Source organism: Bombina bombina, chromosome 9 (assembly GCF_027579735.1).
Source record: "Bombina bombina isolate aBomBom1 chromosome 9, aBomBom1.pri, whole genome shotgun sequence".
In the NCBI taxonomy this organism is placed as follows: domain Eukaryota; kingdom Metazoa; phylum Chordata; class Amphibia; order Anura; family Bombinatoridae; genus Bombina; species Bombina bombina.
In genome coordinates, this window is record NC_069507.1 from 263339428 (window position 1) to 263411516 (window position 72089).

Below are 72089 nucleotides of genomic sequence, written 5' to 3' on the forward strand. Positions count from 1 at the left end.
GCAATAGATATATAACAATAGTAATATAAATAATAGCAGCAAGAGATATATAACAATATTCATATAAATAATAGCAGCAAGAGATATATAACAATATTCATATAAATAGTAGCAGCAAGAGATATATAACAATATTCATATAATAATAGCAGCAATAGATATATAACAATAGTAATATAAATAATAGCAGCAAGAGATATATAACAATATTCATATAAATAATAGCAGCAAGAGATATATAACAATATTCATATAAATAATAGCAGCAAGAGATATATGGCAATATTCATATAAATATTGGCAGCAAGAGATATATAACAATATTCATATAAATAATGACAGCAAGAGCTATATAACAATATTCATATAATAATGGCAGCAAGAGATATATAACAATAATCATATAAATAATAGCAACAAGAGATATAACAATAGTCATATAAATAATAGCAGCAAGAGATATATAACAATATTCATATAAATAATAGCAGCAAGAGATATATAACAATATTCATATAAATAATAGCAGCAAGAGATATATGACAATATTTATATAAATAATGGCAGCAAGAGATATATAACAATATTCATATAAATAATAGCAGCAAGAGATATATAACAATATTCATATAAATAATAGCAGCAAGAGATATATAACAATATTCATATAAATAATAGCAGCAAGAGATATATAACAATATGCATATAAATAATAGCAGCAATAGATATTCAACAATATTCATATAAATAATAGCAGCAAGAGATATATAACTATATTCATATAAATAATAGCAGCAAGAGATATATAACAATATTCATATAAATAATAGCAGCAAGAGATATATGACAATATTTATATAAATAATGGAAGCAAGAGATATATAACAATATTCATGTAAATAATAGCAGCAAGAGATATATAACAATATTCATATAAATAATAGCAGCAAGAGATATATAACAATATTCATATAAATAATAGCAGCAATAGATATTCAACAATATTCATATAAATAATAGCAGCAAGAGATATATAACTATAATCATATAAATAATAGCAGCAAGAGATATATAACAATATTCATATAAATAATAGCAGCAAGAGATATATAACAATATTCATATAAATAGTAGCAGCAAGAGATATATAACAATATTCATATAAATAATAGCAGCAAGAGATATATAACAATATTTACGGTATATAAATAATAGCAGCAAGAGATATATAACAATATTCATATAAATAATAGCAGCAAGAGATATATAACAATATTCATATAAATAATGGCAGTAAGATATATATAACAATAGTCATATAAATAATAGCAGCAAGAGATATATAACAATATTCATATAAATAATAGCAGCAAGAGATATATAACAATATTCATATAAATAATAGCAGCAAGAGATATATAACAATATTCATATAAATAGTAGCAGCAAGAGATATATAACAATATTCATATAAATAATAGCAGCAAGAGATATATAACAATATTCATATAAATAATGGCAGTAAGATATATATAACAATATTCATATAAATAATAGCAGCAAGAGATATATAACAATATTCATATAAATAATAGCAGCAAGAGATATATAACAATATTCATATAAATAATAGCAGCAAGAGATATATGGCAATATTCATATAAATATTGGCAGCAAGAGATATATAACAATATTCATATAAATAATGACAGCAAGAGCTATATAACAATATTCATATAATAATGGCAGCAAGAGATATATAACAAGTCATATAAATAATAGCAGCAAGAGATATATAACAATATTCATATAAATAATAGCAGCAAGAGATATATAACAATAGTCATATAAATAATAGCAGCAAGAGATATATAACAATAGTCATATAAATAATAGCAGCAAGAGATATATAACAATATTCATATAAATAATAGCAGCAAGAGATATATAACAATATTCATATAAATAATAGCAGCAAGAGCTATATAACAATATTCATATAAATAATAGCAGCAAGAGATATACCAGTATAACAATATTCATATAATAAATGGCAGCAAGAGATATATAACAATATTCATATAAATAATAGCAGAAAGAGATATATAACAATATTCATATAAATAATAGCAGCAAGAGATATATAACAATATTCATATAAATAATAGCAGCAAGAGATATATAACAATATTCATATAAATAGTAGCAGCAAGAGATATATAACAATATTCATATAATAATAGCAGCAATATATATATAACAATAGTAATATAAATAATAGCAGCAAGAGATATATAACAATATTCATATAAATAATAGCAGCAAGAGATATATAACAATATTCATATAAATAATAGCAGCAAGAGATATATGGCAATATTCATATAAATATTGGCAGCAAGAGATATATAACAATATTCATATAAATAATGACAGCAAGAGCTATATAACAATATTCATATAATAATGGCAGCAAGAGATATATAACAATAATCATATAAATAATAGCAACAAGAGATATAACAATAGTCATATAAATAATAGCAGCAAGAGATATATAACAATATTCATATAAATAATAGCAGCAAGAGATATATAACAATATTCATATAAATAATAGCAGCAAGAGATATATGACAATATTTATATAAATAATGGCAGCAAGAGATATATAACAATATTCATATAAATAATAGCAGCAAGAGATATATAACAATATTCATATAAATAATAGCAGCAAGAGATATATAACAATATTCATATAAATAATAGCAGCAATAGATATTCAACAATATTCATATAAATAATAGCAGCAAGAGATATATAACTATAATCATATAAATAATAGCAGCAAGAGATATATAACAATATTCATATAAATAGTAGCAGCAAGAGATATATAACAATATTCATATAAATAATAGCAGCAAGAGATATATGGCAATATTCATATAAATATTGGCAGCAAGAGATATATAACAATATTCATATAAATAATGACAGCAAGAGCTATATAACAATATTCATATAAATAGTAGCAGCAAGAGATATATAACAATAATCATATAAATAATAGCAACAAGAGATATAACAATAGTCATATAAATAATAGCAGCAAGAGATATATAACAATATTCATATAAATAATAGAAGCAAGAGCTATATAACAATAGTCATATAAATAATAGCAGCAAGAGATATATAACAATATTCATATAATTAATGGCAGCAAGATATATATAACAAGTCATATAAATAATAGCAGCAAGAGATATATAACAATATTCATATAATTAATGGCAGCAAGAGATATATAACAATATTCATATAAATAATAGCAGCAAGAGATATATAACAATATTCATATATAAACTGGGTTTCAATTTACAACAGTTTCGATTTACAACCATTCCTTCTGGAACCTAACCCCGCCGTAAACTGAGGGCTACCTGTATTCATATAAATAATAGCAGCAAGAGATATATAACAATATTCATATAAATAATGGCAGCAAGAGATATATAACAATATTCATATAAATAATAGCACAGAGATATATAACAATATTCATATAAATAATAGCAGCAAGAGATATATAACAATAGTCATATAAATAATATCAGCAGGAGATATATAACAATATTCATATAAATAATAGCAGCAAGAGATATATAACAATAGTCATATAAATAATAGCAGCAAAAGATATATAACAATAGTCATATAAATAATAGCAGCAAGAGATATATAACAATAGTCATATAAAAAATAGCAGCAAGAGATATATAACAATAGTCATATAAATAATAGCAGCAAGAGATATATAACAATATTTGTATAAATAATAGCAGCAAGAGATATATAACTATATTCATATAAATAATAGCAGCAAGAGATATATAACAATATTCATATAAATAATAGCAGCAAGAGATATATAACAATATGCATATAAATAATAGCAGCAAGAGATATATAACAATAGTCATATAAATAATAGCAGCAAGAGATATATATAACAATATTCATATAAATAATAGCAGCAAGAGATATATAACAATATTCATATAAATAATAGCAGCAAGAGATATATAACAATAGTAATATAAATAATTACATCAAGAGATATATAACAATATTCATATAAATAATAGCAGCAAGAGATATATAACAATATCCATATAAATATTGACAGCAAGAGATATATAACAATATTCATATAAATAATAGCAGCAAGAGATATATAACAATATTTATATAAATAATAGCAGCAAGAGATATATAACAATATTCATATAAATAATAACAGCATGAGATATATGGCAATATTCATATAAATAATAGCAGCAAGAGATATATATATAACAATATTCATATAAATAATAGCAGCAAGAGATATATAACAATAGTCATATAAATAATAGCAGCAAGAGATATATAACAATATGCATATAAATAATAGCAGCAAGAGATATATAACAATAGTCATATAAATAATAGCAGCAACAGATATATAACAATATTCATATAAATAATAGCAGCAAGAGATATATAACAATAGTCATATAAATAATAGCAGCAATAGATATATAACAATATTCATATAAATAATAGCAGCAAGAGATATATAACAATATTCATATAAATAATAGCAGCAAGAGATATATAACAATATTTATATAAATAATAGCAGCAAGAGATATATAACAATATTCATATAAATAATAGCAGCAAGAGATATATAACTATATTCATATAAATAATAGCAGCAAGAGATATATAACAATATTCATATAAATAATAGCAGCAAGAGATATATAACAATATTTATATAAATAATAGCAGCAAGAGATATATAACAATATTCATATAAATAATAACAGCAAGAGATATATGGCAATACTCATATAAATAATAGCAGCAAGAGATATATAACAATATTCATATAAATAATAGCAGCAAGAGATATATAACAATAGTCATATAAATAATAGCAGCAAGAGATATATAACAATAGTCATATAAATAATAGCAGCAAGAGATATATAACAATATTCATATAAATAATTGCAGCAAGAGATATATAACAATATTCATATAAATAATAGCAGCAAGAGATATATAACAATATCCATATAAATAATGACAGCAAGAAATATATAACAATAGTCATATAATTAATGGCAGCAAGAGATATATAACAATAGTCATATAAATAATAGCAGCAAAAGATATATAACAATAGTCATATAAATAATAGCAGCAAGAGATATATAACAATAGTCATATAAAAAATAGCAGCAAGAGATATATAACAATAGTCATATAAATAATAGCAGCAAGAGATATATAACAATATTTGTATAAATAATAGCAGCAAGAGATATATAACTATATTCATATAAATAATAGCAGCAAGAGATATATAACAATAGTCATATAAATAATAGCAGCAAGAGATATATAACAATAGTCATATAGATAATAGCAGCAAGAGATATATAACAATATTCATATAAATAATAGCAGCAAGAGATATATATATATAACAATATTCATATAAATAATAGCAGCAAGAGATATATGGCAATATTCATATAAATAATAGCAGCAAGAGATATATATATAACAATATTCATATAAATAATAGCAGCAAGAGATATATAACAATAGTCATATAAATAATAGCAGCAAGAGATATATAACAATAGTCATATAAATAATAGCAGCAAGAGATATATAACAATAGTCATATAAATAATAGCTGCAAGAGATATATAACAATTGTAATATAAATAATGGCAGCAAGAGATATATAACAATAGTCATATAAATAATAGCAGCAAGAGATATATATATATAACAATATTCATATAAATAATAGCAGCAAGAGATATATAACAATAGTCATATAAATAATAGCAGCAGGAGATATATAACAATATTCATATAAATAATAGCAGCAAGAGATATATAACAATAGTCATATAAATAATAGCAGCAAGAGATATATAACAATAGTAATATAAATAATGGCAGCAAGAGATATATAACAATAGTCATATAAATAATAGCAGCAAGAGATATATATATATATAACAATATTCATATAAATAATAGCAGCAAGAGATATATAACAATAGTCATATAAATAATATCAGCAGGAGATATATAACAATATTCATATAAATAATAGCAGCAAGAGATATATAACAATAGTCATATAAATAATAGCAGCAAGAGATATATAACAATAGTCATATAAATAATAGCAGCAAGAGATATATAACAATAGTCATATAAATAATAGCAGCAAGAGATATATAACAATATTCATTTAATTAATGGCAGCAAGAGGTATATAACAATATTCATATAAATAATGGCAGCAAGAGATATATAACAATATCCATATAAATAATAGCAGCAAGAGATATATAACAATATTCATATAAATAATAGCAGCAAGAGATATATAACAATATTTGTATAAATAATAGCAGCAAGAGATATATAACAATATTCATATAAATAATAGCAGCAAGAGATATAACAATAGTCATATAAATAATAGCAGCAAGAGATATAACAATATTCATATAAATAATAGCAGCAAGAGATATATAACAATATTCATATAAATAATGGCAGCAAGAGATATATAACAATAGTCATATAAATAATGGCAGCAAGAGATATATAACAATAGTCATATAAATAATAGCAGCAAGAGATATATAACAATATCCATATAAATAATAGCAGCAAGAGATATATAACAATATTCATATAAATAATAGCAGCAAGAGATATATAACAGTAGTCATATAAATAATAACAGCAAGAGATATATAACAATATGCATATAAATAATGACAGCAAGAGATATATAACAATAGTCATATAAATAATGGCAGCAAGAGATATATAACAATATTCATATAAATAATAGCAGCAAGAGATATATAACAATAGTCATATAAATAATAACAGCAAGAGATATATAACAATATGCATATAAATAATGACAGCAAGAGATATATAACAATAGTCATATAAATAATAGCAGCAAGAGATATAAAACAATAGTCATATAAATAATAGCAGCAAGAGATATATAACAATATTCATATAAATAATAGCAGCAAGAGATATATAACAATATTCATATAATTAATAGCAGCAAGAGATATATAGCAATAGTCATATAAATAATAGCAGCAAGAGATATATAACAATATTCATATAAATAATAGCAGCAAGAGATATATAACAATATTCATTTAAATAATAGCAGCAAGAGATATATAACAATATTCATATAATTAATAGCAGCAAGAGATATATAACAATAGTCATATAAATAATAGCAGCAAGAGATATATAACAATAGTCATATAATTAATAGCAGCAAGAGATATATAACAATAGTCATAAATAATAGCAGCAAGAGATATATAACAATATTCATATAAATAATAGCAGCAAGAGATATATATAACAATATTCATATAAATAATAGCAGCAAGAGATATATAACAATAGTCATATAAATAATAGCAGCAAGAGATATATAACAATATTCATATAAATAATAGCAGCAAGAGATATATAACAATAGTCATATAAATAATAGCAGCAATAGATATATAACAATAGTAATATAAATAATAGTAGCAAGAGATATATAACAATATTCATATAAATAATAGCAGCAAGAGATATATAACAATGGTCATATAAATAATAGCAGCAAGAGATATATAACAATATTCATATAAATAATAGCAGCAAGAGATATATAACAATAGTCATATAAATAATAGCAGCAAGAGATATATAACAATAGTCATATAAATAATAGCAACAAGAGATATATAACAATATTCATATACATAATAGCAGCAAGAGATATATAACAATATTCATATAAATAATAGCAACAAGAGATATAACAATATTCATATAAATAATAGCAGCAAAAGATATATAACAATATTCATATAAATAATAGCAGCAAGAGATATATAACAATATTCATATAAATAATAGCAGCAAGAGATATATAACAAGTCATATAAATAACAGCAGCAAGAGATATATAACAATATTCATATAAATAATAGCAGCAAGAGATATATAACAATATTTATATAAATAATAGCAGCAAGAGATATATAACAATATTCATATATATAATAGCAGCAAGAGATATATAACAATATTCATATAAATAATGGCAGCAAGAGATATATAACAATAGTCATATAAATAATAGCAGCAAGAGATATATAACAATATTCATATAAATAATAGCAACAAGAGATATAACAATATTCATATAAATAATAGCAGCAAGAGATATATAACAATATTTATATAAATAATAGCAGCAAGAGATATATAACAATATTCATATAAATAATAACAGCAATAGATATATAACAATAGTCATATAAATAATAGCAGTAAGAGATATATAACAATAGTCATATAAATAATAGCAGCAAGAGATATATAACAATAGTCATATAAATAATAGCAGCAAGAGATATATAACAATAGTCATATAAATAATAGCAGCAAGAGATATATAACAATAGTCATATAAATAATAGCAGCAAGAGATATATAACAATAGTCATATAAATAATAGCAGCAAGAGATATATAACAATAGTCATATAAATAATGGCAGCAAGAGATATATAACAATATTTGTATAAATAATAGCAGCAAGAGCTATATAACAATATTCATATAAATAATAGCAGCAAGAGATATATAACAATATTCATATAAATAATCGCAGCAAGAGATATATAACAATAGTCATATAAATAATGGCAGCAAGAGATATATAACAATATTCATATAAATAATAGCAGCAAGAGATATATATATAACAATATTCATATAAATTATAGCAGCAAGAGATATATATAACAATAGTCATATAAATAATGGCAGCAAGAGATATATAACAATATGCATATAAATAATAGCAGCAAGAGATATATAACAATATTCATATAAATAATGGCAGCAAGAGATATATAACAATAATCAAATAAATAATGGCAGCAAGAGATATATAACAATATGCATATAAATAATAGCAGCAAGAGATATATAACAATATTCATATAAATAATGGCAGCAAGAGATATATAAGAATAATCATATAAATAATGGCAGCAAGAGATATATAACAATATCCATATAAATAATAGCAGCAAGAGATATATAACAATATCCATATAAATAATGGCAGCAAGAGATATATAACAATAGTCATATAAATAATAGCAGCAAGAGATATATAACAATATTCATATAAATAATAGCAGCAAGAGATATATAACAATAGTCATATAAATAATGGCAACAAGAGATATATAACAATATTCATATATATAATAGCAGCAAGAGATATATAACAATATTCATATAAATAATGGCAGCAAGAGATATATAACAATAGTCATATAAATAATAGCAGCAAGAGATATATAACAATATTCATATAAATAATAGCAGCAAGAGATATATAACAATAGTCATAGAAATAATGGCAACAAGAGATATATAACAATATTCATATAAATAATAGCAGCAAGAGATATATAACAATATTCATATAAATAATAGCAACAAGAGATATAACAATATTCATATAAATAATAGCAGCAAGAGATATATAACAATATTCATATAAATAATAGCAGCAAGAGATATATAACAATATTCATATAAATAATAACAGCAAGAGATATATAACAATAGTCATATAAATAATAGCAGCAATAGATATATAACAATAGTCATATAAATAATAGCAGCAAGAGATATATAATAATAGTCATATAAATAATAGCAGCAAGAGATATATAACAATAGTCATATAAATAATAGCAGCAAGAGATATATAACAATAGTCATATAAATAATAGCAGCAAGAGATATATAACAATAGTCATATAAATAATAGCAGCAAGAGATATATAACAATAGTCATATAAATAATAGCAGCAAGAGATATATAACAATAGTCATATAAATAATGGCAGCAAGAGATATATAACAATATTTGTATAAATAATAGCAGCAAGAGCTATATTACAATATTCATATAAATAATAACAGCAAGAGATATATAACAATATTCATATAAATAATAGCAGCAAGAGATATATAACAATAGTCATATAAATAATGGCAGCAAGAGATATATAACAATATTCATATAAATAATAGCAGCAAGAGATATATATATAACAATATTCATATAAATTATAGCAGCAAGAGATATATATAACAATAGTCATATAAATAATGGCAGCAAGAGATATATAACAATATGCATATAAATAATAGCAGCAAGAGATATATAACAATATTCATATAAATAATGGCAGCAAGAGATATATAACAATAATCATATAAATAATGGCAGCAAGAGATATATAACAATATGCATATAAATAATAGCAGCAAGAGATATATAACAATATTCATATAAATAATGGCAGCAAGAGATATATAACAATAATCATATAAATAATGGCAGCAAGAGATATATAACAATATCCATATAAATAATAGCAGCAAGAGATATATAACAATATCCATATAAATAATGGCAGCAAGAGATATATAACAATAGTCATATAAATAATAGCAGCAAGAGATATATAGCAATAGTCATATAAATAATAGCAGCAAGAGATATAACAATATTCATATAAATAATAGCAGCAAGAGATATATAACAATAGTCATATAAATAATAGCAGCAAGAGATATATAACAATATGCATATAAATAATAGCAGCAAGAGATATATAACAATATGCATATAAATAATAGCAGCAAGAGATATATAACAATATCCATATAAATAATAGCAGCAAGAGATATATAACAATATTTATATAAATAATAGCAGCAAGAGATATATAACAATAGTCATATAAATAATAGCAGCAAGAGATATATAGCAATAGTCATATAAATAATAGCAGCAAGAGATATAACAATATTCATATAAATAATAGCAGCAAGAGATATATAACAATAGTCATATAAATAATAGCAGCAAGAGATATATAACAATATGCATATAAATAATAGCAGCAAGAGATATATAACAATATCCATATAAATAATAGCAGCAAGAGATATATAACAATAGTCATATAAATAATAGCAGCAAGAGATATATAACAATATTCATATAAATAATAGCAGCAAGAGATATATAACAATAGTCATATAAATAATAGCAGCAAGAGATATATAACAATATTCATATAAATAATAGCAGCAAGAGATATATAACAATAGTCATATAAATAATAGCAGCAAGAGATATATAACAATAGTCATATAAATAATAGCAGCAATAGATATATAACAATATTCATATAAATAATAGCAGCAAGAGATATATAACAATATTCATATAAATAATGGTTCTATGATTTACTATTTCTTTTTATGTTAGCACTTATGTAAATAACATCAGATATATGGCACTTGTAAAACAACAATACAAATCTAAACCTTAAAAATATAAAGGCTGAACTTTTTCTTTCAGATTCAGGTAGAGCATGTGAATTTAAGCTTAACTTTCCAATGTATTTTTACTATCAAATTTCTTACAGCTAGATTACGAGTTTTTGTCGGTAAGGCTGTGCGGGGCTAACGAGCAGTTTCAGCTCACCGCTCACCTACAGACAACGTTGGTATTACGTTTTTTTTTAAACCCGGCGTTAGCCACAAAAAAGTGAGCATAGAGCAAAATTTAGCTCCACATCTCACCTCAATACCAGCGCTGTTTACGGTAGCGGTGAGCTGGCAAAACGTGCTCGTGCACAATTTCCCCATAGGAATCAATGGGGCAGATTCGGCAGAAAAAAAACCTAACACCTGGTTATTGTACTTATTTTAGCTAGGTAGCTATTAAATAGTTAATAACTATTTAATAACTATTGTACCTAGTTAAAATAAATACAAACTTGCCTGTAAAATAAAAATAAAACCTAAGATAGATACAATGTAACTATTACTTATATTGTAGCTAGCTTAGGGTTTATTTTATAGGTAAGTATTTAGTTTTAAATAGGAATAATTTAGTTAATTGTAGTAATTTGATTTAGATTATTTTAAATTATATTTAAGTTAGGGGGGGTGTTAGGGTTAGGGTTAGACTTAGGTTTAGGGGTAATACATTTAATATAGTTTTGGCGACGTTGGGGGTGGCAGATTAGGGGTTAATAAATGTAAGTAGGTGTCGGCAATGTTAGGGACGGCAGATTAGGGGTTAATAACATTTAACTAGTGTTTGCGAGGCGGGAGTGCAGCGGTTTAGGGGTTAATATATTTATTGAAGTGGCGGCGATGTCGGGTCGGCAGATTAGGGGTTAAAAAATGTATTTAAGTTTTTTGCGATGTGGGGGGGGGCTCGGTTTATGTGTTAATAGGTAGTTTATGGGTGTTAGTGTACTTGTTAGCACTTTAGTTAAGAGCTTTATGTTCCGGCGTTAGCCCATAAAACTCTTAACTACTGACTTTTAAATGCGCTAGGAGTCTTGACAGGAGAGGCTGTACCGCTCACTTTTTCCAAGACTCGTAATACCGGCGTTAGGAAAATCCCATTAAAAAGATAGGATACGCAATTTACGTAAGTCGATTTGCGGTATGCTCGAGTCGCGGAAAAAAAAGTGAGCGGTACACCTGTACCTGCCAGACTCGTAATACCAGCGGGCGTTAAAAAGCAGCGTTGGGACCTCTCAACGCTGCTTTTTAACCCTAACGCAAGACTCATAATCTAGGCGTTAGTTTTCTTGGTATATTTTGTTAAAAAAGCAGGTAGGTATGCTCAGGATAATGCATGTGCCTGTGGCACTATGTCAGCAGTTTTGCAAGAATGTTATACTTTGGCATTAGATGACAGCACTTATCATGTATTTTTCAAGACGCGCACACTACCTATCTAGATATCTCTTCAATAAAGAATATCATGAGAATGAAGAAAATTTTATTAAAATTAAAATGTCTAAATCATGAAAGAAAATGTTTGAGTTTATGTCCCTTAAATACACAGTATATTTGTGTTGTGTTTGTAAAGATGCCAGTTTAGTCTAGTTATACAGATGTATTATTGTTAACATAGGCCAATGCCTCAATTCCTCCTGTATTTGTTTGTCAGATTGTATCTTACAAGTATTGTATCATGGTATCAACTGTACCCATGGACATTGCTATGAAGTTTGTTAGCACTTTATAAATAAAGAATAATAATAATAATAATAATAATAATAATAATAATAATATGTCAAATTATCAATATGTAATTGAAGATGTTATTAATAATCACCTAGATTATGAGTTTTGCGTTACGGTTTTAACGCTGAAAAAAATGGCGATTTCAGCGTAAAAAACGTAACGCAGCCATTACGAGTCTTGTCGGTATAGCTATACCGCAAGCATTTTAGCCTGTAATGCAACTATACCGCACTCAAAAAAATGACGTTTTTGCGTGGTATTTCCATAGCGCCGGTATTACAAGTTGTGCGGTGAGGCTAAAATGCTTGCGTTCCAGCCTATACCGACATGATCCGTTCCGCTATCTGAGACCAGTAGTTAAGAGTTTTGCGCAACAAAACTGTTACACAAAACTCACAACTAAAATGTTACAAAGTACACTAACACCCATAAACTACCTATTAACCCTTAAACCGCCACCCTCCTGCATCACAAACACTATAATAAAGTTATTAACCCCTAATCTGCCGCTCCCAACATCGCTGACACTAATAAAAGTTATTAACCCCTATTCCTCCGCTCTCCGACATCGCCACCACTAAATAAAATTATTAACCCTACACCTCTAGCCTTCCACATCACCACCACTAAATAAACCTATTAACCCCTAAACCGCCAGCCCCCCTTACATTGCAAAAAACGAAATTAAACTATTAACCCCGAAACCTAACAACCCCCTTCAGCTACATAGATGACGTGTTCCTCCTGTGGAGGGGTACTTCACAGGATTTGCAGTCTTTTGTCAAATCTTTGAATAATGACATATTTAATCTTAAATTTACCCTAACCTTTGATTCGCTCGCAATTAATTTCTTGGATCTAACAGTTACAGTGTATGATGGCACTTTGAGAACAAAGATATACCGAAAGCTGACATCGACCAATAGTGTATTGAGAGCTGACAGCTTCCATCCTAAACACCAAATTAGGGGTATACCTATTTCTCAATTTTATAGGGCACGTAGAAACTGTACATCCAGAGAGGATTTTGCGAGTGAATCGAGAGAATTGACGAGACGATTCATCGATAGAGGCTATCCTAAGAAATTGATAAGTCAAGCTTATCAACGCCAATATGGGCACACGCAAGAGGATAGCATCTTCAATTCCTCAGACAAAAATAACCAAAAAACTGTCCATACCAATATACAGAAAGGTAAAATAAGATACATATCCGGATTTAATGATAAATGGGAGGATATACATAAAATTATGAAACGCTATTGGCATATACTCAAAAGTGATTCTAAACTTAACCGAGTTTTAACCTCCCAACCTCTCATGACTTCACGTAGGGCACCATACCTACGTGATAATCTGGTACATAGTCATTTTATTAGACCTAGAACTGAGTCAAATTGGCTTAGCCAATCAAGTATGGAGCCTGGTTGTTATCCCTGCAAACGATGCAAGGCTTGCAATTATATAGAGAAAATACGATTTTTTTCTGATAATAAAGGCAAGGTCTACAAGATTAGATCTAAAATCACTTGTCGAACTAAAGGTTTGGTGTATCTGGCCAGTGTAGTTGCCCCCTATATTATGTGGGCAAAACCACAAGGGCCCTCCGTGATAGGACCCTTGAGCACATCAGAGATATTGAGCAGGAAAAGGATACATCTAGTATAGCCAAACACTTTATGGAGTATCATAATTCCTTACCACGTGACTTTAGAATAATAGGGATTGACAGGGTTAATTTGGGATCTCGTGGTGGCAATATGGATAGAGTATTGCTACAACGTGAGAGTAAGTGGATTTTTAATCTAGGAACTCTTACTCCAAATGGCCTGAATGAGGAAAATAATTTGGGTCATTTTCTGTAATTTAAATTTATAGTATAAGTAAGAATACTTGTGCTATAATATCCAATATGTATAACTTAAAGGATCTTATAGTAGTTTCGAGTATGACAATTGCTGTCACTATAAGTCAGCCTCTCTTTACAATTATATGCACCGATATGTAATATAAAATTTAATAATTTTGTAAATGATTAACTTGTGCACCATGATTATTTAGTATTAACAGTTAACTGTTACTATTGAGTGGAACCTATATTCACAGGCTGGAAATCGGGAGGCAGTTAAACAATTGCGCTGCCTTTAAAAAGGACGTTAATACGTGCTAGTAACATACAAGCCCGGAAGAAGCCAATCAGAAGGTGAAACATACGTCGGCTAACTTTTTGGAGGAACGCAAGCACGCATTCGATGCAGAGGGTGTAAGCGCCAACTAAGATTACCCTGTGGTTTTGAGCCCTTGGATCTGCGGTGTGAGCGTGTAGAAGGAGGTGTGTCGGGACGCAGACACGGGATCCCTCCGTGGTGTATTAGCACTGGGAACGCCAGGTGTGTTACCGCGTAGAGGTAGAGCTCCTTCCAGGATCACGTCCACCAAGTTTTTGCAAGTTTGCTACAAAATCATCCACGGTTGTGTTTGCAGCGACCGGAATACGTTGGCATCAGCCACTGTTGTGGATTACATATATATTTTTTGCTGGAAGGTTTATTGCGGGACTCACAGGACTGACAACGTCTGAACTTTACGATGAGTATCACCTGTTCTTTTTCAGCAATTCTGCATTAATATTTAGTTTGCTTTCTCTATTATGTATCCTTAGGGGATTGTTTTGGTGCAAATGAACCATATTTGATAGCGATATTTGCTATACCTTTTATTTGTTATCTTTGTAATATCTATTTGATGCATAAAGCAATATTTTGTATATTTTTATGCATTAGATCTATCTATGAAATAGCTATATGGTGCATATCTGTTATATGTGATATACTTGTTCATTATTGATGTAATAGCTATGTATACTGTGCACAGTAATAGGGTTATTGTGCAATATGCGCAATTTTCTCAGTAAACAAATTATTTGACTAAGAGTGCTGTTATAAGGTATCTTTTTTCCTTTCATTTATTTTTACTAACAACCCCCTAACTTTAAATTAAAATCCCTATCTTAAAATAAATAAAAACTTACTTGTGAAATTAATTTGAATAGCCAATAGAATTTCAGTAGCTCACATCCTTTTGGCTAATTTAAACCGCCAATAGGATTTCAGTAGCTCTCATCCTATTGGCTGATTTGAATTTAAAAAAATCAAATCAGCCAATAGCAATGCAAGGGAAGCTATTTTGAAAAGGCTCCATTGCATTGAAGATTCAGTGTACGGCGGCGGCGACCATATGAAGAGGACGCTCCGCGATGGATGTCTTGAAGGATGGACCCGCTCCACGCCGCCGGGATGAAGATAGAAGACGCCGCCGGAATGAAAATAGAAGATGCCGCCTGGTTGAAGATAGAAGACGCCACCTGGATGGATGAATACCTCGCCGCCTGGATGAAGACTTCTCGCCGCCTAGATGTCCGGACTTAGTGTTAGTTTTTTTTTTTTACTTTTTTTGGGTGGGTTTTTTTTTTTTAGATTATGGTTTGGGCTTTTTTAAAAGAGCTAAATTACCTTTTAAGGGCAATGCAAAAGAGCTAAATTCCCTTTTCAGGGCAATGGAAAAGAGCTGAATGCTCTTTTAAGGGCAATGCCCATACAAATGCCCTTTTCAGGGCAATGGGAAACTTAGTTTTTTTTTTATTTTGGGGGGTTGGTTGGGTTGTGGGTTTTACTGTTGGGGGTCTTTGTATTTTTTTCAGGTAAAAGAGCTGATTTCTTTAGGGCAATGCCCTACAAAGGCCCTTTTAAGGGCTATTGGTAGTTTATTGTAGGCTAGGTTTTTTTTATTTTTGGGGGGCTTTTTTATTTTTATAAGGCTATTAGATTAGGTGTAATTGGTGTTATTTTGTATAATTTTGTTTGTTATTTTGTGTAATTTTGTGTTTTTTATTTTTTGTAATTTTAGACTTAAATTGTTTTAGTTTTTAGTAGTGTTAGCTGTTTTTTGATGTGTAATTTAGTTTTTTTAATTGATAGTTATTTTAATTTTAGTAGAATAGTTATGTTAGGTTAATTGTTAGTTGAAACTTAGTAAGTTTTTATTTATTTTAAGATAGGGATAATGTAATTTTAATATAAAGTTATGGGATGATAAGTTTAGGGGTTAATAGTTTAATTTATTTTTTTGCAATGTGGGGGGCTGGCAGTTTAAGGGCTAATAGGTTTATTTAGTGTCGGTGATGTGGGAGGCCAGAGGTTTAGGGGTTAATAGCTTTATTATAGTGTCGGCGATGTTGGGGTGCGGGGGAATAGGGGTTAATAACTTTATTATAGTGGTGGCGATGTCGGGGAGCTGCGGAATAAGGGTTAATAATGTTTATTAGTGGCGGCGATGTTGGGCGTGGCAGATTAGGGGTGTTTAGACTTGGGGTTTATGTTAGGGTGTTAGGTTTAAACTTAACTAAAACTATAAGTATAATGTATTATTTAATAGAAACAATTTGTATATACTCTATTGTGGAATGAGTGATGCATATATGCCAAAAAATAATTATATAATAATTTTTAATAAGATGTGCTGCTTTTATGGTTTCACAATTTTTATTAAGGTTTTGTTATAGAATTAATATAACATAAAAGCAACATTTACAATATTTTTTGAATATAAGTCTGATATTCAAGTAGTAGTAGAGTTTCTACTTCACATAAAGAACCTGTAAAGTGAGATAAATATCTTTCAAACTAAAATTTGTGTTTCTAATATTTTTTTAGGTATCTCTCCATTCTGATGAGACGTCTTAGATCATCTCACCTGAGCGGCAACTTTAGATCATCTCACCTGAGTGGTGAGCTTTAGGTCATCTCACCTGAGCAGAGAGCTTTAGATCATCTCACCTGAGCAGTGAGCTTTAGACCATATCACCAGAGCAGAGAGCATTAGATCATCTCACCTGAGCAGAGAGCTTTAGATCATCTCACCTGAGCAGTGAGCTTTAGACCATATCACCAGAGCAGAGAGCATTAGATCATCTCACCTGAGCAGAGAGCTTTAGATCATCTCACCTGAGCAGTGAGCTTTAGACCATTTCGCTTGAGCAGTGAGCTTTAGACCATCTTGCCTGAGCAGAGAGCTTTAGATCATCTTGCCTGAGCAGTGAGCTTTAGATCATCTCACCTGAGCAGAGAGCTTTAGATCATCTTACCTGAGCAGAGAGCTTTAGATCATCTCGCCTGAGCAGTGAGCTTTAGACCATCTCACCTGAGCAGTGAGCTTTAGATTATCTCACATGAGAAGTGAACTTTAGATCATCTCGCCTGAGCAGTGAGCTTTAGATCATCTCACCTGAGCAGAGAGCTTTAGATTATCTCACATGAGCAGTGAGCTTTAGATCATCTCGCCTGAGAAGTGAGCTTTAGATCATCTCAACTTGAGCAGTGAGCTTTAGATTATCTCACCTGAGCAGTGAGCTTTAGATCATTTCACCTGAGCAGTGAGCTTAAGATCATCTCACCTGAGCAGTGAGCTTTAGACCATATCGCCTGAGCACAGAGCTTTGGATCTTCTTGCCTGAGCAGAGAGCTTTAGATCATCTCACCTGAGCAGTGAGCTTTAGACCATTTTACCTGAGCAGTGAGCTTTAGATTATCTCACTTTAGCAGTGAGCTTTAGACCATCTCACCTGAGCAGAGAGCTTTAGATTATCTCACCTGAGCAGAGAGCTTTAGATAATTTTACCTGAGCAGAGAGCTTTAGATCATCTCGCCTAAACACAGAGCTTTGGATCTTCTCACCTGAGCAGAGAGCTTTAGATTATCTCACTTGAGCAGTGAGCTTTAGACCATCTCGCCTAAACACAGAGCTTTGGATCTTCTCACCTGAGCAGAGAGTTTTAGATTATCTCACTTGAGCAGTGAGCTTTAGACCATCTCACCTGAGCAGAGAGCTTTAGATTATCTCACCTGAGCAGAGAGCTTTAGATAATTTTACCTGAGCAGAGAGCTTTAGATCATCTCCCCTGAGCAGAGAGATTTATATCATCTCACCTGAGCAGAGAGATTTAGATCATCTCACCTGAGCATAGAGCTTTAGATCATCTCACCTGAGCAGTAAACTTTAGATCATCTCACCTGAGCAGAGAGCTTTAGATCATCTCACCTGAGCAGTGAGCTTTAGACCATCTCGTCTGAGCAGTGAGCTTTAGACCATCTCGCCTGAGCAGAGAGCTTTTGCATATCAGACTCCATATCTGTCCTACACAGAAAACCAGATTATGTACAATGATATTAGTAAATCAACTCAATGTGAGCGGATTCACAATCCAAGGAATTACTGATGCTTACGATCTCCAGTTACCTTTGTTTTTCCTGTTCCTTCACATGTACCTCATTATTATATTTGGGAACATCACAATTTTTGCTGCCATCTCATATGATTCTTATCTCCATACTCCCATGTATATATTCTTAATGAATTTATCAGTAAATGACATCTCATTAACCTCAACAGTTCTGCCTACAATGTTATATAATCTCTTTACACACCACAAAGGCATATCATTTGCAGGCTGCATGACTCAGATGTACATTTATTCCTCCTTCATTTGCACTGAAGCCGTCCTTTTGGCAGCCATGGCGTATGATCGCTATGTGGCCATCTGTCACCCTCTTCATTATGTTTTTCTAATGAGCTGGAAACGGTGTGTTCATTTTATTGTTGCCACATGGACCATTGGTTTTGCAGTCATTATAGGATATCCTGTTCTTATATCTGAGTTACCCTTTTGTGCTTCACATCTTATTAACCATGTTTTCTGTGACTTGAGCCCATTGATGAAGTTATCATGTGGTTCTCCATTTAATGTTGAGCTTTTGACCTATATTGAAGGGATATTAGTGGGTTTTACTTGCTTTTTATTTATATTGATCTCTTACATTTTTATTATATATTCCATTTTAAAAATCCAGTCTTCTGAAGGGAGGAAAAAAACATTCTCTACCTGTGGCTCACACCTCACCTGTGTCTCTATCTATTACGGATCAATCATTTGTCTGCACATGAGACCCTCAGCAAACTATTCACCTAACATGGACAGATATTTCTCACTTATCAATATTATCCTGGTTCCTATGTTAAATCCTGTCATTTATAGTTTTAAAAATCAGGAGGTTATAAGTGCTTTAATGAAACTAAAAAAAATGAGTGTGTGAATATCACTTCATATGTATATTACTTTATGTATATATGTCTCAAATCATTTTGTTATGAATATCATGGCCTGTGTGTACATGACTGAGCCCTGAAATAATTGTGGAATAGTTGTGGCCTTGAAATAGTTGTGGAATAGTTTTGGCCTTGAAATAGTTGTGGCCATTGTAGAAGAGTGGTGCTTACTGCGGAGCTATGGACTGATCAGTTGGATTACAACTGGTGAACTTGAAGCTCACAAAGAATACTTTGTTTGGGAGTCTGAGACAGGACTTTAGGAGAGGTGTTGGCTGTATGGATACATTTTAGTTTGAACCGGCCCTTTAAACAGTGTGTTTTTTAATATAATAGATCTTCTCTTTTGAACAGCCAGTTTGTTTGCTGTACCTTAAACTTCAGGTTATTATTCTTGTATTGGGTATATTGTTCATTAGACATGTTATTAATGCCTCTACGGTTTTCACACCAAAAAGCTTTCTACTTTGGGTAGTGTGGGGCTAAGTTTTATACCACCTGTCACCTGTCACCTGTCACCTAATCTTCTTTGCCACACTCGTGTCATATTTCTATGGAGCATAATGTACAATTGTATGAATCAATAGAACAATCATAGGTACATCCATAGATTACATTTTTGCTCTACTCGCTCTAACCACTATTTTTCGGTACTGCTGTTCTGTACTATTTTTAAATTTTGGAAATAAAGATACAGTTTTATTTACAGCGGTGGTGTTTGTCCTCACTTACTACATCCATAGATTATCTCAAAATTATCTGCTTCAGAAATTAACAGGGAATTCTCGTCAATATGGGCGGGAGAGGTTCTGCACCACTAAAATAACTGACCACATAAATTAATACAATGAAAATAAATTAAATATACATTTATGATTGAACTTTTATATTTTGTAATTTAAAAGTCTATAACGGCACTATGTGGCTGAGATAAGTAGGGTAGTAGAGGAGAGGGAGGGAAGAACCAAGGGGCATATGTATCAAGCTCTGTATGGAGCTTGTTGCCCCGTGTTTCTGGCGATCCTGCAGGCTCGCCAGAAACAGCAGTTATGAAGCAGCAGTCACAAAGACCGCTGCTCCATAACCTGTCCGCCTGCTCTGAGCAGGTGGACAGACATCGCCGGAAATCATCCCGATCGAGTACGATCGGGTTGATTGACACCCCCCTGCTGGCGGCTGATTGGCTGCGAGTCTGCAGGGGGTGGCATTGCACCAGCAGCTCTTGTGAGCTGCTGGTGCAATGCTGAATACGACGAGCGTATTGCTCGCCGTATTCAGCGATGTCTGTCGGACCTGATCCGCTCTGTCGGATCAGGTCCGTCAGACATTGATAACTAGAGGCCCAAGAGTCAATGATAGTGGGCTCAACGTGGCCAATAAAAAATGTGATGCAAATAAAAAGGATATCGTGTATCAACAACGTGCAAAATTCACCAGACCACAGTATCTCAAAAATAAAAAATGAACAAATTATTGTGCAGTCTTGTGACAATTAATAAATGTTAATACAATGTGTCAAATTTCTACTCACATAAACTTGAGCTATCTTAAGCTCAAGTATCGTGCAATCCTGATTCACAAAGCTGTCAGGCTCAGCTCACTCAGTGTTGGTGGAATCGAAATCTGTAATTGTGTCTCCACAAATAAAGAACAAGAATATAGGGGCCGATTTATCAAGCTCTGTATGGAGCTTGATGCCCCTGGTTCTGTGTGAGCCCTCAGGCTCACCGGAAACAGAAGTTATGAAGCAGCGGTTAAAGATCGCAGCTCCATAACTTGTCTGCTACTCTGAGGCGCGGACATAAATCAACCCAATCGAATACAATCAGGTTGATTAACACCTCCTGCCAGTGGCTGAATGGCCGCAAATCTGCAGGGGGCGGCATTGCACAAGTAGTTCCCAAGAACTGCTGATGCAATGATAAATGCCGACAGCGTATGCATATATACAAAATATATAAAATAATTTAGACCATTAAACTTAATCTTTTATGAGATATAGAATACATTATCATAATTGGAAATAATGGAATATGTATAGATACAAAGCATTAAGACAACATATGTTAATACTTATTCTGTAAGAAAATGGCATAATTTGAACCCCATATTTAGGCCAAAAGGAATCAGAGTATTAAACTCAAAAATCCACTTTGTTTCTGACTTTGGAAGTTCCTTATCCTTATCTATACCTTTCCAATGATTATCTATTTTCCTAATAACCATAAAAAGTTATCCAATGGGATCTTTAACATAAGCCCTGAGTCTAAACACCCCTAATCTGCCGCCCCCGACATCGCCACCACCTACCTACACTTATTAACCCCTAATCTGCCCCCCCTGACACTGTCGCCAGCTACCTACACTTATTAACCCCTAATCTGCCGTCCCCAATGTCTCCGCCACACACCAACACCTATTAACCCCTAATATGCTGCCCCCAATGTCGTCGCCACCTACATAAATTTAATAACCCCTAATCTGCCGCCCCCAATGTCGTCGCCACCTACATAAATTTAATAACCTCTAATCTGCCGCCCCCAACGTCGCCGCCACTATACTAAAGTTATAAACTCCTAAACCTAACCCTAAGTCTAACCCTAACACCCACTAACTTTAATATAATTAAAATAAATCTAAAAAAAATTACTATCATTAACTAAATAATTCCTATTTAAAACTAAATACTTACCTATAAAATAAACTAGCTACAATATAACTAATAGTTACATTGTATGTATCTATCTTAGGTTTTATTTTTATTTCACAGGAAAGTTTGTATTTATTTTAACTAGGTAGACTAGTTAGTAAATAGTTATTAACTATTTACTAACTACCTAGCTAAAATAAATACAAATGTACCTGTAAAATAAAACCTAACGTGGGTTACACTAACACCTAACCTTACACTACAATTAAATACATTACATTAATTAAATACAATTAACTAAATTACAAAAAAACAAACACTAAATTACACAAAATAAAAAAGAAATTATCAAATATTTAAACTAATTACACCTAATCTAATAGCCCTATAAAATAAAAAGCCCCCCCCCCCAAATAAAAAACCCCTAGCCTACAATAAACTACCAATATCCCTTAAAAGGGCCTTTTGCGGGGCATTGCCCCAAAGAAATCAGCTCTTTTACCTGTAAAAAAAAATACAAACAACCCCCCAACAGTAAAACCCACCAGCCACACAACCAACCCCCCCAAATAAAATCATATCTAAAAAAACCTAAGCTCCCTATTGCCCTGAAAAGGGCATTTGGAGGGGCATTGCCCTTAAAAGGGCATTTAGCTCTTTTTCCGCCCAAACCCTAAGCTAAAAATAAAACCCACCCAAAAAAACCTTAAAAAAACCTAACACTAACCCCCGAAGAGCCACTTACAGTTTTTGAAGACTGGACATCCATCCTCAACGAAGCGGCAGAAGTTCTCATCAAAGCCGGCAGATGTCTTTATCCAAGCGGACCGAAGTCTTCATCCAGAAGGCATCTTCTATCCTTATCTATCCAGTGTGGAGCGGCTCCATCTTCAAGACATCCGGCGCGGAGCATCCTCTTCAATCAACGTCTCTTCCAGAATGAAGGTTCCTTTAAATGACGTCATCCAAGATGGCGTCTCTTGAATTCCGATTGGCTGATGGGGCATTTTGGTGGCCCCACGTGTCCATGCAACCCCAGATTCGATATGCCTGAAGATCCCAAACTCTCCTATACCTGCAAAAGGGATAGGATAGAGCACTGAAGGGACTTTGGAACCCAGATAAGAGGCAAATAGTAACCATAATTACCTAATTATGACTCTCAATAGTCTGAGTTGTGCCATTATTCATAGAGGCCTATTTATCAAGCCGTCAACTGTGCTGCATTCGCCGGCACCAATATGCTCGCCTGACATCGCCTAACATTGTTGCCGCGGACCTGAATACGCTCTCCATATTTAACAAAAAAGCTGTCAAAAAGCTGCGCACCAGTATGGGGCGATGAGCAGCAGTTGTTGTTAACTAACAGTCATCGATCTCGCTGCTTTTTGCCTTTTTCCCAGCTTTATATGAGATACCACCTATATGATGTTTTAATAGAATTCGCAATAAGATCTGCGCTTATCAAGCCTTTACTAGTTGCAGAAAAAAATCTGTGTCCATTCGTCTCTCTCAAACCTCACACCCAAGTCTCGTTCCCAGTTTTCGTGAAGTGTCAGTTTTGTGGCGTTCTTGGCCTCCTGTATAGTTGAGTAGAGTTGTGTAATCAATTTTATATTTCTACCCGGTGTTGCGGTAAGTCATTCTACAGTAGTGTATGGTAGTGTTGCGCTATTCTGACTGTGTCTGGTTATGGCATTATATATCTGAAGGTACAAGAACCAGTGTAAGGTATCTGGTTGTAGCTTATCTCGTAGTTGGGTGTATGTCATAATTTTCTGTCTGTCTAAAAAGTCTGCCACTCTATACAGTCCCTTGTTTTCCCATTTACTTATCAATCTTTGAAAGTCCAAGGGAAGCAAAGCCTCCACCAGCATTATCAAAGTGTGCTTGGGTATTGGTTTTAGGGATGATGTAAGAGATCTCCATAATTGTCTGGAATCCTCTGTAACCTTTAGATTATATAGTAGTTTATTTGTCTTGGTCGTGGTGCCCCATATGATATCTGCAGGTTTCTGTACTCCTGCTATATCTGCCTCAATTGTGGTCCAGGTTATCCCTTGGCAATTTTTGCCTAGTCACGTAATTTGTGCCAACCTAGCCGCTTGATAGTAATCTAGTAAATTGGGCATTCCTACCCCTCCTATCTGTTTATGTTGTTTTAAAATTTGGGAGGCTATTCTAGTTGTCTTGGCTCCTTGCAGGAATTTAATTAGGTCAGACTGTAGATCTCCTATCTCCTTTTGTGAGACTTTTATCAGTAGTGCACTAAACAGATATAATACTCTTGGTAAGATGTTCATCTTTATAATCGATAATCTACCATACCAGGAGAAACATCCCTTTCTCCACTTCCCTATATCCTTCCTTATAGTTTTAAAAATTGCTGCGTAGTTTGCCCTGTAAAAACCCTCCAGTGTATCTGTTATACTAACTCCCAGGTATTTAATGGAGTGCTTAGCCCAAGTGAAGTCAAAATGAGCTTCTATCAGTTTTTGGGTATGCTGTGGCAACGACATTGGGAGAGCCTCACATTTATCTGGATTAATTTTGAATTATGAGACTCTTGAGAAGTCCTCTAATATTTGATATAGATTAGGAAGGGACTGCAGGGGTTTTGTCAGTGTGAGCAAAATGTCATCTGCAAATAGTGTTGCTTTGTATTCCCCCTTGCTTAGTTTAACCCTGGAAATGTCTTTTGAGATTCTAATACAAGCCGCTAAAGGTTCTATACAGAGGGTGAACAGAAGTGACGATAATGGACAGCCCTGACGGGTTCTATTTAAAATTTTAATAGGTTTGGATTGGTATCCTGCTGCTCTAATTGCTGCCGTCGGGACTGAGTATACATTCTTAATAGCTTTCATGAAATTCCCTTTGAATCCCATGTGAGTGAGGGTTTCAAACATATATTTCCAGTTAACCATATCGAACGCCTTCTCCGCGTCCAAGGATAGGAGCAGAGAAGGCGTTCTTGTTCCCACCAAGTATTCCACCAGAGACACTATGCATCTTACATTATCCAGAGCTTCCCTCTCTTTTATAAATCCTATCTGGTCAGGATGTATCAAAGAGGGTAAATATTGTTTGAGTCTATTTGCCAGGATTTTGGTAAATATCTTTAAATCTTGGTTAATCAGTGAGATCGGACTATAGTTTTGATAGTTTCTGGGATTCTTCCCTGGTTTGGGAATAACCACTATTTTGGCTTGCAGTATCTCTGGCGGAATCGGGACACCCATGATGTCGTTACAGAATTTGTGTAAGTGTAGGATCAAGTTTGTTTTAAATAGCTTATAGTTTTCTTCCAGAAACCCATCAGGTCTGCCTGCCTTGCCTACTTTAAGGTCCTTTATCGCCAGAGTAATCTCTTTTATAGTGATCTCTGCATTTAGAGCCTCAGCTTCTATATTATCTAATTTCGGCAGGTCAGCCTTCCGTAGGAGTTGACATGTGAGTGTTTCTGTCTGAGGGGAATGCTGTACTTTTTTCCCATCATATAAAAGTTCATAGTATTGTGCAAAGCAGTCCGTGATTTTCTGTGGGTGAGATGTCAAAGTGCCATCTAGTTGTTGAATTAGTGGTATAGCTAGGTTTTTGGTCCTTTCTCTCAGTTTATGGGCTAGGAATCTGTCCGGCTTGTTTGCATATATAAAGTACTGGGCTTTTAATTTATGAATAGCTCTGAGGGAGTTCTTGTTTAGAATCTTAGCTAGGGTTTGTCTTTTAAGCATTAATGTGTCAAAAGTCGTTTGTGATAGTGTAATTTGGTGTTTCTTTTCAAGTGCTTCTATTTCATTTTGAAGTGTGTCTATCTTAGCTTTGACCTTTTTCATATGTAATTATTTTTCCTTTATGAGCATTCCCCTTATATAGGGTTTATGAGTGGCCCAAGTAATCGTCGGGCTTATCGCTGGGTCTGTATTTATCTTCCAATATTCCGTCATATTATGTAGTGTTTTGTTATGTATGTCTGGCTGTTTTAATGGTGTCGAATCATACGTCTATGATCTCTGCCTATATATATTAACTAAGCCCTTTAACTGTATCTGAATGATGGAGTGGTCCGACCATACACATGTGTGAATGGTGGAGTTACATAACTTGGGAAGTAAGAGTTGGCTAATACATATGTAATCCAGCTTGATGTAAATTTTATGCGCTGGTGAATAATAAGTGTGGTCTGTAGTCTGGCCATATAATTTTGTCCAGGTATCTATGACATTGTGGGTCTCTAGGATTCCCTTAATAGTTTTGGAGATAGTTATGTCTCATTTGCTTGTTTGTAAGTTTAAGGGGTGCATCTACCCTATGTGTTCTCAAATTAATATTGAAGTCTCCCGCAAGTACGATTCATGTTTGCGACCACTGAGTCAATAAATGTGATAAGTGATGAAAGAAGTCATGTTGCTGTTCATTGGGGGCATATATATTCCACAGTGTAATCTGTGTGTTCTGCATAGTCTCTCTTACTATAAGATATCTGCCATCCCGGTCCCCTATCACTTTCTCTTTTGTGAAGTTGATTGAGTTATGTACGAGTATTGATACCCCTCTTTTTTTATCAGTAGAGGCATCTGCGGAATCTGGCAGCTGCGGAATCTGTCGGTGCTCTACAAATAACCGATAATAATGAAAGTGTTGGGTAAAATGTCTAATCCAGTATCTCTGGATTTTTTGATGTGTAAAGTGGGTTTCCTGAAGGAATATGATGTTAGCTTTTAAATTGTTATATTGGGTAATTGCAGTTCTCCTTTTGCTATCTGTGTTCAAGCCTCTCACGTTATGTAATATTATCCTTAACTTAGACGTCATTTATTGTTACCCTTCTCTCCCCCCGCCTGTATCTGTATGACATCTCTGACCTTAAACCCGGTTTTCAATTCAGCTCTTTCATATTCGGCTCTGTTATGTAGAAACTTTCCTCTCCACTGCTCGACGGTACATAGAACAAAATAAAACAACCTTAAAATAAACAATATCAAATAACTGCAGAATATAACAACATTTTTTTCCAGTTACATACTTGCATAGTCATACCCAACAATATGGGTGTGTAGTCTCATTAGATGTATTGTTATTAATAAACTTAAACTGGTGAAAGTGGGTACAGTTAATATGATCTATACATAGACTATGTGTATGGAAAGTAAGTGAGTTAGCTAAGTGTAGCATGGGTTATGTGTACAATCCATCTTACTATTTTCATGTAGATACGACGTATAATTAAGTGATGAGCAACTTTTTCAGTTGTATTACCACTAAAAAGTCTTTAGGAGAGTCATTCCCATATAATGATATTCATCTGTCGTGTGTTTCTATCAGCGACAGGTGACTGTTTGTAGGGATAGAGGAGAAAAAAGGGAAGAAGTAGCCCTCGGTATTTGTCGAGTGAGTTCTTCAGGATTTTTGTTTCTTCTTGGGTACTTTTGACCACCGCACTGTTTGTGCTGATCCTCTTTGTTGCTGGGGTGGCTATCTCCTGTGATCTTGCTGTATTTCAGGCAAATCTGGACACTCCAGTCTAAGGTGTTGTCATACTTCTGGGATGTCTTGTCTCTCCTTAATTGTAGTTGTTCTACCTTCATGATGTAGTAGTTTCAGGCATCCTCTAGGCCGAGTGTACAGCAGTCTCCATTACCACCATTATTAATGCGTCTGTGGTCTCATTCTTAACATTGTTCTGTTGTGAGAGAGATCCTGACCTGATGTAAAGTTGGTCTATGTGCTGTTGTGAGCTATATACCGACTTTCTGCCAAAGCTACACCCGGAACTCACAGCTCAATCTTCCGTCGCTATGTTTGTCCAGGCTCCGCCCCCAGGTTGGAATATTTAAAGGGACATGTAACTAAACATTTTTCTTTTATGATTCAGATAGAGATTATAATTTTAAAAATGTTTCCAATTTATTTCTTTTATCAAATTTGCTTCATTCTCATGTTACAAACCTAACATTTCTGGATTTATTTATTTTTCACAAAAAATAACAAACAAATTACCAAAAATAAAAAAAGTTATGCCTATTCTAAAACCTCACTTAAAGGGACACTATTAAGTCAAAATTAAACTCTCATGATTCAGAAAGAGCATGCAATTTTAATAAACGTTCTAATTTACTCCTGTTATCAATTTTTCTCTTTGTACTCTTGGTAGCTTTATTTGAAAAGCAGGAATGTAAGCTTAAAAGATGGCCCATTTTTGGTTCAGATCCTGGGTTGCACTTGCTTATTGGTGGTTAAATGTAGCCACCAATCACAAGCGCTAGCCAGGGTGCTGGACCAAAACTGGGCCGGATCCTTAGCTTACATTCCTACTTTTTCAAATAAAGATACCAAAAGAACAAAGAAAAATTAATAATAGTAGTAAATTAGAAAGTTGCTTAAAATTGGATAATTGCATGCTCTATCTGAATCATGAAATAAAAAAAATTGGGTTTACTATCCCTTTATAAAAAAAATCACCCTCAATCTCTAAATAATAAAAAGAAGAGAACTCATATTGAAACCTATGACCCATACAGACTCACAATGGAGTCAGAAGTCTTAGCCCTTTTGCAGTGGTTATCTCGTAAGATGGAGATTCATCACACATCCCTTAGGATGAGCTGAATCGAGGGACAAACTCACCTTTTTCGGCCCAATCCTGGTTTAAACAAGTCTCCCGGTCGTGTTAGATGAGAGCCAGAAGGGAGATCATATCGATGGCCTAAAGGAGACTACCTGTACGATCATGCCACCAGACACAGACGAATGGGCCTCGCTAAATATTGCCTCAGTGGACATGGCATCATGCACGCATTCTGGCATTGGGATACTGCTGGCAGGAGAGAGGCTGGTTCTGGGCACCCCGGAGATGCGGCCGGTCGAAGGGGGGTCTGGAATAAAATGTGAGCTGAGGTGCCTGGTGAGCCCGCTACTGAGATCCACACATGCCTTACTGGGACATTCTAAAATCTTCCAGCTCCGAAATACAGACTTCACCCTTAAAGCCACTAACCATCCTTGGAAAAACTTATGTACGGCAGGCATTTTGGTGGCCCCACGTGTCCATGCAACCCCAGATTCGATATGCCTGAAGATCCCAAACTCTCCTATACCTGCAAAAGGGATAGGATAGAGCACTGAAGGGACTTTGGAACCCAGATAAGAGGCAAATAGTAACTATAATTACCTAATTATGACTCTCAATAGTCTGAGTTGTGCCATTATTCATAGAGGCCTATTTATCAAGCTGTCAACTGTGCTGCATTTGCCGGCACCAATACGCTCGCCTGACATCGCCTAACATCATTGCCGCGGACCTGAATACGCTCTCCATATTTAACAAAAAAGCTGTCAAAAAGCTGCGCACCAAGTACGGGGCGATGAGCAGCGGACTGTTGTTAACTAACAGTCATCGATCCCGCTGCTTTTTGCCTTTTTCCCAGCTTTATTTGTATACTGTCACTAAGCACCGCCAGTATACTAAACTGTTTAACCCCTATCCCGCCGCTCCCGGAGCCCACCGCCACTCTAATAAAGTTATTAACCCCTATTCTGCCGCTCGTGGAGCCCACCCCCACCTACATTATGTTATTAACCCCTAATCTGCTGCCCCCTACACCGCCGACACCTACATTATGTTATTAACCCCTATCCCGCCACTCCCGGAGCCCACCACAACTAAATAAAGTTATTAACCCCTAAACCGCCAGCACCCCACATCGCCATAAACTAAAGTTACCTATTAGCCCTTAAACCTAACAACCCGCTAACTTTATATTAAATATTAACTCATCCCTATCTTATAATAAATGTAAACTTACCTTTAAAATTACATTAAACTATATTACATTGATAATTATTCTACCCTAACTTTTATACTAAAATTACAATAAACTATATTAAATTAATAATTATTCTACCCTAACTTTTATACTAAAATTACAATAAACTACATTAAATTAATCATTATTCTACCCTAACTTTTATACTAAAATCACATTAAACTACAAATTAAATTAACTATAGTATATATTTAAACACCTAACCCTACTCAAATAATTAAAATCTACACTAAAAAATTACTAAGTTACAAAAAACTAACAAACACTAAGTTACAAAAAATAAAAAAGAAATTATCAAAGATTTAAACTAATTACACCTAATCTAGGGGCCCTATGAAAATAAAAAAGCCCCCCCCCCAATAAAAAAAACCCTAATCTACAATAAACTACAAATTGCCCTTAAAAGGGCCTTTTGCGGGGCATTGCCCCAAAGAAATCATCTCTTTTACCTGTAAATAAAAAATACAAATACCCCCCCAACAGTAAAACCACCACCCACACAACCAACCCCTCAAATAAAATACTAATCTAAAAAAACCTAAGCTCCCCATTGCCCTGAAAAGGGCATTTGGATGGGCATTGCAATTAAAAGGGCATTTAGCTTTATTGTTGCCCAAAGCCCTAACCTAAAAATAAAACCCACCCAATACATCCTTAAAAAATCCTAACACTAACCCCAGAAGATTCACTTACAGTTTTGAAGATCCGACATCCATCCTCCAAGAAGCCGGCAGAAGTCTTCATCCAAGCGGCCGAAGTCTTCCTCCAAGCCCGCACAAGTCTTCACCCAGACGGCATCTTCTATTTTCATCCAACCGGAGCGGAGCAGCTCCATCTTCAAGACATCCAACGCGGAGCATCCTCTTCAATCGACTTTGGAGTGAAGGTTCCTTTAAATTACGTCATCCAAGATGGCGTCCCTTAGATTCCGATTGGCTGATAGAATTCTATCAGCCAATCGGAATTAAGGTTGAAAAAATCCTATTGGCTGTTGCAATCAGCCAGTAGGATTGAGCTGGCAATCTATTGGCTGATTGGAACAGCCAATAGAATGCGAGCTCAATCCTATTGGCTGATTGGACCAGCCAATAGGATTGAAGTTCAATCCTATTGGCTGATTACAACAGCCAATAGGATTTTTTTAACCTTAATTCCGATTGGCTGATAGAATTCTATCAGCCAATCGAAATCTAAGGGACGCCATCTTAGATGACGTCATTTAAAGGAACCTTCATTCCGAAGAAGCCATCGATTGAAGAGGATGCTCTGTGTCGGATGTCTTGAAGATGGAGTCGCTCCGCGCCGGATGGATGAAGATAGAAAATGCCGTCTGGGTGAAGACTTCTGCGGGCTTGGAAGAAGACTTCGGCCGCTTGGATGAAGACTTCTGCCGGCTTCTTGGAGGATGGATGTCGGATCTTCAAAACTGTAAGTGAATCTTCTGGGGTTAGTGTTAGGGTTTTTTAAGGGTGTATTGGGTGGGTTTTATTTTTAGGTTAGGGCTTTGGGCAGCAATAGAGCTAAATGCCCCTTTAAGGGCAATTCCCATCCAAATGCCCTTTCCAGGGAAATAAGGAGCTTAGGTTTTTTTTTAATAGGATTTTATTTGGGGGGTTGGTTGTATGGGTGATGGGTTTTACTGTTGGGGGGTATTTGTATTTTTTATTTACAGGTAAAAGAGCTGATTTCTTTGGGGCAATGCCCTCGCAAAAGGCCCTTTTAAGGGCTATTTGTAGTTTATTGTAGGTTAGGGTTTTTTTATTTTGGGGGGGCTTTTTTATTTTCATAGGGCCCTTAGATTAGGTGTAATTAGCTTAAATCTTTGATAATTTATTTTATATTTTTTTATAACTTAGTGTTTGTTTGTTTTTTGTAACTTAGTTGTTAGTTTTTTTGTAACTTAGTAATTTTTTAGTGTAGATTTTAATTATTTGAGTAGGGTTAGGTGTTTAAATATATAAAATAGTTAATTTAATTTGTATTTTTATGTAATTTTAGTACAAAAGTTAGGGTAGATTAATTAATAGTTTAATATAGTTTAATGTAATTTTAGTATACAAGTTAGGGTAGGTTAAGTTTTAATTTAATATAGTTTAATGTAATTTAGTATAATAGGGTAGATTAAATTAATTAGTAGTTTAATATAGTTTAATTTAAATCTAAAGGTAAGTTTAAATTTATTATAAGATAGGGATGAGTTAATAATTAATATAAAGTTAGCGGGTTGTTAGGTTTAGGGGTTAATAGTTTAATTTAGTTTATGGCGATGTGGGGGGCTGACGGTTTAGGGGTTATTAGGTTTAGTAAGTGCTAGTGATGTGGGAGGCCAGGGGTTTAGGGTTTAATACATTAATTTAGTTGCGGTGGGGTCCGGGAACGGCAGGATAGGGGTTAATAACTTTATGTAGGTGGCGGCGGTGTGGGGGGCGGCATATTAGGGGTTAATAAGTATAATGTAGGTGGCGGCAGATTAGGGGTTAATAAGTATAATGTAGGTGGCAGCGGTGTCGGTGCGGCAGATTAGGGGTTAATAAGTATAATGTAGGTGGCGGCGGTGTCGGGGCAGCAGATTAGGAGTTAATAAGTATAATGTAGGTGGCGGCGGTGTAGGGGGCGGCAGATTAGGGGTGTGTAGACTCGGGGTACATGTTAGGGTGTTAGGTGTAAACTTAAATTTTATTCTCCCATAGGAATCAATGGGATATCGGGCAGCAGCGAACATGAGCTTTCGCTGTTTTCAGACTCTTATTGATTCCTATGGCAGGATAGAAAACCAGGGGCCCGATCCAATATGCAGCGTCGCCCGCAAAAGCCGGCGACGCCAAATTTAGCGTGGGTTTGGTATCACATATACGGCGTAACATAGAAGTTACGCTCATATATATCTGCCTTCGCCCGTAGTTTTTTGCCCCATAGACTGACATACACAACCTGCGCAGTTTGGTATCCAATATACAGCGTAAGGAATTACGTGGCAAAAATGGAGAAATCTTTCTCCATTTTCACCTCGCCACAAAGTGCAGGCGTAGCAAGCCTTACGCTGAGTATTGGAGCCCCGTAACTCCCTAATCTGCCTGCAAAATAAAACCTAACACCTAACGCGTGTGCAATGTCTATCTACCTGTCAGCCTAAATCCCCCACCGCAATACCTAATAAAGTGTTTAACCCCTAAACCACCGCTCTCGGACCCCGCCGCCACCTACATTATATGTATTAACCCCTAATCTGACCCCCCTACACCGCCGCAAGCTACATTAAATATATTAACCCCTAATTTGTTCCCCCTACACCTCCGCCACCTATATTATATGTATTACCCCCTAATCTGACCCCCCTACACCGCCGCCAGCTACATTAAATATATTAACCCCTAATCTGAGCCCCCTACACCACCGCCACCTATATTAACTATATTACCCCCTAATCTGAGCCCCCTACACCGCCGCCACCTATATTAACTATATTACCCCCTAAACCTAAGTCTAACCCTAACACCCCCTAACTTAATTATTATTTAAATAAATCTAAATAATATTAATATTATTAACTAAATTATTCCTATTTAAAACGAAATACTTACCTATAAAATAAACCCTAACGCCTAGATTTAGAGTTTTGCGGCCAAAGGGGTGCGTTAGCTACGCGTGCTTTTTTCTGGCCGCACCTTTTAAATACCGCTGGTATTTAGAGTTCACAGAAGGGCTGCGTTAGGCTCCAAAAAAGGAGCGTAGAGCATATTTACCGCAACTGCAACTCTCAATACCAGCGGTGCTTACGGACGCGGCCAGCTTCAAAAACGTGCTCGTGCACGATTCCCCCATAGGAAACAATGGGGCAGTTTGAGCTGAAAAAAAGCAGCGTTCAGCTCCTAACGCAGCCCCATTGTTTCCTATGGGGAAACACTTCCTAAGTCTGCACCTAACACCCTAACATGTACCCCGAGTCTAAACACCCCTAAACTTACACTTATTAACCTCTAATCTGCCGCCCCCGCTATCACTGACCCCTGCATTTTATTATTAACCCCTAATCTGCCGCTCCGTATACCGCCGCAACCTACATTATCCCTATGTACCCCTAATCTGCTGCCCCTAACACCGCCGACCCCTATATTATATTTATTAACCCCTAATCTGCCCCCCACAACGTCGCCGCCAGCTACCTACAATAATTAACCCCTAATCTGCCGACCGCATCTCACCGCTACTATAATAAAGTTATTAACCCCTAATCCGCCTCACTCCCGCCTCAATAACCCTATAATAAATAGTATTAACCCCTAATCTGTCCTCCCTAACATTGCCGACACCTAACTTCAATTATTAACCCCTAATCTGCCGACCGGAGCTCGCCGCTACTATAATAAATGTATTAACCCCTAAAGCTAAGTCTAAACCTAACACTAACACCCCCCTAAATTAAATATAATTTAAATCTAGCGAAATAAAATAATTCTTATTAAATAAATTATTCCTATTTAAAGCTAAATACTTACCTGTAAAATAAACCCTAATATAGCTACAATATAAATTATAATTATATTGTAGCTATTTTAGGATTAATATTTATTTTACAGGCAACTTTGTAATTATATTAACCAGGTACAATAGCTATTAAATAGTTAATAACTATTTAATAGTTACCTAGTTAAAATAATTACAAAATTACCTGTAAAATAAATCCTAACCTAAGTTACAATTAAACCTAACACTACACTATCAATAAATTAATTAAATACAATACCTACAATTATCTACAATTAAACCTAACACTACACTATCAATAAATTAATTAAATACAATACCTACAAATAAATACAATGAAATAAACTAACTAAAGTACAAAAAATAAAAAAGAACTAAGTTACAAAAAATAAAAAAATATTTACAAACATTAGAAAAATATTACAACAATTTTAAACTAATTACACCTACTCTAAGCCCCCTAATAAAATAACAAAGCCCCCCAAAATAAAAAAAATGCCCTACCCTATTCTAAATTAAAAAAGTTCAAAGCTCTTTTACCTTACCAGCCCTGAAAAGGGCCCTTTGCGGGGCATGCCCCAAAGAATTCAGCTCTTTTGCCTGTAAAAAAAAACATACAATACCCCCTGATCAGAACAGCCAATAGAATGCGAGCTCAATCTGATTGGCTGATCGGATCAGCCAATCGGATTGAACTTGATTCTGATTGGCTGATTCCGTCAGCCAATCAGAATTTTCCTACCTTAATTCCGATTGGCTGATAGAATCCTATCAGCCAATCGGAATTCGATGGACGCCATCTTGGATGATGTCCCTTAAAGGAACCGTCATTCGTCGGGAAGTCGTCGGTGAAGATGGATGGATCCGCGCTGGAGGTCTTGAAGATCAGCCGGTCGTCATCGGATTGAAGAACATAGAAGATGCGGCTTGGATGAAGATGTTTGCCGGTCTGGATGTCCTCTTCTGCCCGCTTGGATCCAGACTTCAGCCGGAGGATGGACGTCACTCTTCAGCCCCCGCTTGGGCTTGGATCAAGATTTCGGAGGCTTGGATCAAGACTTCGGTGGACGGATCGGTGAACCTGGTATGGTGAAGATAAGGTAGGAAGATCTTCAGGGGCTTAGTGTTAGGTTTATTTAAGGGGGGTTTGGGTTAGATTAGGGGTATGTGGGTGGTGGGTTGTAATGTTGGGGGGGGTATTGTATGTTTTTTTTTACAGGCAAAAGAGCTGAATTCTTTGGGGCATGCCCCGCAAAGGGCCCTTTTCAGGGCTGGTAAGGTAAAAGAGCTTTGAACTTTTTTAATTTAGAATAGGGTAGGGCATTTTTTTATTTTGGGGGCTTTGTTATTTTATTAGGGGGCTTAGAGTAGGTGTAATTAGTTTAAAATTGTTGTAATATTTTTCTAATGTTTGTAAATATTTTTTATTTTTTGTAACTTAGTTCTTTTTTATTTTTTGTACTTTAGTTAGTTTATTTCATTGTATTTATTTGTAGGTATTGTATTTAATTAATTTATTGATAGTGTAGTGTTAGGTTTAATTGTAGATAATTGTAGGTATTGTATTTAATTAATTTATTGATAGTGTAGTGTTAGGTTTAATTGTAACTTAGGTTAGGATTTATTTTACAGGTAATTTTGTAATTATTTTAACTAGGTAACTATTAAATAGTTATTAACTATTTAATAGCTATTGTACCTGGTTAATATAATTACAAAGTTGCCTGTAAAATAAATATTAATCCTAAAATAGCTACAATATAATTATAATTTATATTGTAGCTATATTAGGGTTTATTTTACAGGTAAGTATTTAGCTTTAAATAGGAATAATTTATTTAATAAGAATTATTTTATTTCGTTAGATTTAAATTATATTTAACTTAGGGGGGTGTTAGTGTTAGGTTTAGACTTAGCTTTAGGGGTTAATACATTTATTATAGTAGCGGCGAGCTCCGGTCGGCAGATTAGGGGTTAATAATTGAAGTTAGGTGTCGGCGATGTTAGGGAGGGCAGATTAGGGGTTAATACTATTTCTTATAGGGTTATTGAGGCGGGAGTGAGGCGGATTAGGGGTTAATAACTTTATTATAGTAGCGGTGAGATGCGGTCGGCAGATTAGGGGTTAATTATTGTAGGTAGCTGGCGGCGACGTTGTGGGGGGCAGATTAGGGGTTAATAAATATAACATAGTGGTTGGCGATGTAAGGGGCTGCAGATTAGGGGTACATAGGGATAACGTAGCTGGCGGCGGTGTACGGAGCGGCAGATTAGGGGTTAAAAAATTTTAATAGAATGGCGGCGATGTGGGGGGACCTCGGTTTAGGGGTACATAGGTAGTTAATGGGTGTTAGTGTACTTTAGAGCACAGTAGTTAAGAGCTTTATAAACCGGCGTTAGCCCAGAAAGCTCTTAACTACTGACTTTTTTCTGCGGCTGGAGTTTTGTCGTTAGATTTCTAACGCTCACTTCAGCCAAGACTCTAAATACCGGCGTTAGAAAGATCCCATTGAAAAGATAGGATACGCAAATGGCGTAGGGGGATCTGCGGTATGGAAAAGTCGCGGCTGGAAAGTGAGCGTTAGACCCTTTCCTGACTGACTCCAAATACCAGCGGGCGGTAAAAACCAGCGTTAGGAGCCTCTAACGCTGGTTTTCACGGCTACCGCCCAACTCTAAATCTAGGCCTAAGATAGCTACAATATAATTAATAATTACATTGTAGCTATTTCAGGGTTTATATTTATTTTACAGGTAACTTTGTATTTATTTTAACTAGGTACAATAGCTATTAAATAGTTAATAACTATTTAATAGCTACCTAGTTAAAATAATTACAAAATTACCTGTAAAATAAATCCTAACCTAAGTTACCATTACACCTAACACTACACTATCAATAAATTAATTAAACTACAATTATCTAAACTAAAATACAATTAAATAAACTAAACTATATAACAAAAAAAAAACACTAAATTACAAAAAATTAAAAAATATTACAAGAATTTTAAGCTAATTACACCTAATTTAAGCCCCCTAATAAAATAAAAAGCCCCCCAAAATAATAAAATTTCCCTACCCTAAACTAAATTACAAAAGTAATCATCTCTATTACCTATAAAAAAAGAACAAAGCCCCCCATTACAACCCACCACCCACACACCCCTACTCTAAAACCCACCCGATCCCCCCTTAAAAAAACCTAAGTCTAACACCCAAGTGCTCCTTACCTGTCCTGAAGACTGGCGGAGAAGGTCCTGTTCCAGACGGTGAAGTCTTCTTCCAAGCGGCGACCTCTTCTTCTTGCAGGAACCAGCCGGCGCGGAGCGGAGGAGTAGAAGACCGATGACGGCGGAGCTGAAGACCGTCCACTCTGGAACTGAAGACCGGCGATGCTGGAACTGAAGATCGGCAACGCTGGAACTGAAGACCGTGGAACCATAGGAGTGAGAGGGGGGATTGCGGATAGAGGGGTATACGTGTCAGGCTATTTTTGGGAGGCGTGTTAGACAGTTACGGGAGATTTAAGACTTTAGTTAGTTTTTTTAGGCGGCGGCAGTTTCTAAAGTGCCGTAAGTCACTGGCGACTCCAGAAATTTGTACTTACGCTTATTTCTGGACATCGCTAGTTTGTCCGACTTACGGCACTTTAGCAACTGTCAGTGCCATATATGTGATAGCTTGATGTTGCGCCGAAACCTGTGCCGTATATCGGATTGCGCCCCAGGTTCTCTGGGCCGGAATAGTGGCGAGCGTACCTGGTAGTTATTTGATAACTAGCAAAAGTAGTCAGATAGTGCTGAATTTGCATTTGGAACATCTGTAGTAACATAAGCATCGATCTGTGTCGGACTGAAACCGGCGGATCGTATGTTACGTCAAAAAAATTCTACTTTTGACGGTCTGTAGGCTTTGATAAATAAGGAGAATCAAGCTAGCCACAATTAGGCTGCAGAATTACAGCGTATTTGCGGTTGACGGCTTGATAACTAGGCCCCACTGTGTACAATATAATATGCTTATCTGTCTCCTACAGTCAGAGGGGGTACATTGTATAATAGCCCTATAAGCCACTAGATATTTGTTAATATGGGACCCTCTACCTTCCCTCCTTGTCTCCTAGTTCTAATTTCATAGTTGATCACTACTATGTCAGCGTGTAAAAGTAAATGTGTAAGAATGCCCAAGAAATATGTATCTGCACAAGTTAGTTATGGGTCTTCCTACAATAACTCTATACTCTCATAGAAAAGGGATTTCATTAGAGACATAGGGTAGGTGAAGTGGGCAGATTCTCGTCACCATATACTATGTCCTGGTACTAAAACGCATTTCATAGGGCACAGATACATTTCACGGTTCCTTGTCATAGTGGAGGTGGTTCACTGCTTGTACTGAAGGGGGATGTGTGTTTACTATCCTTATCCCCATATATACTCTGCATATTATTCTCTTGTTTAGCTTCACGTTTAGCTTCACAGGGCTATATGACTTAACTGTAGCATCAGAACACTCCAACTTCATTTTAGCTATGTCTTTTAAAACTGTGCCCTTGCTTTTTCTATATATAGCATGCATACTTATTAGAGCACCTTCCCCAGCAACACATAATCACTAGAAGTAATGAAAACTCTGTTTGTGGGGACCCCAGATACATTGATCATGCTAGTTTACTAATATTATACCTGTATATCATATTTCTTATATCAGTTGCTCTTTCCTATTTTCTATATACTAAGGTCCAAGAGTGACCGCGACAATCAGCTAATTCCCCATACTTTTATTTTTCAGGTTAGGAAGGTCCAAGAGTGAGGAATAATGGATGTAGGCACTCAGGTTAAGTTATAAAAGTAAAACGTACCTTTTATTGAACAGTTAAAACATGAGAGGTTCCCAAACAGAGGGCAGGCATAGTTAGAGACAGTCTAACGTGTTTCACGCCCCCTAGTGGCGCTTATTCATAGACTGGAGTATAGGGATGCACACAGGACATTTATACCCTTAATAGTAAATGAATTAACCCTTGCAGTCCCAAACGGAACAACAACAAGAGGAGAATTCTTTGTATAAAAACAACAGTACATTTAAAAACAGGGAAAAGTGGAGAAAGGTGTAAACTAACATCTAAGTATTTAAATGAAGGTGTTAAATAAAAAATGATTAATCAACAAGCTACACTTCATAAAATTGTTTAAGAAAAATATTAACACTAGGGCTGAACCTAAAGATATCAAGGGAGTGGCAGCTGCAAATATTTAGTGACATGGATACAGAATCAATGATGATGAATAGTTAATAAAAAGTTAATGAAGCACTTTCATAGCATGCAACAGGGTTTTCCTTTCAGGAGTTTGCATTATATTTAGCAATAGCTACTTAAAAGTAGAAAAAATAGAAAAAACAGCAAACAATCGGCTAGATTTAGAGTTTTGTCGGTAACGACCCGCGTAGCTAACGCTGTTTTTTTTCCCCCCGCACCTTTTAAATACCGCTGGTATTTAGAGTTCACAGAATGGCTGCGTAGAGCATAATTTACCGCCACTGCAACTCTCAATACCAGCGGTGCTTACGGACGCGGCCAGCTTCAAAAACGTGCTCGTACACGATTCCCCCATTGGAAACAATGGGGCAGTTTGAGCTGAAAAAAAACCTAACACCTGCAAAAAAGCAGCGTTCAGCTCCTAACGCAGCCCCATTGTTTCCTATGGGGAAACACTTCCTAAGTCTGCACCTAACACCCTAACATGTACCCCGAGTCTAAACACCCCTAACCTTACACTTATTAACCCCTAATCTGCCGCCCCCGCTATCGCTGACACCTGCATATTTTTTTAACCCCTAATCTGCCGCTCCGTACACCGCCGCAACCTACATTATACCAATGTACCCCTAATCTGCTGCCCCTAACACCGCCGACCCCTATATTATATTTATTAACCCCTAATCTGCCCCCCACAACGTCGCCGCCAGCTACCTACAATAATTAACCTCTAATCTGCCGCTACTATCATAAATGTATTAACCCCTAATCCGCCTCACTCCCGCCTCAATAACCCTATAATAAATAGTATTAACCCCTAATCTGCCCTCCCTAACATCACCGACACCTAACTTCAAGTATTAACCCCTAATCTGCCGACCGGACCTCGTCGCTACTCTATTAAATTTATTAACCCCTAAAGCTAAGTCTAACCCTAACACTAACACCCCCCTAAATTAAATATAATTTTTATCTAACGAAATAAATTAACTCTTATTAAATAAATTAATCCTATTTAAAGCTAAATACTTACCTGTAAAATAAACCCTAATATAGCTACAATATAACTAATAATTATATTGTAGCTATTTTAGGATTAATATTTATTTTACAGGCAACTTTGTAATTATTTTAACCAGGTACAATAGCTATTAAATAGTTAAGAACTATTTAATAGCTACCTAGTTAAAATAATTACAAAATTACCTGTAAAATAAATCCTAACCTAAGTTACCATTACACCTAACACTACACAATCTATCAGCCAATCGGATTGAACTTGAATCTGATTGGCTGATTCCATCAGCCAATCAGAATTTTCCTACCTTAATTCCGATTGACTGATAGAATCCTATCAGCCAATCGGAATTCGAGGGACGCCATCTTGGATGACGTCCCTTAAAGGAACCGTCATTCGTCGGGAAGTCGTCGGTGAAGAAGGATGTTTCGCGTCGGCGGGATGAAGATGGATCAGGAAGAAAGAAGATTGAAGATGCCGCTTGATAGAAGACTTCATCCGGATCATGGACCTCTTCAGCTCCCGCTTGGATCAAGACTTCAGCCGGATCATGGACATCTTCAGCCCCCGCTTGGGCCAAGACTTCAGCCGGATCATGGACATCTTCAGCCCCCGCTTGGGCTTGGATGAAGACTTCGGAGCCTGGACCGATCGGTGATACCCGGCGTGGTGAAGATAAGGTAGGATGATCTTCAGGGGCTTAGTGTTAGGTTTATTTAAGGGGGGTTTGGGTTAGATTAGGGGTATGTGGGTGGTGGGTTGTAATGTTGGGGGGGTATTGTATGTTTTTTTTTACAGGCAAAAGAGCTGTTTTCTTTGGGGCATGCCCCGCAAAAGGCCCTTTTAAGGGCTGGTAAGGTAAAAGAGCTTTTCTATTTTAATTTTAGAATAGGGTAGGGCATTTTTTTATTTTGGGGGGCTTTGTTATTTTATTAGGGGGCTTAGAGTAGGTGTAATTAGCTTTAAATTGTTGTAATATTTTTCTAATGTTTGTAAATTATTTTTTTATTTTTTGTAACTTAGTTCTTTTTTTATTTTTTGTACTTTAGTTAGTTTATTTAATTGTATTTATTTGTAGGTATTTTATGTAATTAATTTATTGATAGTGTAGTGTTAGGTTTAATTGTAACTTAGGTTAGGATTTATTTTACAGGTAATTTTGTAATTATTTTAACTAGGTAGCTATTAAATAGTTCTTAACTATTTAATAGCTATTGTACCTGGTTAAAATAATTACAAAGTTGCCTGTAAAATAAATATTAATCCTAAAATAGCTACAATATAATTATTAGTTATATTGTAGCAATATTAGGGTTTATTTTAAAGGTAAGTATTTAGCTTTAAGTAGGATTAATTTATTTAATAAGAGTTAATTTATTTCGTTAGATAAAAATTATATTTAACTTAGGGGGGTGTTAGTGTTAGGGTTAGACTTAGCTTTAGGGTTTAATAAATTTAATAGAGTAGCGGCGAGGTCCGGTTGGCAGATTAGGGGTTAATACTTGAAGTTAGGTGTCGGTGATGTTAGGGAGGGCAGATTAGGGGTTAATACTATTTATTATAGGGTTATTGAGGCGGGAGTGAGGCGGATTAGGGGTTAATACATTTATTATAGTAGCGGTGAGGTCCGGTCGGCAGATTAGGGGTTAATTATTGTAGGTAGCTGGCGGCGACGTTGTGGGGGGCAGATTGGGGTTAATAAATATAATATAGTGGTCGGCGGTGTTAGGGGCAGCAGATTAGGGGTACATAGGGATAACGTAGGTGGCGGCGGTTTGCGGTTGGAAGATTAGGGGTTAAAAATTTTTAATAGAGTGGCGGCGATGTGGGGGGACCTCGGTTTAGGGGTGCATAGGTAGTTTATGGGTGTTAGTGTACTTTAGAGCACAGTAGTTAAGAGCTTTATGAACCGGCGTTAGCCCAGAAAGCTCTTAACTCCTGGCTTTTCTCTGCGGCTGGAGTTTTGTCGTTAGATTTCTAACGTTAACTTCAGCCAAGACTCTAAATACCGGCGTTAGAAATATCACATTGAAAAGATAGGATACGCAAATGGCGTAGGGGGATCTGCGGTATGGAAAAGTCGCGGCTGGAAAGTGAGCGTTAGACCCTTACCTACACGACTCTAAATACCAGCGGTAGGACAAAACCAGCGTTAGGGCCCCCTAACGCTGGTTTTGACGGCTAACGCAGAACTCTAAATCTAGGCGTATGACTTTACTAATGAAACCTACTGTCAACCAATGCAAAACATTTTATATTAGAGATTGACAGGAGGTCAACAGCTGCTAGATATATGAAACAATATATGTAAATCAAAATAGTGCAGCTCAGATGGCAAGTCAACTATTGTATATGCCTGTACATTTAATTATCAATAAAATAACTGATATTGAACTCTTTATTCATACCAAGTGGTACTCTTGTTCTTAATTTTATAATCCAGAATAATTCCTTTTTGTCTAAGACCTTATTTTGGTTTCCACCTTTTATAGGAATTCTGGCTAGGTCAATCACTTGAACTGAGATATCAGCTTTATTAGAAAAATGTATGCTGTTGAAGTGGCTGGCCACAGCTGACTCCTTAACATAATTCTTAGTATCTCTAAGGTGCTCCCCTATTCGCTTTCTGAGCTCCCTAGAGGTTTGTCCAATGTATTGGCTTTTACAAATGTTGCAGGTGAGCAAGTAGATCACCCACTGAGTCCCACAGTTGGCATAAAATTGTATGTCAAAAGTGTGATTAGTGGTGCTGGACATGAAAGTATTGCCTCTTAATATCAACACACAAGTATTACAATTTCTACTGCCACATCTGTAATTTCCTGTGTGTCTTAACCAGGAAGGAGCTTGGGAACAAGAGTGTTGGTTGATCATGCTGGGAGACAGCGACTGAGCCAATGTTCTTGGCTTCTTTGGCAATTTTCAAGAGTGACCCTTTGTGCCATACGGGGAACATAAGTTAAATTTTAAAAACTGAGGTTTCATTGCTATTTGTCCTAGACACCTCTGTTGGCTATAGGCTAGTTACCTCTATTGTTATCTTTATGTTTAGTACACTTTACTCATAGCAGAACCCGACACCTCTATTGTTATTTTTATGTTTAGTACACTTTACTCATAGCAGAACCCGATATCGCTGTCTATATGATTAAGATATATGACACAGTACTATTGCTCATGTTCGCAGATATTCTCATATTGTAGATTTTGCTTTATTGTATAATATCTAGTTGTATTCCTATGTATAGCACTACACAGGTAGGACATGGCGCTTATGTTTTCAATACTTTTTTTTTTCGTGTACATGTTCAAGTGTATAAATTCTACTAGATCTGCACAATTTTCATCCTTTTTTTATATTTTATTATCATGCCTGCTTGGTGTTTGGACGTATTTCTTATGTTGTAATCAATCATAACCTCAATAAAAAACTATAAATAAAAAAAAAAAGAAGAGAATATTTTTAAACAAAAAATTTAGGGGAAGGTGGTGAGCACTGTAGGGCACTATGAGAAATATGAATAAATAAATAAAAAGGGAGCTATAATAGTTTAGATTAAGGGAGAAACAAGGATAGATATAATAGTTGTATAAGTGATAACATTTTTATTTTGTGTCTCATCTTTCTAATGTTCATTAGTTGATTGCCATAAATCCAACATCTGCTCGTGTATTTCAACTCGACCCCTATGTATATAATAGTATCTCTCTGATTGAAGTAGATGTGTGACTTGGTGCTCCCAGAGTCCCAGTCTTGGCTCCATTTATTATTATATAGGAGAGATGTTTTTAATTTTGTTTTTAATTTTTGATAGTGAGTAAAAAATCAGGATACCAGGGTCCTTCTGCAGTTGAATGGAAAGAACATCATTTACCCATGAAATTACTTCTGCATAAAATGTCCCTTGTATGACACAGAACCAGCAAATGTGTATCAGAGTAGCTTCCTCTCCACATCGCCTCCAATCTCCCAGTCGTTTTTTTTGTAAATTTGGTTATTAGGGTTAGGCACCAACAAGAGACCAGTTTGAAATTCATTTCTATGATCCCTGCCGAAATGGAAGCTAATTTATGGTTTTTAAATAACCTTTACCATTCCTGAGTGTTCATGTGTAGGCCAGGCTAGTGTTCTATTTATAGACATTAAATGGTAATACAGCCTCTCCACTAGACAATATAAGTTGGCAAATAGTGAAGATAGTATGTTGTGGTAGGGTGGCAAATAAACAAAGGTTTTCAAAGGCTGTTGGGTATCTAGTTAGTTGTTCCTTTGTTTGTGTCTTTGATTATAATGTGATAATTGGGTGTAGGAAAACCAGGAGGGTAACTTATCGCTATCCATATTTGCCAGGTCTTCCAAGGGTAAACCTTTGACTTTTACCATAATATTTTTTTAAATACAGTCTTTGATATGTCGTCTGGGGGTTGATTTAGCATTTTGGATAGTTACCGGTATGTCCGGATTTTTTCTACAAGGGGTTAGTGGAGAGAAGCTTGCTAATTAGGCTGTCCCATGCATAGAAATATTCTACAAATAGAGGGTCCATGCCAAGATGCCCATTTTCTACTTGTAGTATGTCTGCATCTATTTGTACCAACTGTTTTTTTAGTTTAGTTAGAACTCTATTCAACAAGTCACTGTAATATTGTTGCTAATCGATATTGGGATACGTTGGGTACACCTAATCCATCGCTATCCAGTGGGAGAAACAAAGTTTTCCTCTGTACTAATGGTTTGTTTTTTTCTATATGAACTGGTCAATAAGTTTCTGCAAGCATGGATAGCACTTGCTTATTGGTGGCTACATTTAGCAACTAATAAGCAAGCGTAACCCAGGTTCTGAACCAAAAATGGGCAGGCTTCTAAGCTTTACATTACTGCTTTTTAAATAAACAAGTGTCCACAGCGCTGGTACAGTTAAATCTTCTTTATTGTATCACACAGACATCACATAGCGATGTTTCGGGTCAACTACCCTTATTCATGCTATATACATATACATAAAATTTTACTCTTTTAAAACAATTGAAATTCATGCCAACCGCATTAATGCGGCTCTGCTGCCACCTAGTGGTGAAAACTCATGATTACTCCATATTAAAAACAATCGGCTAGATTACGAGTTTTGCGTTAGGAGCGACTCGGTGCTAACTTGCAAGTTATTGTCACCGCTCACCTCCCTATAGCGCTGCTATTACAGGTTTGCAAAAACCCAGCGTTAGCAGGCAATATGTCAGCATTGAGCAAAATTGAGCTCCATACCGCACTCAAATACCAGCGCTGCTTTGAGCTGGTTTTACGTGCTTGTGCACGATTTCCCCATAGCCATCAATGGGGAGAGCCTGCTAAAAAAAACACTAACACCTGCAATAAAGGAGCGTAAAGCTCCGTAACGCAGCCCCATGGCCATTGATTCCTATGGGGAAAGAAAAGTTATGTTTAAACCTAACACCCTAATATAAACCCTGAGTCTAAACACCCCTAATCTGCTGCCTCATGATATTGACAACACCTACATTACACTTATTAACCCATAATCTGCCGCCCCCGACACTGCCACCACCTACCTACACTTATTAACCCCTAATCTGCTGCCCCTAACATCGCCGCCACCTACATTATACTTATTAACCCCTAATCTGCCACCCCCAACGTCGCCGACACCTACATACAGTTATTAACCCCTAAATTGCCGTCCCTGACATCGCCGCCACCTACCTACACTTATTAACCCCTAATCTGCCGCCCCCAATGTCGCCGCCATCTACCTACACTTATTAACCCCTAATCTGCTGCCCCTGACATCGCTGCCACCTACCTACACTTATGAACCCCTAATCTGCTGCCCCCAATGTCGTCGCTACCGGCGCCACTATACTAAAGTTATTAACCCCTAACCCTAAGGCTAACCCTAACCCTAACACCCACTAACTTTAATATAATTAAAATAAATCTAAATAAAAAATACAATTAATACCCAAATAATTCCTATTTAAAGCTAAATACTTACCTGTAAAATAAACCCTAAGCTAGCTACAATATAACTAATAGTTACATTGTAGCTATCTTAGGTTTTATTTTTATTTCACAGCTAAGTTTGTATTTATTTTAACTAGGTTGAATAGTTAGTACATAGTTATTAACTATTTACTAACTACCTAGTTAAAATAAATACAAATTTACCTGTAAAATAAAACCTAACCTGTTTTACACTAACACCTAACCTTACACTACAATTAAATAAATTGCATTAATTAAATACAATTAACTAAATTACAAAAACAAACAAACACTAAATTACACAAAATTACACAAAATAAAAAAGAAATTATTAAATATGTAAACTAATTACACCTAATCTAACAGCCCTATCAAAATAACCCCCCCCCCCAAATAAAAAAAAAACCCTAGCCTAAACTAAACTGCCAATAGCCCTTAAAAGAGCCTTTTGTGGGGCATTGTCCTAAAGAAATCAATTCTTTCACCTGTAAAACAAAATACAAACAACCCCCCTACAGTAAAACCCACCACCCACACAACCAAACCCCCAAATAAAATCCTATCTAGGGCATTTAGCTCTTTTTCTGCCCAAGCCCTAAGCTAAAAATAAAACCCACCCAATAAACCCTTAAAAAAAAACACTAACCCCCGAAGATCCACTTACAGTTTTTGAAGACCCGACATCCATCCTCAAAGAAGCTGCAGAAGTCCTCAGCGAAGCCGGCAGAAGTCTTCATCCAAGCTGGCAGAAGTCTTCATCCAGACGGCATCTTCTATCTTCATCCATCCGACGCGGAGCTGCTCCATCTTCAAGACATCCAGCACGGAGCATCCTCATCAATCGACCTGCAAGTCTCCATAGAGCCATAATGCTGCTTTTTCACTCATAGCGCAAAACCCGTAATCTAGCCAAATGTTTGCTTTTGTATATACACATAACCTAATTCTAAGTTTCTTACATAGTACCTGATAAACCAATATGCTTATCGTTTGTACCCAATGTTAGTTTCAATACTTAATTCTTCTTCTTTATCATTATTTACACCCAAACCTTAACCTAATTAGAATAATTATTCACATGATTTAAGTCTAGAGAAACACTGCCCAGTCATAGTCCCTGTTCAGGCCTTGTTTTAAAAGAGTGAAATTGAATGTATATGTATATAGCATGAATAAGGGCAGTTGACCCGAAACATTGCTATGTTATGTGATGTCTGTATGATATAATAAAGAAGATTTAACTGTACCAGCGCTCTGGACACTTGTTTGGTACCTTTGTGATTGGGGGATTTTGCAGAGTCCCTGTCTTCACTTGCGCAGGATAACTATATGTTGCTGTTTCACTACTAAGTGTATGGCTTTTTAAATAAAGATAGCAAGAGAATAAAGAAAAATTGATAATAGAAGTAAATTAGAAAATTGCTTAAAATTGCTGATCTAGCTAAGACAAAATGTGGATTTAGTGTCCCTTTAACCTATCAAAATTGAGTTAAATTAATATAAAAATCTTAGGATGCACCAGAATAGGCATGGACCATTGTCAATGAAAAGGAACACAAAGAATTTTCTGTGGCTGAAATATAACGACATTAGACCTCTCTGTAACTTAGATTATAATAATAAACTTAAAATAAATAGATAAATCCTATCATCTGTAGTTTATCCAGCAAAGCGAGGGGTGGTGCAGATTATCTGAAAACAGGAAGAATTTCCAGGGTATTTCTACTATATTGTGTTACTGACAGTGATAATGAATTTTTATTATTAGATAAGTATCCCAGCAGACATTTTATTGTTTTTTTTTATGTATTACAAATTAATCGATAGATAAAAAACTTACACTCTATGTAGACATTGAACTGTTACTTAAATAATGTGTTACTCTTTAATAAAATGTTTGTGTAATCAAATCTGGATTGTTGAAACTGAATATAAATTGTACAAAGTTAAATAATAAAGTATCTTTCTCTAAGAAATTGTAACAGTTACTTTCTGCACCAAAGAAAACAATAACATTAAACTTGTCTTAACAACTGAACTGTGCACAAGAAACTTTAAGAAAACCAAACCCCCCCTGAGTATTAAGTTTACTTTACTCAACAAAGCAATTAGGTGACATCAGAAACTTTATACTCTCACAGAATTTTACTTCTTATATATTGCTCTCTCTCTATAGCAAAGCAACACTTCCTGCAGCTTCACAAAATCTCTACCCAGACACCAGAACAGAATCATACATTTTAGGTGGGTATGCACTATATGTAAATGACTCTCTCATCAGACTGTTCAGTTAATAAGTAGATACAAAGTTGTAAGGTAGAAATCACAAGATGTTTATAAAATAACCACATTCTGTGTTAGTGCTACAGATTTACTGTCTTTTCTTCAATAGCTCATTTAATTAAAGTGATAATGTGCAGCGTTGCAGTATACACGTTGCTCCTGGTTTTTTCCCTGTTACGTGGAAAATAGGCTCTTTCCCTCCTGCTCTTGGAATTTATAAATGTGTAGCCATTTTGATATTTTTATCAATATTATGATTTTTTTGTATTATTCAGTCACATACTGAGCTCTGTTTTGCAGATTATTTTATTTATTTAAGGATTGATTGACTGATTTTTAGGGGAATCTAAAATTAGTCTGAATATTGTTCTTCTCTGGTGGTTCAGCGTTCTTCGTGCTTTTCTTCAGTAATGTTTACAATATCCTATCTACACTTCCATATCTGTCTGCCTGATGCAGGAATAAAGGGGTTGTAATCACTTTATTGCCAGAAAGTGACACATTTGTTTGTATGTGTATCTGCTATCACACACCACAAAAGCTGCCTGTTAAAGGGACAGTATACACTCATTTTCATATAACTGCATGTAATAGACACTACTATAAAGAATAAGATGCACAGATAGTGATATAAAAATCCAGTATAAAATGGTTTAAAAACTTACTTAGAAGCTTTCAGTTTAGCTCTGTTGAAAAGGCAGTTGGAAAGCCCACTGCAAGAGGGAAATAAGACCCCCCCCTCCCCCTTCTTTTGCATATGAAAAGACCCTTTACACAAACAGGAGCAAGCTGGAGAAGGTAGCTGACGGTATTCAAATAAAACTTTGGGGCTTGGTTAGGAGTCTGAAAATCAGAGCAATGCTTTATGGGCTTTATAAATAGATCATCTACAAAACATTTATGCTAATTTTTTTTTTTTTTTTTTTAAGAGATACAGCAATATGTTCTATCTAATGTGTCAGTTACAGATTATTAGAGAAAAGGAAGCACAAGTGTTTTATAGAGACTGTTGGTGCATACAATCCTTCCAAGAATTTCTATTTTTAATCAACATAGAAAATTCATGATAATATAATGAAGTAATGAAATCAGTCTGCAACTAGATAGAACTGTATAGACAGTCTCCTTCTGTTATATTCTGATTAATTGCTGTTGCAACAAAACATGTTTGTTTTTATAATCTGCTACAATACATTTAACCCTTTATGCATTGTATAGGTACAAAATGTTCATTTCAGATTACAATTTCGCCAGTTGCTTTCCCAAAAGGGTTAAAACCAAGCCAGTGCGCTAAGAACTCAGATACATTTGATTAAACAATCAATTCAGGTATAAAAAAGAATTAGGACAATAAGTGCAGTTTTAAAAAAAATAAAAATAAAACAGATATTAATTAATTAATTTTGAAATCTGTATAATCTGTGTTCAGAAGAGATGTGAAGGAGTTAGGAAATGTTTACTGATACTGATATCTGTCAAGTGAAGCAGGCTTGTTTAGGATGATTTTTTTAATGAATAATTGAATATAATATTTTTCAATTTAATAAAATACTTAAATATAGAAGAAACCACATATTTATTCACAAGCAAATATAGTCATTGTGTGTTTATTAATGCTTGCATGATGAGTTGTACATTAGAAAAACAGATAGGAAACAGAATAATATGTAAGGCAGATTTACAATTGAATTAGTTGTTTAAATATTGCAAATATAAGTGTAAAGGTTTACGTCTATAAGTACTTCAGTATCTGTAAAGCAATGGGTGCCAGCATGTTTGAACTAGTTTTCTATTTATCTCTGTTTGTGCAAACAAGGCTGCGTGTAAACCTTTTTACATAATCATATGACCCACAAAGTCTTGTTTGCACAGTCTATTTTATTGCCTGTTTTTTATCTGTCACTAATTGTCATCATCATAAAATATAGATAAAGGGCAAACTTAAAGGGTTATAAAACCCAACATTTTGTTCAACAATTTTTAAATATTTTCAAATGTGTTCTGTTCCCATGTTATTCTTTGTTACCTTGGTAGGTATATGGAGCTGTTCATGGCAGGATATTTTGAGGCCCTATAGTGCTCTTGCAAATGGATAATATTCTTGCAAAACTGCTGCCATATAGTGGTCAAGACATGTGCACTCCGATGAGCTTTTTTTAAAAAAATGGTACAAAGAGAATGAAAACAAATATTGAAAGTCATTTAAAATTACATGCTCTATCTGAATCTTAAAAGAAAAATGTTGAGTTTCATATCCCTTTAAGTTCTGCAAACAAAGACATGAATTCAACAGGGTAGGCGAAAAACGGTACCTTACGCCAAATGCCTTGTCCCAAGCACTTGTTAAGCACCTTCTCTGGAAGACAACGGTATTTCATTGGGAGGTTTTACAAGGAGAGAGGAATCCAGGGTAATGATATTGTAGTAATGTCTATCTCAAAGATAATACCGCAAGGCACCATATAAAATATACAAATCCATGATTTATTTTAACTCATTTGGAGCCTGTGAGCGGTTGGAGCTACGCCATCATCTCACGCAAGATTGGCGCTTTCTTAAAGCTTAAGTTCAAACATGAAAATGACACCACAACAGGTAATATATAAAATTTACTATAAAAGAATAAATTATACAATACAAGGGACGTCTCCCTACAATGCATATGATATAAGAAAAAGGAGAAAATTTAATAATAGAACAGATGCTGTATGGAATACCACCCTAAAAATGTGAAAAAAGAAAAAAGATGTATATAAAAATATCAAAGGATATCGAAAAACAAAAATTGATTAAAAAATACTATTGGCTAAGAGAAAAAAAAGCTCTTGAAGAAGGAATCTGAGCTTATATATAAATTTGATACCCTCTATCCAAGAGGTTTAAATTCAGAGATGGACCTATCACCATTTTCAGGAGTGTAACACAAGATAGGGCCCCCATAATTAAGGATCATTATGTTGAATATAAAGTCTGGAGTGATTAGTCTGTTATACTGAATGTTATCTATATACAACTAATTTTCCTAAATTTTGAATAATTTATATTGCAAAGCAAAAACCCTAATTCCATGTTTAGACAAAGTCAAGAATTAACAATATGTCAATACTGTGATCTATTTTATCTTGTTTCTAGAAATAGAAATCCACAAAATATAGTTATTCATAGTAACATACTTTGAAAGATATTTTTGAGGGATTTAACTTTTACCATTCTCTTTTATTAATTAAATGATTCCTCGGAGAGAACAAGAAATATAAAAAATCTTTTTAACTCTATATTGATATCTTCTGTTTATATATCATACGTATGGAAATTTGAAAAGTTGTAAAAACCACCTATAGTATAGGTTACATTTGGTTTAAGAATTTAGAAATAAACTCAAATATAGCATATAATTTGACTATTAATTTTTAAAGTTTGGATTTAATTTGATTAAATTATGGAATACCACCTAATGGAATATACCACCCTATTATGGTTTTTTGCATAATGTATTTAAGTCACATAAATAAAATTGTGTTCTATATCATAAAGATAATTTGGGATAACGTATAACTTATGGACATAACCTATATCATTCAACGGAATCTTTTGGGGCCGTTTTAAAAAAACCTACAGAGTATTTACTTATTGCCTGACACTTAAATGTTGCAGTAAAAAAGTTTGTATCTGAACTCCGCACACCACCTTAACAAGTAACTCACCTTGAGATCTAATTGAGAAAACCACCATCCAATTGAATTGCAGCAGTGGATTTTTAAACATGAGTTCCGGGAGCAACTGTCATCTTGAGAAAGCCCAGCTATACGGGTGAAACGCGTAGAAGAAAGAGAGTTGCTGACCCTGTCAAGAACTTTTAACTAGGTACCTAGTCGTATACCCGCGCGTGATATACGCTAAGAGCGGGGGTTGTTTTATATTACCAGTCCAGCTGATTTTCTTCTTGCCGGAATCCTGCAGCACATAGCTGCTCACAGCCGTCGTAGGTGAAAGTCTCAGCTAGACGCTGACCAGAGTGGTAACGCTCTTGGCGAGGAAAAAGGTTCCGGTAACGACTCTAAGTTTCCTGTGTCAGACACACAGCCTGTTCAAAGTGTCACCGCGCCTGGCGAGGAAAAGTTCCGGTAACAAGTATAAGTCGTTTTGCCGAGTGTGAGTAATTGACATATAACCTGCTGTTAAGGTGAGAAGTGTGCATAATACAAACACCAGTGATTGGCATGCATATTTCACAAAGTCAATACCTATCTATCTGAAGTGATATAAATATATCTTCCTAAACACAGAGTTGTATCTGCTGCCCATTTCTCATATATATTGAGGCGGTTTCCAGCATACATATCAGATTATGGGATTTTACAACTCCAATATGTGCTACTAACATCTGAAGATTAGATACAAATATATGGAGTAACTACTGCATTGTCACTTTAAAATTTGCAACATTTGATTCTAATATCGACCCAGACCGGATCCCATAGCAACTAAAGAGGAACATTTGAAGCTTCCCCAGGTTGGCAATTCTCTTAGCCAATAGTATTTTTTAATCAATTTTTGTTTTTCGATATCCTTTGATATTTTTATATACATTTTTATATCTTTTTTCTTTTTTCACATTTTTAGGGTGGTATTCCATACAGCATCTGTTCTATTATTAAATTTTCTCCTTTTTCTTATATCATATGCATTGTAGGGAGACGTCCCTTGTATTGTATAATTTATTCTTTTATAGTAAATTTTATATATTACCTGTTGTGGTGTCATTTTCATTATTAATGCAAAATTTACTCTGATTAAGGGGTCGATCCGATAAAAATCGTCGCCCGCAAAAGCCGGCGACGCCAATATTTGCGCTGGTTTGGTATCCTATATAGGGCGTAACTTAGAAGTTACGCGCGTATATTTCTGCCGTCGCCCGTAGTTTTTTGGGCCATAGGCAGGTATACCAAACCAGCGCAGTTTGGTATCCAATATGCAGCGTAACGACTTACGTGGCGAAAATGGAGAAATCTTACTCCATTTTCACCTCGCAAAAAAAAGCAGCCGTAAGAAGCCTTACGCTGACTATTGGAGCCCCGTAACTCCCTAAACTAGCTAGAAAATAAACCTAACGCATGCGCAATGTCTATCTAGCTGTCACCCGCGATCTGCTAAATAAAACCTAACACCTAACGCATGCGCAATGTCTATCTACCTGTCAACCGCGATCCCCCGCCGCAATCCCTAATAAAGTTATTAACCCCTAAACCGCCGCTCCCGGACCCCGCCGCCATCTACATAAACTAACCCCCTACTGTGAGCCCCTAAAACCGCCGCCACCTACCTTATCTATCGCCTAATGTGAACCCCTAAAACCGCCGCCATCTACCTTATCTATCCCCTAATGTGAACACCTTACACCGCTGCCATCTACCTTATCTATCCACTAATCTGACCCCTTACACCGCCGCCACCTATATAAAAATTATTAACCCCTAATCTAATCCTCCTATACCGCCGCCAGCTATATTAATATTATTAACCCCTAATCTAATCCCCCTAAAGTAATAAACTCTATTACCAGCCCTTAAAAGGGCATTTTGCAGGGCTTTGCCCCAAAGTAAACAGCTCTTTTGCCCTATAACCTGCCCTCCCTACACCGCCGCCACCTATATTAATAGTATTAACCCATAATGTAAGTCCCTTACACCGCAGCCATCTATATTAAAATTATTAACCCCTAATTTAATCTACCTACCCCGCCGCCAGCTATGTTATCTATATTAACCCTAAGTATATTATAGTTAATATAGTTATTACATTATATATATTAACTATATTAACCCTAATTATATTAGGGTTAATATAGTTACTATAGTATTTATATTAACTATATTAACTCTATCTAACCCTAACACCCCTAACTAAATTCTTATTAAATAAATCTAATTCATATTATAAACTAAAATATTCCTATTTAAATCTAAATACTTACCTATAAAATAAACCCTAAGATATCTACAATATAATTAATAATTACATTGTAGCTATGTTAGGGTTTATATTTATTTTACAGGTAAATTGTTAATTATTTTAACTAGGTATAATAGCTATTAAATACTTATTAACTATTTAATATCTACCTAGTTAAAATAATTACCCAATTACCTGTAAAATAAATCCTAACCTAAGTTACAAATACACCTACACTATCAATAAATTAAATAAACTACAAATATCTATCTAAAAATACAATTAAATAAACTAAACTAAATTACAAAAAAAAACAAACACTAAATTACAAAAAATAAAAAAAAGATTACAAGATTTTTAAGCTAATTACACCTATTCTAAGCCCCCTAATAAAATAATAAAGCCCCCCAAAATAAAAAAAATTCCCTGCCCTATTCTAAATTAAAAAAAGTTCAAAGCTCTTTACCTTACCAGCCCTTAAAAGGGCCTTTTGTGGGGCATGCCCCAAATAATTCAGCTCTTTTGCATTTAAAAACATATACAATACCCCCCCCCCCATTACAACCCACCACCCACATACCCCTATTCTAAACCCACCCAAAACCCCCTTAAAAAAGCCTAACACTACCCCCCTGAAGATCTCCCTACCTTGTCTTCACCACGCCGGGCCGAACTCCTCATCCGATCCGGGCGATGTCTTCCTCCAAGCGGCAAAGAAGAATTCTTCCTCCGGCGATGTCTTCCTCCAAGCGGCAAAGAAGAATTCTTCCTCCGGCGACGTGTTCCTCCAAGCGGGAAAGAAGAATTCTTCATCCCGGCGATGTCTTCCTCCAAGCGGCAGCAAAGTCTTCTTCCTTCCGGCAGCATCTTCCATCAAGCGGCATCTTCAATCTTCTTTCTTCGCTCCGCCAACGCGGAGCATCCATCCCGGCCGACGACTGAACGACGAATGAGGTATCTTTAAATGACGTCATCCAAGATGGCGTCCGCCGAATTCCGATTGGCTATCAGCCAATCGGAATTAAGGTAGAAAAATCTGATTGGCTGATTGAATCAGCCAATCAGATTCAAGTTCAATCCGATTGGCTGAACCAATCAGCCAATCGGATTGAATTTAAATCTGATTGGCTGATATATTGCATTTTACATTACAATATCAGCCCATACCAGTTTTTAAAAAGTCTCCAATTTATTTCTATTTTCAGATTGGTTTTGTTCCCATGATATTCTGTGCTGAAGAGATAAGTAGGTGTCTGGAACAGTATATGTCAGTAAGTAGTGCTGCCATATAGTGCTCTTGCAATTTAGTAATAGTCTTGCAAAACTGTTGCCATATAGTGCTCCAGAAATTGACCAGCTCCTAAGCTTACATCCCTGCTTTTCAACAAAAGATATCAATAGAAAAAAGTAAAAAATAAAAAAAAATTAGAAATTTGCTTAAAATCGCATAATCTTTATGAATCATGAAAGAACAATTTTGGGTTTCATAAACCTTTGATGTCATTTTAAATATAGCACAAGTTAAGACAATGGGGTATAATTCTGTAAAATGAGCTATATGAGTTTGTGTTTATTGCTTTCTGCATACTGTAGTAGCACCATAGGTGCACGTGGCTTATAATGACTACTTGATAAAGACTCTTCGCAAGGTAATCTGCTGGCCAGTGGGAGCTTTTACAATCTCTTGAAGAGTCATGCGCTCTTCAGGGGAGATGTACAGAACAAGAACTCCTCGTCATGCGCTCTTCAGGGGAGATGTACAGAACAAGAACTCCTCGTCATGCGCTCTTCAGGGGAGATGTACAGAACAAGAACTCCTCGTCATGCGCACTTCAGGGGAGATGTACAGAACAAGAACTCCTCGTCATGCGCTCTTCAGGGGAGATGTACAGAACAAGAACTCCTCGTCATGCGCTCTTCAGGGGAGATGTACAGAACAAGAACTCCTCGTCATGCGCACTTCAGGAGAGATGTACAGAACAAGAACTCCTCGTCATGCGCACTTCAGGAGAGATGTACAGAACAAGAACTCCTCGTCATGCGCACTTCAGGGGAGATGTACATAACAAGAACACCTCATCATGGGCACTTCAGGAGAGATGTACATAACAAGAACACCTCATCATGCGCTCTTCAGGGGAGATGTACAGAACAAGAACTCCTCGTCATGCGCTCTTCAGGGGAGATGTACAGAACAAGAACTCCTCGTCATGCGCTCTTCAGGGGAGATGTACAGAACAATAACGCCTCATCATGCGCTCTTCAGGAGAGATGTACATAACAAGAACACCTCATCATGCGCTCTTCAGGGGAGATGTACATAACAATAACGCCTCGTCATGCGCTCTTCAGGGGAGATGTACATAACAAGAACACCTCATCATGCGCTCTTCAGGGGAGATGTACATAACAAGAACACCTCATCATGCGCACTTCAGGGGAGATGTACATAACAATAACGCCTCATCATGCGCACTTCAGGGGAGATGTACATAACAATAACGCCTCATCATGCGCACTTCAGGGGAGATGTACATAACAAGAACACCTCATCATGCGCACTTCAGGGGAGATGTACATAACAATAACGCCTCGTCATGCGCTCTTCAGGGGAGATGTACATAACAAGAACACCTCATCATGCGCTCTTCAGGGGAGATGTACATAACAAGAACACCTCATCATGCGCTCTTCACTAGAGATGTACATAACAAGAACACCTCATCATGCGCACTTCAGGGGAGATGTACATAACAATAACGCCTCATCATGCGCTCTTCAGGAGAGATGTACATAACAAGAACGCCTCATCATGCGCTCTTCAGGGGAGATGTACATAACAAGAACACCTCATCATGCGCTCTTCAGGGGAGATGTACATAACAAGAACACCTCATCATGCGCTCTTCAGGGGAGATGTACATAACAAGAACACCTCATCATGCGCTCTTCACTAGAGATGTACATAACAAGAACACCTCATCATGCGCACTTCAGGGGAGATGTACATAACAAGAACACCTCATCATGCGCTCTTCAGGGAAGATGTACATAACAAGAACACCTCATCATGCGCTCTTCAGGGGAGATGTACATAACAAGAACACCTCATCATGCGATCTTCAGGGGAGATGTACATAACAAGAACGCCTCATCATGCGCTCTTCAGGGGAGATGTACATAACAAGAACTCCTCATCATGCGCTCTTCAGGGGAGATGTACAGAACAAGAACACCTCATCATGCGCACTTCAGGGGAGATGTACATAACAAGAACACCTCGTCATGCGCACTTCAGGGGAGATGTACATAACAAGAACACCTCATCATGCGCTCTTCACAGGAGAGATGTACATAACAAGAACACCTCATCATGCGCACTTCAGGAGAGATGTACATAACAAGAACACCTCGTCATGCGCTCTTCAGGGGAGATGTACATAACAAGAACACCTCATCATGCGCTCTTCACTAGAGATGTACATAACAAGAACACCTCATCATGCGCTCTTCAGGAGAGATGTACATAACAAGAACACCTCATCATGCGCTCTTCACTAGAGATGTACATAACAAGAACACCTCATCATGCGCTCTTCAGGGGAGATGTACATAACAAGAACACCTCATCATGCGCACTTCAGGGGAGATGTACATAACAAGAACTCCTCATCATGCGCTCTTCAGGGGAGATGTACATAACAAGAACACCTCATCATGCGCACTTCAGGGGAGATGTACATAACAAGAACACCTCATCATGCGCACTTCAGGGGAGATGTACATAACAAGAACACCTCGTCATGCGCACTTCAGGGGAGATGTACATAACAAGAACACCTCGTCATGCGCACTTCAGGGGAGATCTACATAACAAGAACACCTCATCATGCGCTCTTCGCAGGAGAGATGTACATAACAAGAACACCTCGTCATGCGCTCTTCAGGGGAGATGTACATAACAAGAACACCTCATCATGCGCTCTTCACTAGAGATGTACATAACAAGAACACCTCATCATGCGCTCTTCAGGGGAGATGTACATAACAAGAACACCTCATCATGCGCTCTTCACTAGAGATGTACATAACAAGAACACCTCATCATGCGCTCTTTTATATATATTCATATATAAAACTAATATTATGACAGGTAATATATTAAAGGGACACTAAACCCACATTTTTTCTTTCATGATTCAGACAAAGCATGCACTTTTAAGCAATTTTCTAATTTACTCCTATTATCAATTTTTTTCCGTTTTCTTCCTATTTTTATTCGAAAAAGCAGAAAAGTAAGTTCAAGAGCCCATTTTTGGTTCAGCACAAGGGTATCGCTTGATGATTGGTGGATAAATGTAGCTACCAATATGTAAGCGCTACCCAGGTGCTAAAACAAAAATGGGCCAGCTCCTAATCTTACGTTTCTGCTTTTTCAAATAAAGATAGCAAGAGAACGAAGAAAAATTGATAATAGGAGTACATTAGAAAATAGCATTCTCTATCTGAATCATAAAAGCAAAACAATGGGTTTAGTATCCCTTTAAGTTGAATACTTGATCTATTCTTATATTAGTTATATTATAACACTAATATCATTATCTCAGGTACAGTATGGCCCCTTTTTACAGCACACCCCTTTAAGGCATTCCACTTATAAATCAGTCTTCAGTTCTGCCCGTGGTTATTATGTTTCATGTTTTTACCTCCCTTTCAGTCTTTTTTGGTCGTCATTTTAATTGATTATTTTCTTTATGAATGTTTGTTTTACAGATATCTCTATATCTGTGCATATATAAAAAATAATTATTGTATATAACTAACTGCAATTGTTACCAGAAGTTAAACTAGGAAAATCATATTTATTTTTTTATTGATTTCATACTTTTACTGATTTTAATAAAATTAGCATTTGCCTGTCTGGTAAATATGATCTGTTAACGTCAATACTGTATGAAGATAAAAATATTCACCAAAAAATCCTTTAGAAATGACTCCATAAAAACAACAGCATTGACTCTTACAAAAGTAATTTAAACTTTTATTAGGCTTCAAATTTTCCAGGTATTAAAACATTTTAAATATGACATTGTAATAAACCAGAGAATAACTTTTAGGGGGGTAGTTATCAAGCCGTCAACTTTTCTGACTTCGCCGGCCCAATACGCCCGCCTAAGCTCGCCTACCTTCGCCACCGCGGACCTGAAAAAATACGCCTAAGTTATCAAAAAAAGCTGTCAAAAAGCCGCGGGGCGATGAGCAGCGGACTGTGAGAGTTATCACTCATCCGATCTTGCTGCTCTTCGGCTGTTTGACAGCTTTCTTGCTAGCCTGTCACTAAGCACTCACACTAAATCAGCCAATCAGATTGAGCTCGCATTCTATTGGCTGATCGTAACAGCCAATAGAATGCAAGCTCAATCTGATTGGCTGATTGGATCAGCCAATCGGATTGAACTTGAATCTGATTGGCTGATTCCATCAGCCAATCAGATTTTTCCTACCTTAATTCCGATTGGCTGATAGAATCCTATCAGCCAATCGGAATTGAAGGGACGCCATCTTGGATGACGTCCCTTAAAGGAGCCTTCATTCGTCGGTAGTTTCTTCGGGAAAGAAGGATGTTCCGCGTCGGCGGGATGAAGATTCAAGACCCGGCTTCGAAGATGACCTCGCCCGCATAGAAGACTTCTTCAGCGCCTCTTGGAAGATGACCTCGCCCGGATGGAAGATTTCTTCAGCGCCGCTTGGAGGATCACTTCAACGGATGGAAGATTTCTTCAGCGCCCCTTGGAGGATAACTTCTGCCGGTCCGGATGTCCTCTTCAGTTCCATCGGTGGCTCGGCTGAGTGAAGACAACTAAAGGTAGGATGATCTTCAGGGGATTAGTGTTAGGTTATTTTAAGGGGGGTTTGGGTTAGATTAGGGGTATGTGGGTGGTGGGTTTTAATGTTGGGGGGGGTTGTATTTTTCTTTTACAGGCAAAAGAGCTGAACTTTGGGGCATGCCCCCACAAAAGGCCCTTTTAAGGGCTGGTAAGGTAAAAGAGCTTTGAACTTTTTTAATGTAGAATAGGGTAGGGCATTTTTTTATTTTGGGGGGGGGTTTGTTATTTTATTAGGGGGCTTAGATTAGGTGTAAGTAGCTTAAAATTGTGGTAATATGTTTTTAAATGTAACTTATTTTTTTTATTTTTTGTAACTTAGCTTTTTTTATTTTTTGTACTTTAGTTAGTTTATGTAATTGTATTTAATTGTAGTTATTTGTAGGTAGTTTATGTAATTAATTTAATGATAGTGTAGTGTTAGGTTTAATTGTAACTTAGGTTAGGATTTATTTTACAGGTAATTTTGTATTTATTTTAGCTAGGTAGTTATTAAATAGTTAATAACTATTTAATAACTATTCTAACTAGCTAAAATAAATACAAAGTTACCTGTAAAATAAATATAAATCCTAAAATAGCTACAATGTAATTATGAATTACATTGTAGCTATCTTAGGGTTTATTTTACAGGTAAGTATTTAGTTTTAAATAGGAATAATTTATTAAAGTATAGTGTAGTGTTAGGTGTAATTGTAACTTAGGTTAGGATTTATTTTACAGGTAAATTTCTCTTTATTTTAGCTAGGTAAGCTATTAAATAGTTAATAACTATTTAATAGCTATTGTACCTAGTTAAAATAAATTGAAAGGTACCTGTAAAATAAAAATAAATCCTAAGATAGCTACAATATAATTATTATTTATATTGTAGCTATATTAGGGTTTATTTTATAGGTAAGTATTTAGTTTTAAATAGGATTAACTTAGTTAATAATATAAATATGATTTAGATGTATTTAATTAATATTTAAGTTAGGGGGGTGTTAGGGTTAGTGTTAGACTTAGGTTTAGGGGTTAATACATTTATTACAGTGGCGGCGGTGTAGTGGGGGGCAGGATAGGGGTTAATAAATTTATTATAGGTGGCGACGGTGTAGGGGGGGCAGGATAGGGGTTAATAAATTTAAGATAGGTTCAGGGAGCGGCGGTTTAGGGGTTAAACTATTTATTTATTTGCGGCGAGGTGCAGGATCGGCAGGATAGGGGTTAATAACTTTATTACAGAGGGCGGCGGTATAGGGGGGGCAGGATAGGGGTTAATAGGTATAATGTAGGTGGCGGTGGGCTCCGGGAGCGGCGGTTTTGGGGTTAAGACATTTATTATAGTTGCGGTGGGCTCCGGGAGTGGCGGTTTAGGGGTTAATAGGGATAGAGTAGCTTGCGGTGGGCTCCGGGAGCGGCGGTTTAGGGGGTAATACATTTATTTAGTTGCGGCGGTGTAGGGGGGGGTCAGATTAGTGGTGTTTAGACTCGGGGTACGTGTTAGGGTGTTAGGTGTAGATAGCTCCCATAGAAATCAATGGGATGTCTGTCAGCAGCGAACTTGTACTTTCGCTATGGTCAGACTCCCATTGATTCCTATGGGATCCGCCGCCTCCAGGCTGGCGGTTTGAAAACCAGGTACGCTGGGCCGTAAAAGTGCCGAGCGTACCTGCTAGTTTTTTGATAACTAGCAAAAGTAGTCAGATTGTGCCGCACTTGTGTGCGGAACATCTGGAGTGACGTAAGAATCGATCTGTGTCGGACGGAGTCCGGCGGATCGAAGTTTACGTCACAAAATTCTACTTTTGCTGGTCTGAAGCCTTTGATAACTAAGGCGAATCAGCCTCGCCACAAATACGCTGCGGAATTCCAGCGTATTTGAGGTTGACGGCTTGATAACTAGGCCCCATAGTATAGGCCTAGGGTACAAGTATAATGCAGATGCACAATAATGTTGATAGAACAACAAAAATATAATATGATGTCCATCTGTATCTGTTCTATGATCTTGAATTTGGCACCGGCCTGTAAAAATAAAAACAAATATTACATAAACATGGGCATTCTGTGCTAATTGCTTAGTCTACAGCAGAACTTTAATTTGTAGAACTAAAAAAGTAAATCTGACAAAAAAAATAACACGCCTTTATTTAAACTTCAAAGTTGTGATGAATACTAAAAAAGAATTGTATTTTTAACTGCCATAAATTCTCATGTCAATGCAATTTCCATCTAGATATTAACATATTTTGCCACGTTCCTTCCTAATCAAACAGATCACTACCTGCCAATGGGATGCTTAGAACCTATACTTTAACCCCTTAAAGACTAGCAACGTACCCTGTACATCACTCGTCTTTGAATAGGGAAGTGCTATTAAATGCGCGGTCTCGCCGCCAGTGTTGAGGCCACACTATTTACGATGACAAGAAGGGAGGTATTAATCTAGCCCTAAATAAATGCTAGATAGAATGAAGCATTGAAAGAAAAGGTTAGTCTGTGAATAACATGTAGATGTATTTTTTAAAGTTTTATTTGCTGTTTAAACATTAACAAACTAAGTGTAAAGTTTTAGTTTCTATAAAACAATGGGAGCTGCCATATTGTAACTTAAGTTACATTATCTGCTGTGGCCAATTAGGGACAGTTATAAATTTGTCACTAGAGTGTGCAGCCAATGGCTGTGTGGAATATAACAGTGTTCTGCACTTCCATTTCTAACAGGAGCTGAAAAGCTCACAATTTCAGAATAGAATTACAGGAAAAGGGGACAAAATAAATAATGAAAGTATATATATATATATATATATATATATATACACACACACACATATACACACACATACAGTTTACCATTTTATATTACCATCTCAAGGTGTTTATTGTCCCTTTAAAAGGGCCTTAATAGTAAAAATAAATTACATCCTTTAATGTAAATTTAAGACTATTGACCCTGCACTACTGTGAAATTAACCCACACAAAGGCTTTAAACAAACAGTGGAAGTACTGATTGGTACCTGCAGAGCACTGCTGGTCCAGAGCAAAAACTGCCAACTGCTGCTTATCTAATCAGAAATACTAGTTAAATGACTATCGCTCATGATTGGATCAGCAGCACTTCCGCTCAGGATCAGCAGTGCTCTGTGGTTCCAAGCGGTACTTCTACTGTGTGTTTAACCCCTTTGTGGGTTAGTGCAGGGTTGATGGTCTTAAAATGAATTAAAACAAATTAGAGCATGTATTTTTTTACTAATATGCCCTTTTAAAGAAATATATATTGTTTTATCTTAAGTTGCATGTTGCTGAAGCACTGAAAATTGTAAAGGGAGTTTCATTTATTGTTCTTGTGACAGGAGCATTCCTTTGTTTGAAGAATGCTTCTTTTTAGACAAGATTTATAATTCATTAACATTTTAATTGATATTAGTTGATAGTGCAATAAAAATCCTGTCACAAAGAAGCACCCCTATCAAAATAGAACATTCCTTTCAAAGAGTCAGCTCAATCCAAGCACAGAGAAAACTCCAACATGGCTGCTCTATTTATGATCATGGGAGGATCAGGGAAGTGAGTAAAACACTCCCCTGCTGTATCACATCAATATAAGCATGTTGTATAAACAGAAATAAAACACCCCCCTGCTGTATCACATCAATATAAGCATGTTGTATAAACAGAAATAAAACACTCCCCCGCTGTATCACATCAATATAAGCATGTTGTATAAACAGAAATAAAACACTCCCCTGCTGCATAACATCCATATAAGCATGTTGTATAAACAAAAAAACACTCCCCTGCTGTATCACATCCATATAAGCATATTGTATAAACAAAAAAACACTCCCCTGCTGTATCACATCCATATAAGCATGTTGTATAAACAAAAAAACACTCCCCTGCTGTATCACATCCATATAAGCATGTTGTATAAACAAAAAAACACTCCCCTGCTGCATCACATCCATATAAGCATGTTGTATAAACAAAAAAACACTCCCCTGCTGTATCACATCCATATAAGCATGTTGTATAAACAAAAAAACACTCCCCTGCTGTATCACATCCATATAAGCATGTTGTATAAACAAAAAAACACTCCCCTGCTGTATCACATCCATATAAGCATGTTGTATAAACAAAAAAACACTCCCCATGCTGTATCACATCCATATAAGCATGTTGTATAAACAAAAAAAAACACTCCAATGCTGTATCACATCCATATAAGCATGTTGTATAAACAAAAAAAAAAACAAAAAAACAATTTAAAAAGAAATGACTCAGTGGGGTGATTTAAACAAGAAAAAACGTAACTGCTTACCTGTGACCACAAACAATTATTGTGTGGGATTGGTGAAGCAATCTCCTATGCATCTTCTCATTTCATGGTCAGTAATGTCTTTATAGACCCTTTAACATGTTTCTGTAATAGAAAACAACATCAAATAAATGAGTATAAAGTTAGATATGCAAAATAATTAGATAAAGTCTGTTCAGCAATAGTCTGTCCCGTTACATGGGCATGATACACTTTGTGATTATAACGTGAATTATTTAATTACACATAATAAAACAACTTTGCATTATACTTTCATTGTTTTGTCCACTTTGCCTGTAATGTAATGGTTTATGCAAAAGTTTTTCAGTGGCCAAATTTCACCACAATTTTCCTTATTTGGAGGAGCTAATCCTGATGTACTTCATGTGACAGTCACTCTAGTCACATCATACTGTTAGTAGGCTTTTCCTCATTTTATGTATGTTATCACAAAGTCACATCATACTGTCAGTAGGCTTTTCCTCATTTTATGTAAGTTATCACAAAGTCACATCATACTGTCAGTATGCCTTTCGTTGTTTTATGTTAGCACAAAGTCCATGCTAAAGCCAATTAGAAAGATATACAGACTATTGTTAATCATTTGAGGTCTGAAGCCTGCATTACCAATTTTCAGCATAGTAAAAACCCATATTATTCAGAGTTAAAGGAACATGAAACCCAATTTTTTTCTTTCATTATTTAGAAAGAGCATGTCATTTTAAACCACTTTCTAATTTACTTCTTTTACCTATTTTGCTTCATTTTCTTGATATCACTTGCTGAAAAGCATATCTAGATATGCTCAGTAGCTGCTGATTGGTTGATGCACATAGAGGCCTTGTGTGATTAGCTCACACATGTGCATTGCTATTTCTTCAACAAAGGATATCTAAAGAATTGAGCAAATTAGATAATAGAAGTAAATTGGAAAGTTGTTTAAAATTGCATGCCCTATCTGAATCATGAAAGTTTAATTTTGAATAGACTGTCCCTTTAAAGGGACATGAAACCCATCATTTTTCTTTCATAATTAAAATAGAGCAGGATTCTTCAAACCATGGGTCGGGACCCATTACTGGGTCACAACACCATGTGTACTGGGTCCCGACTTGTGTGTGTGTTGTAGGAGTGTTTGTGGTGTATTGTATGAGATTGTGTGTGTGCTGTGCATGTGTTGTGTATGAGAGTGTGTGTGTGTTATATGAGAGAGTGTGTGGTATGTGTGTTGTATGAGTGTGTGTGGTATGCGTGTGTTATGAAAGTGTGTGTGTATGTGTGTGTTGTAAGAGTGTATGGGGTGTGTATATTATATGAAAGTGTGTGTGTTGTATGAGAGTGCGTGTGGTATGTGTGTTGTATGAAAGTGTGTGTTGTACAAGAGTGTGTGTGGTATGTGTGTTACACGAAAATGTGTGTTGTATGAGAATGTGGTGTGTGTGTGGTATGCGTGTGTTATGAAAGTGTGTGTGTATGTGTGTGTTGTAAGAGTGTATGGGGTGAGTGTGTGTTATATGAAAGTGTGTGTGTTGTATGAGAGTGTGTGTGGTATGTGTGTTATATGAAAGTGTGTGTTGTACGAGAGTGTGTGTGGTATGTGTGTTACACGGAAATGTGTGTTGTGTGTGGTGTGTGTGTTACATGAAAATGTGTGTTGTATGAGAGTGTGTGGTGTGTGTGTTGTATGAGAGTGTGTGTGTTATTACGTTTTACAACGCTTTCAGATTTGACTATAATCAGGAATAAAGCATGCACATATTTAGTTTCTTTGCCAAAAATTGCAGCTATCATGTTATTTATTTCTTAAAAAATTATTTCAAGACCAAGTATAAAAATTGGGTCCCAAAGGTTTGTGGTATCATGGCACTGGGTCTTGGGGGGAAAGTTTGAAGAACCCTGAAACAGAGCATACAATTTTAAACAACTTTCCAGTTTACATCTATTATTTAATTTGCTTAATTCTCTTGAAATCATTTTTTGAAGAAGCAGCAATGCACTACTGGGAGTTATTAAAGGCTTAGGTTTAGGGGTTAATAACTTTAGTATAGTGGCAGCGAGATTGGGGGCGGCAGATTAGGGGTTATTAAATTTATGTAGGTGGCGGTGACATTGGGGGCAGCAGATTAGGGGTTAATAAGTGTAGGTAAGTGGCAGCAACATTGGGGCGGCAGATTAGGGGTTAAAAATTGTAATGTAGGTGTCGGCGATGTCGGGGGCAAAAGATTAGGGGTGTTTAGACTCAGGATTTATGTTAGGTGTAAACATAAATTTTCTTTCCCCATAGGAATCAATGGGGCTGCGTTACGGAGCTTTACGCTCCTTTATTGCAGGTGTTAGGCTTTTTTTTAGCCGGCTCTCCCCATTGATGTCTCTGGGGAAATCGTGCATGAGCACGTAAAACCAGCTCAAAGCAGCGCTGGTATTTGTGTGCGGTATGGAGCTCAACGCTGCCATATTACCTGCTAACAGCCGGGTTTTTGCAAACCTGTAATAGCAGCACTATTAAAGGTGAGCGGTGGAAATAACTTGCAAGTTAGTAGCGAGCCGCTCATAACGCAAAACTCGTAATCTGGCTGATTGTTATTTACCTGCTCTCATCCAAGGTAATCCAGAAAATCTGGCCTATTGGGGAGGCCTGGGGACAGGTTTGAAAACCACTGCCCTAGATCAAAATAATTGGCAACTGATATTAAAGGGACTGTTAACAAGGATTATTGTTTAGGGAATAGGGATTTAATCTCAGTTTCTTGCTGCAAGTCTTTTAATTTGTTAAAGATTTTGATAGGCATCACAGTGGAATCATTTCAAAAAGTAAATTAAAACATTTGCAGCAAGAAAATTAGATTAAAATCACTAATTACCTTAAAATATTTACTGTATTTCTAATGCATGTTAAATAAAACACCCTAACAGCTCACTTGCATATGAATAACACTTTTTCAATGTAGGGCCAAATTAAACAAGCAAGGGTTACATTATTAACCCTTCAGCATCTACATAGCAGGACATAGTTATTTTAAATTGCACAAATACTGTAACCCACACCAAAAACAACACAAAATATTAACCCCTGCCAGGCTTCTGAACAGCATCAAAGCAATAAAATACAGCTCCCACCTTTCTAGTACTGCTACACCATTCTATCAGAAAGTCACAAGCAGATGCAGTTTATTTGCTAATGTCTGTATATTTCATACACTTAACAGTTTTCTAAAAAAGTTTTCTTATGTCTGTATATTACAAAAATGCTCATTTTCAAACAGAAAAATAAAGATGCACATTTCAATTGTATTTGGATTATCCCTTTAACATTTAAATCTAGTTGTGTTTGTATGTTCTGTGTAATGCAGTAGCAGGTGGCTTACTAATGCTGCTAAACAAATCATTAGTGTATAATTATATGTTACACATGTGTGCAGCGCTAGTGAGATAGTTGTGTTTGTATGTTCTGTGTAATGCAGTAGCAGGTGGCTTACTAATGCTGCTAAACAAATCATTAGTGTATAATTATATGTTACACATGTGTGCAGAGCTAGTGAGATAGTAGTGTTTGTATGTTCTGTGTAATGCAGTATAGCAGGTGACTTACTAATGCTGCTAAACAAATCATTAGTGTATAATTATGTTACACGTGTGCAGCGCTAGTGAGATAGTTGTGTTTGTATGTTCTGTGTAATGCAGTAGGTGATGCTAATGCTGCTAAACAAATCATTAGTGTATAATTATATGTTACACATGTGTGTGTGCAGAGCTAGTGAGATAGTTGTGTTTGTATGTTCTGTGTAATGCAGTAGCAGGTGGCTTACTAATGCTGCTAAACAAATCATTAGTGTATAATTATATGTTACACATGTGTGCAGAGCTAGTGAGATAGTTGTATTTGTATGTTCTGTGTAATGCAGTAGCAGGTGACTTACTAATGCTGCTAAACAAATCATTAGTGTATAATTATATGTTACACATGTGTGCAGAGCTAGTGAGATAGTTGTGTTTGTATGTTCTGTGTAATGCAGTACCAGGTGGCTTACTAATGCTACTAAACAAATCATCAGTGTATAATTATATGTTACACATGTGTGTGTGCAGCGCTAGTGAGATAGTTGTGTTTGTATGTTCTGTGTAATGCAGTAGCAGGTGGCTTACTAATGCTGCTAAACAAATCATTAGTGTATAATTATATGTTACACATGTGTGCAGAGCTAGTGAGATAGTTGTATTTGTATGTTCTGTGTAATGCAGTATAGCAGGTGGCTTACTAATGCTGCTAAACAAATCATTAGTGTATAATTATATGTTACACATGTGTGCAGAGCTAGTGAGATAGTTGTGTTTGTATGTTCTGTGTAATGCAGTAGCAGGTGGCTTACTAATGCTACTAAACAAATCATCAGTGTATAATTATATGTTACACATGTGTGTGTGCAGAGCTAGTGAGATAGTTGTGTTTGTATGTTCGGGGAATGAAAGGTAGCAGAGTCTCCTGTAATGGAGTTAAGGGATGAGCTGACAGGCTAGTGGAAAATCCCAGTGCAGTGTAGTAGCAACAATGTTGCAAGGTGAGGGGAGGTCTTAGGCTTACCTCATATAAGGGAAGTTCTAGAACAATCTGGCCTCTTCCACCTGGGATTTTGCAAGGAGAAAGTTTTGCCATTCTTCAAGTGAAAATGTCTAGGTCCAGGAGAAGTGCTGCGGTGCCCATTCGCTTCAGGGAGTCCCCTGGGAGATCCTCGAGGAGTGCACCTGTAATTGAAGAGGAAGATGAGGATGTGGTGCCACCAACTCCGGAAAAAACAAGGCCAGTATCCTCTGCTTTGATTCCTAATGTTGTGGCAATTAACCCCCCAGCCCCTGAGCTTGCACCCGCCGGTGCAGTGAGCACTGGCCCATCTGGCCTGGACATGGCTCTGGAGGCGGGCCTGGGGGCCCTTACGGCCTCCGGAATGTCTCCTGAGGCGGCGGCGGCCATTGTGGGCATGTTTAAGGCCCTCACGGCCGCTGTGCTGCCTCCGGTGGCAGGTCGGGTGGAACCGGGGCCTACCGCCCCTCATCATCCCCCTTTTGTGGGCCAGGGGCCTAGCGACCCTCATCAGGCAGGGCCCAGTATTGAAAATCATCCGGCCGGGTCCCTAGGGCCCGGCCCGGATGCCTCATTGGTGGCTCAGTCGGCTACTGGAGCGGGGCCTGCGGGTCCTCGCCCACTCACCAGACCGCCGCTTTCATTGGTGGCTCAGTCGGAGCCTGCAACTACCAGTGCAGGCTCCGGTTGCGGCCTTGCGTCCGCCGCGTCCATTTCCGGCCGGTCAGGTGACACGCGTGACGTCACTTCCGGCGCCGCGGTAGTCACACGGCCGGAACCTGGATCGGAGGGACGCATTCAGGGAGCGCGCAAGAGGCCTAGCCGGGTACTCTCCACAGGTGAGGGGGGAGTATCCGGGCGGGCCTGCTCCGCTGCGCGACACTCTGCAGCAGCTAGCATGGCAAACAGGGCAAGTCTCTTACAGAGGGGCCGCGGCATGCAGAGAGGGAGGCTCAGGGGGTCCAATGTTAACAAGCAGGCTTATGGGAGAGCTAGAAGCGCATTGCTGGAGCGCCAGTGGTATAACAGGGGGGGTGCCAGCAGCAATTATGTACCCCAAACAAGGGAGAATGCGCCCACTGATGGGGCACAGGGCGAGTCGTTATGCACAATAACTGCAGGGGTCCAGGGAGGCCAAGGGCTTGTTGCTGCAGGTGCTCAGAGCGTTCATTCAGTCAGGGAGTGCGTGGTCAGAGAATCCCCCTATGTGGCGGGGCCAGCGAATGAATGGAGTGGTGATATGAATGACGAGAGGGCTAGAGGGGTCCCAGACAGGGCCGGGGGCAGTACTTCTACCCCGATTGGGGGCGGCAGGCAAGGGGGACACATGGCTGGCCTGGATACTCCCCTCTTGTTTGTTTCTCCCCCACAGGACATGATGCTTGCACCGCAG

The 72089-nt window shown here is 36.0% G+C and overlaps 1 protein-coding gene across 1 annotated transcript; it reads left to right on the plus strand.

Annotated features, from left to right (window-relative positions):
• The first annotated feature begins 19507 nt into the window (after nucleotides 1–19507).
• LOC128640559 (olfactory receptor 1G1-like) lies at nucleotides 19508–20437 on the plus strand. The gene has a single exon (XM_053693030.1). It carries the CDS (start codon nucleotides 19508–19510, stop codon nucleotides 20435–20437), a length of 930 nt encoding a protein of 309 aa, XP_053549005.1.
• The last annotated feature ends 51652 nt before the right edge of the window (nucleotides 20438–72089 follow it).

What these genes read in the sequence shown, in the direction of transcription:
- LOC128640559 (XM_053693030.1), top strand. Translation starts at nt 19,508, where the DNA reads ATGATATTAGTAAATCAACTCAATGTGAGCGGATTCACAATCCAAGGA.